This window comes from Bos taurus, chromosome 16 (genome assembly GCF_002263795.3).
Source record: "Bos taurus isolate L1 Dominette 01449 registration number 42190680 breed Hereford chromosome 16, ARS-UCD2.0, whole genome shotgun sequence".
NCBI classification, from domain to species: Eukaryota; Metazoa; Chordata; class Mammalia; order Artiodactyla; family Bovidae; genus Bos; species Bos taurus.
Window position 1 is genome coordinate 13534752 of NC_037343.1, and position 72089 is coordinate 13606840.

Below are 72089 nucleotides of genomic sequence, written 5' to 3' on the forward strand. Positions count from 1 at the left end.
CTTGTAGTTTTCTTTGTTGTGCAAAAGCTTTTAAGTTTAATTAGGTCCCATTTGTTTATTTTTGTTTTTATTTCCATTACTCTGGGAGGTGGATCATAGAGGATCTTTTGGTGATTTATGTCAGAGAGTGTTCTGCCTATGTTTTCCTTTAAAATTAATATAGTTTCTGGTTTGACATTTAGATCTTTAATCCATTTTGAGTTTATTTTTGTGTAGGTGTTAGAAACTGTTCTAGTTTCATTTTTTTACAGGTGGATGACCAGTTTTCCAAGCACCATTTGTTAAAGAGATTGTCTTATCTCCATTGTATATTATTGCCTCCTTTGTCAAAGATAAGGTGTCCATAGGTGCATGGATTTATCTCTGGGATTTCAATTTTGTTTCATTGATCTATATTTCTGTCTTTGTACCAGTACCATACTGTCTTGATGACTGTAGCTTTTTAGTATAGTCTGAAATCAGGCAGTTGATCCCTCCAGTTCCATTCTTCTTTCTCAAGATTGCTTTGGCTATTTGAGTTTTTTTGTGTGTATTTCCATACAAATTGTGAAATTGTGTGTTCTAGTTCTGTGAAAAATACTGTTGGTAGCTTGATAGGGATTGCGCTGAATCTATAGATTGCTTTGGTAGTATACTCATTTTCACTATATTGATTCATCCAGTTCCTTAACATGGTATATTTCTCCATCTATTTGTGTCACCTTTGATTTCTTTCATCAGTGTTTTATAGTTTCCTGCATATAGGTCTTTTGGTTCTTTAGATAAATTTATTCTTAAGTATTTTATTCTTTTTATTTCAATGGTGAATGGTTTTGTTTCCTTAGTTTTTCTGTTTTCTCATTGTTAGTGTATAGGAATGCAAGAGATTTGTATATTTATTTTATGTCCTGTTACTTTTCTATATTCACTGATTAGCTCTAGTAATTTTCTGTGTCTTTAGAGTTTTCTATGTAGAGGGTCATGCCATCTGCAAACTGAGAGTTTTGCTTCTTCTTTTCCCACCTGGATTCCTTTTATTTCTTTTTCTTCTCTGATTGCTATGGCTAGGACTTCCAAAACTATGTTGAATAGTAGTGGTGAGAGTGGGTACCAATAGTAAATGCTTTCAATTTTTTTGCCATTGAGGATGATGTTTGCTGTGGGTTTATCAGATATGGCTTTTACACTGTTGACATATGTTCCATCTGTGTCTACTTTCTGGACAGTTCTTATCAGAAATGGGTGTTGAATTCTGTCAAAGACTTTCTCTGCATCCATTGAGATAATCATATGCTTTTTATCTTTAATTTGTTTTATGTTGTTACACATTGCTTAATTTATGAATATTGAAGAACCCTTGCATCCTGGGATAAAGCCCACTTGTTCGTGACGTGTGATCTTTTTAATATGTTGCTGGATTCTGTTTGCTAGGATTTTGTGAACCATTTTTGCATGTGTGTTCATTAGTGATATTGGCCTGCAGTTTGTTTGTTTTTTGTGGCATCTTTGGTTTCAGTATTAGGGTGATGCTGGCCTCATAGAATGAGTTTGGGAGTTTATCTTCCTCTGCAATTCTCTGAAAGAGTTTGAGTAGGATAGGTGTTAGTTCCTCTCTAAATTTTTGGTAAAATTTGCCTGTGAAGCCATCTGGTCCTGGGCTTTTGTTTGTTGGAAGATTTTTTATAACAGCTTCAATTTCCATGCTTGTGATGGGTCTGTTAAGATTTTCTATTTCTTCCTGATTCAGTTTTGGAAAGTTATACTGTTCTAAGAATTGTCCATTTCTTCCAAGGTGTCCATTTTATTGGCATATAATTGCTCATAGTTGTCTCTAACAATCTTTTGTATTTCTGTGTGGTCTGTTGTGATTTCTCCATTTTCATTTCTAATTTTGTTGATTTTATTTTTCTCCCTTTTTTCTTGATGAATCTGGCTAATGGTTTGTCTATTTTATTTATCTTCTCAAAGATCCAGCTTTTAGTTTTGTTTTTTGCTATTGTCTCCTTCATTTCTTTTTCACTTGTTTCTGTTCTGATTTTTATTATTTCTTTTCTTCTACTAACTTTGGGGTTCTCTTTTCTTCTCTTTCTAGTTGCTTTAAATATAAAGTTAGGTTGTTTGTTTGAAGTTTCTCTTGCTTCTTGAGGTAGCCTTGTATTGGTATGAATATCCCTCTTAACTGCTTTTACTGAATCCTATAGTTTTTGGATTGTCCTGTTTTCATTTTCCTTTGTTTCTATGAATATTTTGATTTCCTTTTTGATTTCTTCCATGATCTGTTGCTTAGCCTTCATATGTTTGTATTTTTAACAGTTTTTTTTTTCTTCTTTTTCTTTCTGTACTGCTACTACTGCTAAGTCACTTTAGTCGTGTCCAGCTCTGTGTGACCCCATAGACGTCAGCCCACCAGGCTCTCCTGCCCCTGGGATTCTCCAGGCAAGAACACTGGAGTGGGATGCCATTTCCTTCTCCAATGCATGAAAGTGAAAAAGTGAAAGTGAAGTCGCTCAGTCGTGTCTGACTCTTAGTGACCCATGGACTGCAGCCTACCAGACTCCTCCATCTGTAGTTGACATCTAATCTTACTGCATTGTGACTGGAAAAGATGCTTGAAATGGTTTCAAATTTTTTGAATTTAACAAGGCTAGATTTATGGCCCAGGAGAATGTTCTGTGTGCATTTGGAAAAAAGGTGAATTCCGTTGTTTTGGGGTGAAATGGCCTGTAGATATCAATTAGGTCTAACTGGCCCATTGTATCATTTACAGGTTGTCTCCTTACTAATTTTCTGTTTGGCTGATCTATCCATAGGTGTGAGTAGGGTAATAAAGTCCACCATTATTATTGTGTTAGTGTTAATTTTCCCTTTCATACGCGTTAGCATTTGCCTTACATATTGAGATGTGCCTATGTTGGGGTGCATAAATATTTCTAATTGATTTATCTTCTTATTGGATTGACCCTTTGATTATTATGTAGTGTACTTCTTTGTCTCTTATCAGAGTCTTTATTTTAAAGTCTATTTTATCTGATAGGAGTATTGCTACTCCTGCTTTCTTTTGGTCCAAACTTGCATGAAATATCTTTTTCCAGCCCTTCACTATCAGTCTGTATGTGTCCATTGTATATTCTTGCCTCTTTTATTCTTTGCTTAGTTTACCAGAGATGCATGGGTTTATTTCTGGATTTAAATCTTGTTTCATTTTCTTTGGTTGAATCTTTAATCTTGTTTCATCTGCATCTTTTTTTTTTTTTTTTCTTATGCCATACCATACTCTTTAAGTAACTGTAGCTAGGTAGTATATATAGTCTGAGGTCATGAAGCCTGACTCTTCCAGTTCCATTTTTCTTTCTCAAGATTACTTTAGGTATTTGGGGTTTTCTGTTTCCATCAGTATCAGTATCAGTATTAGTTCAGTCACTCAGTCGTGTCCTACTCTTTGTAACCCCATGAACCGCAGCATGCCAGGCCTCCCTATCCATCACCAACTACCAGAGTCCACCCAAACCCATGTCCATTGAGTTGGTGATGCCATCCAACCATCTCATCCTCTATCATCCCCTTCTCCTCCTGCTCTCAATCTTTCCCAGCATCAGGGTCTTTTCCAATGAGTCAACTCTTCGCATGAGGTGGCCAAAGTAATGGAGTTTCAGCCTCAGCATCAGTCCTTCCAATGAACACCCAGGACTGATCTCGTTTAGGATGGACTGGTTGAATCTCCTTGCAGTCCAAGGGCCTCTCAAGAGTCTTCTCCAACACCACAGTTCAAAAGCATCAATTCTTCAGTGCTCAACTTTCTTTATAGTCCAACTCTCACACCATACATGACCACTGGAAAAAACCATAGCCTTGACTAGACAGACCTTTGTTGGCAAAGTAATGTCTCTGCTTTTTAATGTGCTGCCTGGGTTTTTTCATCACTTTTCTTCCAAGGAGAAAGCATCTTTTAATTTCATGACTGTAGTCACAATCTACAATAATTTTGGAGCCCAGCAAAATAAAGTCTGTCACTGTTTCCATTGTTACCCCATCTATTTGCCATGAAGTGATGGGACCAGATGTCATGATCTTAGTTTCTTGAATGTTGAGTTTTAAGCCAGATTTTTCATCTTCCTCTTTCACTTTCATCAAGAGGCTCTTTAGTTCCTCTTTGCTTTCTGCCATAAGGGTGGTGTCATCTGCATATATGAGGTTATTGATATTTCTACTGGCACTCTTGATTCCGGATTGTACTTCATCCAGCTCAAAATTTTGCCTGATGCACTCTGCATAGATATTAAATAAGCAGGGTGACAATATACAGCCTTGGTGTACTCCTTTCCCAATTTGCAACCATTCCATTGTTCTGTGTCTGGTCCTAACTACTGCTTCTTGCCTGCATATAGGTTTTCAGGAGATAGGTAAGGCTGTCTAGTATTCCCATCTCTTGAAGAATTTTCCACAGTTTGTTGTTATCCACACAGTCAAAGGATTTAGCATAGTCAGTGAAGAAGAAATAGATGTTTTTTTCTGGAAGTCTCTTGCTTTTTTTATGATCCAGAAGATGTTGGCAATTTGATCTCTGGTTCCTCTGCCTTTTCTAAAACCAGCTTGAACATCTGGAAGTTCTCGGTTTATGTACCATTGAAACCTCACTTGGAGAATTTTGAGCATTACTTTGCTGTGTGTGCGTTAGTCACTCAGTTGGGTCAGACTCTTTATGGCCTCATGGACTATAGCCCATCAGCTTCCTCTGTCCATGGAATTCTCCAGGCAAGAATACTGGAGTGGGTTGCTATGCCCTTCTCCAGGGGATCTTCATGACCTAGGGATTGAACCTGGGTCTGTTGAACCAGCATTGGTTCCTGCATTGAACCTGCATTGCAGGCAGATTCTTTACCAATTGAGCTGTGGGGGAAGCCCATACTTTACTAGCATGTGAAATGAGTGCACTTGTGCAGTAGTTTGAACATTCTTTGGCAGTGCCTTTCTTTGGGATTGGAATGAATCTGACCTTTTCCAGTTCTGTGGCCACTGCTGAGCTTTCAAATTTTCTGGTATATTGAGTGCAGCACTTTCACAGCATCATCTTTTAGGATTTGAAATAGCTCAGCTGGAATTCCATCACCTCCACTAGCTTTGTTCATAGTGATGCTTCCTAAGGCCCACTTGACTTTGCATTCCAGGATATCTGGCTCTAGGTGAGTGATCACACCATTGTGGTTATCTGGGTCATTAAGATTTTTTTTTATATAGTTCTTCTGTGTATTCCTGCCACCTCTTCTTAATATCTTTTGTTTCTGTTAAGTCCATACCATTTCTGTCCTTTATTGAGCCCATCTTTGCAAGAAATGTTCTCTTGCTATCTCTAATTTTCTTGAAGAGATCTCTAGTCTTTCCCATTCTATTGTTTTCCTCTATTTCTTTCCATTGATCACTGAGGAAGGTTTTTTTATCTCTCCTTGCTGTTCTTTGGAACTCTGCTTCTCTGCTTTCCTTTTCTCCTTTGCCTTTCACTTCTCTTCTTTTCTCAGCTATTTGTAAGGTCTCCTCAGACAACCATTTTGCCTTTTTGCATTTCTTTTTCTTGGGGTTGGTTTTAATCACAGCTTGCTGTACAGTGTTGCAAACCTCTGTCCATAGTTCTTCAGGCACTCTGTCTATCAGATATAATCCCTTGAATCTATTTGTCCCTCACTTCCATTGTATAATCATAAGGAATTTGATTGAGGTCATACCTGAATGACCTAGTGGTTTCTCTACTTTCTTCAATTTAAGTCTGAATTTGGCAATAAGGAGTTCGTGATTTGAGCCACAGTCAGCTTTCATTCCTGTTTTTGCTGACTGTACAGAGTTTCTCCATCTTTGGCTGCAAAGAATATAATCAATCTGATTTCATATTGACCATCTGATGATGTCCATGTGTAGGGTCATCTCTTATATTGTTGTAGAAGTTGTTTGCTATGATCAATATTTAAGATAATCCTTTATTTTTGCTTTTAGTTGATTTTAAGATTTCCTCTTTCCTTTTGGTGTAGGACAGTTTCACTGTGACTTATCTAGAAGTCTTTAATAAGTCTGTCTTTTTTTTCTTCTTCTTCTCTTGTTTTTGCCTTGCTAGTGATCTTTTGAGCTTCATGGATCTATGGATTCAGCAGTTCTCAAAGTGTTTTTCAGCATTTGTCTTTTCACATATTTCCTCTGTCCAATTCTCTTACTCCTGTAGGACATTCAAAACATTAGGTCTCTTAATACTTCCACAGTTGTATGCCCTGCTATTTATTGACCTCTGCAACACAGATAACCAGAGTAATCATGGTTTATTTAACCTGTCTTCTTGTAACTGTGCGTTGTTATTGTTCAGACGCTAAGTCACCTCTGACTCTTTACAACCCCAATGACTGCAGCATGCCAGGCTCCCCTGTCCTTTACTATGTCCCAGAGTTTGCTGAAACTCCTGTCCTTTGCTTTACAGCATTGGACTTTACTTTCACTACCGGATATATCCACAACTGATTGTCCTTTCCCATATGGCCCAGCTGCTTTATTCTTTCTGGAGCTATTAGTAACTGCCCTCTGCTGTTCCCCAGTAGCATATTGGACACCTTCTGACCTGGGAGTCTCATCTTCCCTTGTCATATCTTTCTGCCTTTTCATACTGTTCATGGAGTTCTCATGACAGGAATACTGGAGTGGGTTGCCATTTCCTCCTCCCATAGGTCACGTTATATCTGAGCTCTTCATTATAACCCATCTCTCTTGGGTGGTCCTGAATGGCATGGCTTATAGCTTCATTGAGTTCTGCAAGTCTCTCTCCATGACAAGGCTTTGATCCATGAAGGGGAACAGTGCCTTATTGTTTTCTTTCTGTATTTTGCTTCTGTCTACATTAATTGATATATTATCCTTTCTTCAAAAGTAAGAGACCAACACAATTATGAAATTTGCTCATTCCTTCCTTTGTGTACCCATTTCATCCCACATGTGTATTTCTCTTTTAACATTTGTAACTTTTGTTTGTATGATAATGATTAATAACTATGTCAAAGTTATCCTCTGGATATATGCAAAATGATATTAGGGGAATTTGTCTTTGTCTTTCTCTCATTATTTCATAATGCCCTTATAGCAGTAGACACACAATCAATAATCATTGTGGTGAACTTGGTGTGATTTTGCAGCTATCAACCAATGTGATAAAATATGCTTGTAGCTCCTGCTTGAATTTGTGTGAAAGATGGGCATTTTCAGTATCTCTTTGTCTCTTCTTTTACGCCTCTATCCTCAATCCAATTTGCACACTAAAGTACAAAAATACCAAAACAAGAGATAGTTAGACTCCCATCCTATGTGAGTTTCTCAGACACCATTCAAATGGAGACCAGTCTCCCATCCTCTGTAGCTTAATGTCAGAAACTTGAAGGTACAGAAGGATGTTGGCTTTGTATTGCTTTACTATCTATGAAGGATGGCAGTTTTTAATGGGCCAAAAAGGTATGTTGGGATAATACATGGTAATATCCACTTTACATATAATAATCCGTCTGATTTCCTACCTTCATTGATCCCTTCTTAAGGCCTTGGTCACATAATTTATTCATATCTTCTGACCAAGCTAGGTCTGATGACTGGATTCAAGAACAATCTAGACCTTACAAGGGACCATTTTTATTTTATTTTTAAAAATCTTTATTGGGTTATAGTTCATTTGCAATGTTGTGCTAGTTTTTGTTGTACAGCAAAGCAGTTCAGTTATACATATACATATATCCACTCTTTTTAAAATTCTTTTTCCATATAGGTTATAACAGAGTAATGAGTAAAGTTCTCTGTGCTGTAGGGTAGGTCCTTATTAGTTATCTATTTTATATATAGTAGTGTGCATGTGTCAATTCCAATCTCCAAATTTATCCCTCCCTCCCACATCCCTCCTGGTAACCATAAGATTGTTTTATACATCTGTAACTTTTTCTGTTTTGTAAATAAGTTAATTTGTACCAGGAATCAGTTCTGCTGTTAATTTACTCTGCCTTCCAGTCCTTCTTCTAGATACAGGCTCTTAAAATTTTATTCCTAGAGTTTATCTCACATTTCTCTTCCAGTTTTATTTTCTGATGCCTGAGTACCTTTTTGGATTATCACTTTAGTTCACAAGATCCCATAGGTCTGTTTGCTTTTGTTATTCCCAATGATCCACTGCTTCTTAGAGCACAACTATCTAGCATAAAACAGATGCTCTTAGCAATGTGGCTTAATTTTTTAGGATGGATATGTATATTCCTTATCACTAAATAAATTACCCAAGAGAGTAAATGTAGTTTTCAAACTTCCCTTTGCTTGGTCCTTGACTTTTCAGGATGTACATTTCACTAATGTCTAATGTGGGTTTCTTTCTTTATATTTTGCTACACCCAGGTTTGCAATTCTTTGGCTCTGGTATGTTGTAAATCCTGGTTAATTATTTCTGGGCCTTCATAATAATTACTTGTGCATGTATGCATACTCAGTCACTTCAGTCATGTCCAACTCTTTGTGACCCCATGGACTGTAGCCCACCAGGCTCCTCTGTCCATGGGATTCTCCAGGCAGGAATACTGGAGTGGGTTGTCATGCCCTCTTCCAGGGATGTTCTTGACCCAGGAATTGAACCCATGTAGCCTTCACTGCAGACAGATGCTTCACTGCTCGTCTACCAGGGAAGCCCCAATAATTACTTACTTGTCACTAATCACTGTGACTCTGAATTCACAACCCATAAGTAGTTTCCCCCATCTTGTTGGACACTCAAATGCATTTAGAAATGGCAACCCACTCCAGTACTCTTGCCTGGAAAATCCCATGGACAGAGAAGCCTGGTAGGCTATAGTCCATGGGGTCACAAAGAGTTGGACACAACAGAGCGACATCACTTTACCCTCTTCCAGACCCCACCACACAGTGCTCACAGTATCCAAATATACTAGAATCAAAAGTCTAGCATTTCCTGGTCAGCCCTATCATTTTGCAGGGGATTCTTTAATGACAGTCTGTGTTCTGAGATAAAATGTAAATTTGGTAGGAAATCTTCATCCAGTGTGGAAGACTGTTTGGCTATTTTGTATCTGCAGTTATCTCCTTTTCCCCTAATGGCAGATAAGAGATTTTGGTTAAATCTAATCTTTGCTTTAATTTGATTATAGCTGAAAGAGTTTAAATTGTGAGAGTGTTTTAAAGCATTTTTAAAATTCCTTTAATTCCACTTGCCCAACCAAAAAGATAAACACATGTTAGCTCCAGGAATTTACATGGATCCTTCAATCAATAACTTGACAGTCACTTGTGTAAAATGATTATAGTTTTTAAAACTACTTGGTATTATTTTGTAAAACATCATTTTTATTTTTTTATTAATCCAAATGCAGCTTTTAAATTTTGTGATAAATTATGTCTAAGTTTTATACATAATTCTGAATAATTGGGTATCTAAGCACTTAATGTCTAGGTTTGGAAAATATTTTATTTATTCATACACATAATTTAAATGGATACCAATGACCTACTGCTCTTTCCAAAAAAAAAAAAAAAAGGAAACAAGGAAAAGTTTAGCACAGACTAGTATCTTTAAAACTGATATTTGCAGTTGGCCTTAACTGACTTATTCATAACCATTTTTTGTACTCTGTTCCTCCTCAAAAGTTGCTATCACTTTCTGAGTCAACATCAATTTCAGATTGGTATCAGTTAAGTCATAGTGAATTTGATGCAGAAATTTTAAAAACTTCTGATTCGTTGATTGATAGTATGTGTTTTGTAGGACTAGGGATTAGATTTCAGTGACCTTTCTGAATTATATCATTTACCCACCACTAAATTATTCTTAGTTAATAGCCAATAATTTGGGTAATAAATCTTTCAAAGGAAAGTTTCATATGGGAAGACAGTGACTCAAAATTTGGCAGTCCACAGGTCATTCTCAAGGATATATACTCTTTGAGAGAGGTTTACTTCCTCTGTGGTTTGTAAGTTATGATTTATAAACTAAAATGTTACAAACTAGCATTGATTTAAAGGAATTAATTTTCCCCCAAAGCTGCTTGTTTACTGCCAGGCATCTCTTATCCCTGAACAAAATAAAGAACAAAAAATACTGTCTTGCAGTTCACACTTTTCTAAGATGGAAAAAAAAATCTTAAAAAATTATATTTAGTAACTGTCTTAAGAAAATAACTGTAAAGAGCTTGTTCTAGTGTGATAAATTGCATGTCTAAGTTTAATTTTTTTTCCAGTAACAGAAGACATTATTTCTCTTGAAAGGTCACAAACAGAGGAAATAATTAAGATGTTCAGATCAAGTCCTATGAATGGATTTACTTTGGTAGGTAGGAAACCAGATCTTTGATATTAATGGATCATAAATGAAAGCATCATGAAGAAATAAAATAAGGATACTATAACCCTCAAGCCCTCACTATAAATCTTTTTCATCTCAGCAACAATATCAGAAATGAGAGCTTGGCAATTGCATAATTATAATAAATGCAAATTTGGATAAAATGAATGAAAAAAATGCACTTAGCAATAATTTTGCTCCCATGTTCATTTTTGCATCTCCCTATTGAGAGTCCCTTGAACTGCAAGGAGATCCAAACAGTCCATTCTGAAGGAGATCCGTCCTGGGTGTTCTTTGGATGGAATGATGCTAAAGCTGAAACTCCAGTACTTTGGCCACCTCATGTGAAGAGTTGACTCATTGGAAAAGACTCTGATGCTGGGAGGGATTTGGGAGCAGGAGGAGAAGGGGATGACAGAGGGTGAGATGGCTGGATGGCATCACCGACTCGATGGACGTGAGTTTGAGTGAACTCTGGGAGTTGGTGATGGACAGGGAGGCCTGGTGTGCTGTGATTCATGGGGTTGCAAAGAGTTGGACCAACTGAGCGACTGAACTGAACTGAACTGATAAGTTTTTCATGAATATTACCTTCTTGATAAATCTTAGGAGTGCAGCCATGAAAAAATATTTGATCTAATATAAATCTGTTCTCCACTCATACATCCTTGGGCGTTTCAGATGCATTTAGAGAACTGAATTCATTGGTATCTGAATAGTCAATACCCGTTGCAATATTTTTCAATGGTCTAGAATGGAATGATCCCCCATATTATCTCTGCCCTGGACCCAAATTTTTGTGATGAACTCCTAAGGTCAAGGTGTCTGTTCTTCAGGGACAGAGAGCCAGGTGTGTATTAAATCCTTTTATTCTTGCTGCATTTAGTCCTGTTTATGCTATCAATTAAAGAAGGAAATGGCAACCCACTCCAGTATTCTTGCTTGGAGAGTTCCATGGACAGAGGAGCCTGGCGGGCTACAGTCCATGGGGTCACAAAGAGTTGGACATGACTGAGTGACTAATACACTATGCTATCAATACCTCTATCCCCAAAGAAATTTAGAGATTGACTGTAGTCCTCAAAATAGTCCTCAACTTACTCTCTAATTTGGTAAACAACTTCAGATGCTGTAGTTATCCTAGTAAATCAGGAAATTGGATGGATACAACTGAGCTGAATTTTGGGAAGGTATTTAATAGTCCTTTCTGATTTCTTTGGAGAAAAGACAGGATCATAATGGAGTTAGTTGCTTTTATAACTGAATTGTTACTCCCCAAATATGTGATTTAGTCTATGTGTGTCATTCTGGTAAAAGACCTCTACCAATATGTTACTAGCTTCCTTAGTAATTAACTATTTTTTAAAAAATGGCTTTAAAGAGTAACAAGGTTGAAATGCTCATCAAATTACTTGGAGGGGTTAAAAACTCTTCAGAAGGCCCAGTTAAATTCTGAGATGATCTCAATGGCTCACGAATACAATACTTCTTTTTCTGTATTAAAAAGAAAATTGATATGTGAAAGAACAGTTAGGCTTTAAAAAAGAAAAGAAAACAAAAAATATCAAGTGGGAAACTATAATTTAGGGAATTAACTTTAAGGATTATGTGGGGTTTTAAAAACAGAACACAAGAGGCAAATTTCTGAGGCTGGAGAAAGATCTGATTTTGATGACTGATAGGTTTGTGTGACACCACAATTAGTAGAAATCTTATGTTCCTCTGCTTTCTCTGAGAGTCCCCTTCAAGGGTTATTAACCTTGACCTTCACCAGAGGCCGACTTTTATAGTTTCCTTGAATAAGATCTGAGTTTCTATTTCTTTAGTTTTCTATATTTTTAAGCTCTTAAGGTTGTGGTGATATTTCTCTGTGACTGGGATTGTGTGTTTATATTGAAGATTTTTATTGGAAATGTTTTATATATTCCTTTTACAGAGTGCACATGAGATTTCTTTTATTATTTTCCTACATTTTTAGCTTTCATTTATAAATGAAGTGTAGGGCATGGTAGATGAAAAAGAGAAGTTATGAGAAAGTCCAAAGTCAAAAATAGGCTGGTTGTAGTCTTTTCATAGCTTGCATCTCTAAAAAAACTTCATTTACTCCTAAGATAAAAAAAAAAAATGTGTTTATAAATGGCTTTATTCTAATGTTTTTCATTCTGTAAAAAATATGGGATTTCTGCTGTATATCAAGCATTGTGTAAAGGGGAAATGTTAATTCTGTGCTTAAGATAACTTGGACTGAGCGATGAGGGCTAAACATCACAAGATAGTAGGAAAATTTTGAGATTTTTAGCTGACTAAAAGTTCAGTTTAAGAGCAGAGACATTACTTTGCCAACAAAGGTCCATCTAGTCAAAGCTATGGTTTTGACAATAGTCATGTATGGATGTGAGGATTGGACCATAAAGAAAACTGAGTGCCAAAGAATTGATGCTTTTGAACTGTGATGTTGGAGAAGACTCTTGAGAGTCCTTTGGACTGCAAGGAGATCCAACCAGTCCATCCTAAAGGAAATCACTCCTGAATATTCATTGGAAGGACTGATGCTGAAGCTCCAATAATTTGGCCACCTGATGCAAAGAAAGGACTCACTGGAAAAGACCCTGATTCTGGCAGAGATTGAAGGCAGGAGGAGAAGGGTACGACAGAGGATGAGATGGTTGGATGGCATCACCAACTCAATGGACATGAGTTTGAGCAAGATCCAAGAGCTAGTGATGGACAGGGAGGCCTGGCATTGCTGCAGTCTGTGGTGTTGCAAAGAGTCGAACACAACTGAGCGACTGAGCTGAACTGAAAATTTGAATACAATTTATTTTGGTTTGCCAAAACATCTGGTATAACTGTTGGCCCTTTATCATCACAAAGCTAGTGAGATATATATATATATACACATATATATATGTACACACACACATATATATATATTTTTTCCATATGTGCTGCTCATACATCATCTAAACTATTGAGTAGGTGATTGGAAGCTTTTCTTTGACACACAGGTGGACAAATACCTACTTATTCCATTTTGCACAGGCACTGTTCAAATTATATTGTGTTCCTCACATCTGGAAGTTTATAGACTATTGAAGAGTGAAGAGAAATGCATTTGGCACCTAGGAAGTAGAGTTTGACTAAGTGAAAAAATGGGGGAACCCTTTAAATAGCTGAATGAATGAGATGCATCATGAATCATATGAATCGTAGTTCATGTGATGAGTATCCATGGGCATATTGATTAGTGATGTTATGGAGGACAGTGAATGCATGCAGCAGGTGAGGAATGAATTCAATAAGAAAATGTCTTTCCTTATTCCTGGATCTTTGGGAATATAGTATAGAGAAAAAATAAGGTGCTATAGAATATAGGAAAGTCAATAATAAATAGACATTACAGAACCAAGGGGACTTCTCCTTGCCCAAAGGGCAGATGGGATTGAAATAAGAAGGAGAGAGGGGAAGCCAGAGCCCCTGTGCACTAGAAAGAGAGTGAAGGGCAGGATAGAGAGAGAAACACTAAACATTTCAGATGATTTTTGAAACATTTCAATGTCTATTGTAAACACAAACTGATAATTATGTTCAAATAAAACAGGAGTTTGATCCATGGGTCAGGAAGATCCCGTGGAGTGGGAAATGGCAACCTGCTCCAGTATTCTTGCCTGGAAAATTCCTATGGTCCTTAGGGTTGCAAAGAGTGAGACATGACTGAATGAGCATGGATACATGCATTAAAAAAAAAAAAACAGAAACATAATGGTTAAATAATTTCTTGTGCAATCTGATATGTTTTTGATTAGATTTAGTTTTCTGTTGTATCCAAGCACATGATTTTTTTCTAATTATATAGTTTTGCTTTTATAATGTTCCAGGAACATACTCTCTTCCTTGTTTCTCACTGTAAATTAGAGTGAAGGCTTGCATATATGATATAATAAACAATATCAGACTGGCTTTTTTTCCATCAAAATCAGGTAAAAGTAGAAAATGTAATATCATGAGGCTGCCTCTGTCACTAGCTTATTAAGATTTCTAAAAAGTCAGTGTCTAGAACAGTCAAAATACTTCAAAATAGTGGTATATTATTTCCAATAACAGTATAGAAATCACACTCATAACAGGTATGTGCATATAATCAATCATGTAGGTCCTATTTCTCCAATTCCCTTTGATTTTTGTCTCATTTCTTTGATGTTCTAACCATGGGGATATGTGATAATGCTTGTTGCAATTAGACAAGCCCTTCTCAAAAGATGTGCACAATTGAAATTACACAGTTCACTAGGACTTAAGCTAATAAATAGTACCTTGAAAACAAAATTATTTGCTTATTCAACAGTTTTGAATAACTGTCTAATCCAAAGAGGGGGCAAGTGGTCATTTGTATATTTTGTATATTTGTCATTTGTATAAAGTGGTCATTTTGCCTTAGTGAAGGGCATTAAGATGTAGATGAACATATTGGCTATATTTAAATTCTCTATAGTAAACAGTACTCTGAATACTAAGATGGATGAAGTTGGAAGATACATCTTATTCTTGTCTCTAGGGAAATTGCTTCACTTTGCTTATAAGATGTATTGGTGTTTCCCACTTTTTTCTTTTACTTTATTCCAACTCTTACAATAAAATATAATTGGATTTTTGGACCCTGAAGCAGAATAGAAGTTTTGTGTTGTGTTGTTGTCATTTATACTGAGCTTTTATCATATTTAAAAAAGTAAAACCTCTAGCAAAAAAAAAGAAAAAACTCTAAGAGAAAAAAACATAAATATTTGTCTGGAAAGAAAATTCTCAAAGGAGGTATTTGATTTTTAAAGATTTGGAATATGCATTCATTAACATTGTTTTAAAGCTTGCAAGTAGCCTGCTTTCAAAAAAAGAGCAGTTTAGGCATGTATTAGCATAATTTTGTCATGTGTTTGGAAAAATACATTTTCAGTTCACACACAAAAACAAAATGATGAGAACTAATGACTTAGATTTTAATTACTTTATTACCAATAGTAAAGAAAAACATTAGAAACACTAGAAATCTCTTAAGTATTTTGAATATTAGGTTTATAAACAAAGATAAGGTTTTTCACATGTACATTTGGAGAGCTGAGGAACAATCTGATTCAACACTGATTTTTTGGTCTTCAGCCACATGCAAGTCATGGATCTTGTCTGTGGTGACAAGTGACAAATAAGATTGCCAGCAGGTACAGTTCCACATTCATCTTACTTCCAAATGTCTGTAATTGCTCACTTACAGCTCTACCAGCATGTTTAATAGATATCTCAAACATAATGCATACTGAACGTGATTCTTTGTTTTCCTCAAAGGAAATACTAAAATTCAGAAAGTTGTTCCAGCCTGAAAGTTGAGCACTGATTATGTATTTCCCTCCTTTCTTTATTCCCATAAAATCCATCAGTAGGTACTGTGGACTTTACTCCCAAAATGTACCTCAAATTTATCCATTTTTCCAACTTTCCACTACCACTACGTTAATCCTCAAAGTTAGTATGCATAGCCTTGAATCGGATAGTTGCCTCCTGGTTACCTTCTAACTCCCACTTTTGTTCCACTAGAATTCATTCTTTATGGAACACACGAACGTTTAAAAATATTAATCCATTTCTGTCCCTTTCCTGCATAAACCCATTTATTGCTTTTCTTCACTCATCATGGTCATTCCACTATGAGCTCCTTTGGTTCCTAGAAGTTCTGTGTTGCCCTGGCCTGAAGTTCTGTCTTGTTTTTGATTTACCCTAGATACAAAGTGACATCCTCAAATATCTTCATTTGGCAGTCTGATTTACATCTTCAAAGTCTCAGTTTAAGTATCATATCCTCGGATTGTAATGAGGCTGTCCTTCACCTTGCTTGCTAACCCAGCTTCCTATAGCCCAGGAACATACCAGCACAGCATTCTAATTAATGTTTTGATTTTTTCACAGTGGTTGGTATCATTTGAACATATTTTAAAAGATTACTTGCTTGTTAGTTTTTTTTATGCTTTTCCTCATAGATTGTAAGCTCACCAAGAGGTATAGACTTTGTTAGCACCCACATAACTTTATCTTCTCCACACTGAGCTATATTTATTATAGTGTAGGTGTTCAATAAATATTTGTTAATGAATATATATATATATGAAAATCTAAAGCATAAGAAAGATGTTCTTTATTTCCATTGTTATCTTTTTGTTTTCTTCAATAAACACTTTATTTATTAAACCTTAATATTTCATTTAATGTGATTAAACAAGGGAAAAAAAAAGCATATCTGTGTCAAAGAAGATTGCTTTCTAATAGGTAGAGACAGAATAAACAGGATAAATAAACACATTCTGCTTAATTAGTTGATGTGTGTTATAGAGAGAAGTCAAAAGTTAACAAGTGTTAGTGGAGACAGCAAAATTTTTAAAAGTAGTCTGGGAAGACATTATAAAGAATACAGACTTGAATGAAGTCAGGGAGAAAGATATGAGAAGCGTATTTTATGTAAAGAGAAAAAAGACAAATGAGGGACAAACTCTTAGGCAGGAGCAAGAGCGTGGCGGCCTGAATGGCTTAATCTGAAGAGAAAGGAGATGAGGTCAGAGATGCTCCACTGGAGAAATTAGACATTGAGTAAAGAATTGTTAAGATGATTAAGCTACTATTAGAATTTTTCTTTTACTGTTCACGAAATGAGAAGCCAATGAAATGTTTGGAGCTAGAGGGGTGACTCAAGTGTACATCTTCACAATTTTAGCAAGTGAATGGATAGAATAAAAGGTTATATGAGCAAAAGTAGCATGACCACGAGGTGGCTGTTGTCACAACCTGTGTGATATCCTGGTGACTAGGTGCAGGACGGTAGCAGTGAAAGATAACGAGAACTACTCTCATCTGGGGTATGTTTTCAAGGTTGAACCAACAGGATTACTGGAAGGAGTCACTGTGACATGTGAAAGAGGAAAGGCGATGATGACGTCAAGGTTTTTCTTCTAAGGGACTGGTAGGATTCCTATTAATGGAGATAGGGTAATTGTGAGAGGATCAGACTATTGTTTTTGTTTTTCTCCCCTCATCCTCTGGTGACAGCATTAGATTTGAGATGCCAGCTATACATTGAAGTAGTCCTGGAATATAGGAATCAGGGTTTCAAAGGAGTCAAGAATAGATACACAAATTTGATTCATCAGCAAATTCAAGGCATTTACTGTAATGATGGTAAATGAACTGATGTAGCCAGTGAATATAAATAGGAAAAGGAAGATGTACAAGGGCTGAAGCCTTGGATCAGTCAAAAAATGTTTGGAGGGGAACTAACAAGAGGGATGATGAAGGAAGGGACAAAGATAGGTGAGCACTCTGAATAGAAGTAGGGTCCTCAGACAAGGAGACAAAATAATCCTGTGTAGACAGTGATCAGCTATGAAAATACAGCTCATAAATTAAGTTTAATGAGGACTGGGCATTATGTTTAGGATCAGCATAGATTCCCAGTTGTTATTTAAAGATCTGCCAAAGATCTGCCTCCTCTTTGAGATTGGGAAAATGTAAATAGAAACAAGGCATGGATAATGTAATCAGGTGTCCTTGTTTGAAGGATATTCCTCTCCTACCTGGAAGGAACTGCTTCTCAAATAAGCACATGAGCTGGGGAGGTCCTTGCATGGAATAGAGAAGAAGGGGAAGCTTACAAAGACATTGGGTCAGATGAGTCAACTCTTCCTCATATCTTACTGTCTAGAAGTCTGGTTGCAGCTATGATTTATGTTGTTGTTTAGTCTCTAAGTCATGTCTGACTCATTGCAACCCCATGGACTGTAGCCCTCCATATTCCTCTCTCCACGGAATTTCCCAGACAAGAATACTAGAGTGAGTTGCCATTTCTTTCTCCAGGGGATCTTCCTGACTAAGGGAATCTGCCTTGCAGGCAGTTTCTTTACCATCTGAGCCACCAGAGAAGCCCAACAGTTAAAACAATGTAAAGCATTAAAAAAAAAAACACACACACACACACTCAAATGTGATTAAACATAAAAATAAGTTGGAATGGTTAAAGTCACATATAAACTGCCTCTGTTGCTGCTGCTGCTGCTAAGCCGCTTCAGTTGTATCCGACTCTGTGCTACCCCATAGACGGCAGCCTACCAGGCTCTTCTGTCCCTGGGATTCTCCAGACAAGAACACTGGAGTGGGTTGCCATTTCCTTCTCCAATGCATGAAAGTGAAAAGAGAATGTGAAGTCTCTCAGTTGTGTCCGACTCTTCACAACCCCATGGACTGCAGCCTACCAGGCTCCTCCATCCATGGGAATTTCCAGGCAAGAGGACTGGAGTGGGTTGCCATCGCCTTCTCTACAACAGGCTAATTACAGATTTTAGAATTTGGGGGATTGTAACATTCAGTTGAGTTCAGTCGCTCAGTCATGTCGGACTCTTTGCGACCCCATGAATTGCAGCACACCAGGCCTCCCTGTCCATCACCAACTCCCAGAGTTCACTCAAACTCAGGTCCATCGAGTTGGTGATGCCATCTAGCCATCTCATCATCTGTCATCCCCTTCTCCTCCTGCCCTCAATCCCTCCCAGCATCAGAGTCTTTTCCAATGAGTCAACTCTTTGCATGAGGTGGCCAAAGTATTGGTTTCTGCTTTAGCATTCAGTCCTTGCAAAGAACACCCAGGACCAATCTCCTTTAGAATGGACTGGTTGGATCTCCTTGCAGTTGAAGGAACTCTCAAGAGTCTTCTCCAACACCACAGTTCAAAAGCATCAATTCTTCAGCACTCAGCTTTCTTCACATACAACACCAAACATAATAAAAATAAATTGAAGTAATATTATGCAATGGTTTATGGTTCAGGCTTTAGAATCAAAGAGAATAGATTGAAATCTCGTAATTATCACTTGCTAATGGGCTTCCCTAGTGGCTCAGATGGTGAAGTGTAAAGCACCAGAGTGCCAGTTACTCCTTTAAGTGCTAAAGAAATATTAGCTGAAATAGTTTACAAGGAAGCTACAGCCCTTTTCAATTTATGTCTTGTTATTCTTAGAAACACTATTCTAGTCTGCGTGTTTTGAAGTGTTAATATTTTGTTCTATTGAAATTTCATAAATCCTATCTTTCATATCAGGGACTAAGATTCTGTCACATTATTTATATGGTGATTAAAATCTAGATAGAACATTTTAAAATGAATAACTATTCAAAAAATTCAATATAAACTATTTTGCTATTTTTAATTCTTTATCATTATACACTTTATTGGTAAAATATAGATAACAAATAGAAGAAGAAAATTTAGTTTATACACAAGTTCAAACACTGGTAAACCATTGTAAATTCTGTGAGATTTTCAACATGTAATGATTTTAGCTTGGTCAAAAGCATAATATGAATTTCACAGGGCCTCATGATTTTTTTTTTTTAATCTTGTGTATGCTATTAAAAGTGTCTTACACTGCAGTTCTTAAGGGCAATGTTAAACCAGATTGTAAATTAATGCATGCTTGTGCAAGGCAGTTACCTAGTTTAATTTTCATCAATGGAACGTGTTGCCTGTGATTACAAAACTATATATTTGCTAGACTAAGGGAAAGGAAGTGTGATAGAGGCCTTCACCCCTTGCCTTACCACCTTGAAACTACTCTGATACAGTTGAAGGGATTTTTCCTTCTGTTAAGTCAATACAGGAACCGATATTAGAATAAAGACATCTAGCAGAATACCAATACCAGAAAGAGTAATGTTATATAAATGAGTATATGTTTACAATGTAATTTGCTTATATAATTTTATATTCATATAGACATCTATTATAAATCAAAAAGTTGCTATAATTTGATAATCTATTTTCTATTGAAATTTATTAATGATAGTCTAGTATCTATTATGAAAGAAAAGTAAAAGTGAAATCCCTCAGTCATATCCGACTCTTTGCGACCCCATGGACTGTAGCCTACCAGTCTCCTCTGTCCATGGGATTTTCCAGGCATTAGAACTAGAGTGGATTGCCATTTCCTTCTCCAGGGTATCTTCCCAACCCAAGGATCAAAACTGGGTCTCCCGCATCGTAGACAGACGCTTTACCATCTGAGCCACCAGGGAAGTAGTATCTATTATATGTACCTATTATAGTATCTAGTATCTATTATATTCTAATATCTATATCTATAACTGATTATTATAGTGATATTATATATTACTATATTATTTATTTCTAAACAGCCTAAATTTATATTGATAATAAGCTACATTAATTTAGAAGCTTTCCTTACATTCTTCCTCAGTGGTTTTTTTTTTTGGGGAGCTCTTCCTATGTTTACTTTGAAAACCCATGTGTGTGTGTGTGTGTGTGTGTGTGTGTGTGTGTGTGTGTATAGGGAAAGGAAAGTAGGGGACATTATTTTATACCCAGTTTAACTTTTAAATGGTCTATGTGAGAGACCATACCATACCAATTCTCTTACTCATATATCCCTAGTTTAATTAAGAAGACTGTATCCACACTGTGGATTTCATCTCAGAGTTGAAGTTCATATGAAAGAACACAAGGACATTCTTAATATCCCCCCCCCTTTTTTTTTTTTTAGAATGGTAGGCAGAGTTTCTGCTTCCTGGTAAGCAGGCCCTATATAATCCCTTTACTTTTAGTGGGGTAGCCCTTACATGAATGTGATGGATTTCATACAGCAAAGGGCAGGGAGTTTCCAGATGTGGTTAATGTCATCAGTCCATTGACTTGGAATTAATCAAAAGAGAGATCACCCTAAGCATGCCTGACCTTTATAACACAGTCAGGAGGTAGGAGACAATAGGCATCAGATGATCATCTGTGGATGTTGAAGACACAAACTATCCCGTTGTGGAGATGCTTCCATAACAGGGAAGATGGGGCAACTACTAAGAACTCAGGTCCTTAGACCTACAGCTACAAGAAACTGAATTTTGCTTGAGTTGGAGCAATACCTCAATCTCTAGAAGGGGATTCAGTGTGACCAACACATTGATTTTACCCTTGTGAGATTCCGTGTGGAACATCAGTGATTACTGCCTGTAGTCCTGATCCATGGAGATTGGGAGAGAATGAATATATTTTTTAAGCTGCTAAATTTTCAACAATCAAACAATAATCAAATGACAAATCAGGCTGACTTTACCTACTAAAAATTCCCAGATTCATGAAAAAGAGTAAATAAAGATTTCAAGCTTATGGATTGGACAGTATTTTAAGAACCCACGGCTTTGTGTGTGAGGCTCTTTTAGTGTCTATGTGGGTTGTTGAAAGGCAATGATATATATTCTTTAAAAAGTTAAAAAGTTTTACATATTTTATAATTGTGACTTTTTTACATAAAATTGCTAATTAAAATAATACATTATAACTGAAATATAATCCCGTGAAACTTTTATCTCAATCATGAAATATTTTGGGTCTTTCCTATCAGTAGACAAATATATATTATTCCTCCTATTAAAAAAAATTAAATATATATATATATATATATGTGTATAATGTTCACTTACCCCTGGAACTACTGCCCCACTTTATCCCCCCTCTTTATAATAAAATACCTTGAAATATTTGTGTATATTTACACATAATCTGTATTAAACTTGCTCAAATCAGGTGTTTGATCCCACCATTGCACTGTAACTCTTTGCTCATGTCTACAATGACCTCTAGGTTGCAAAACCCAATGGCCATTTCTTGGTTCTTTTTACTTCACTTCGCTGCAGTATTTAATGAAAGTGACTAGTGCCTCCCTTTGGAAACCCCACCCCCTTATTTTTAAATTGACTTCCAGAACACTAGATCCCTCTAAATTCCTTCCTGTCTCTTCATCGGTCTCTTTTGCGAGCACCCTTCATCTTACTCCCTGAAGTTACAGCATCATAATATCAGTCCTTGGATCTAGGCTTCTTTTTAGACCCACATTTACTCTTTTACTGAACTTATTCAGAGTCATGCTGATGAGTCTGGATGCTCAAAATAACCAAGCTCCTCTCCTGAACTCTCAGTGTACATACAACTCTCATCGTTTGGGTAGTTGATGGGCATCTCAGACTTTACATATCCAAATGTGGAAGCCTGATTTTTATTTTAAACTTGTTCTCCTACATTTCCGTGAATACTAAATGACTATTCCTTTATCCTGTTGCTTATTCCAAAATGTTGAAGCCCTCTTTGATGGCTTTGTCTTATTTTCTCACAGTCTACATATCATCCACCAAAAGATCTTTACATTTTTACTTTAAAAAGTTGTGGATGCTAACAGTTGCTCATTTTTTTTGTTGTTGTTGCTATTATTTTTGTTCAATTCATTGTAATCTGGGACTCTTTTACTCTTTGTATCTAATATTCCTATTTACCAATTCTCTCCTTTGTATATATTCTTAATATAATAATCAGGGTCATATTATTAAAATTTTGTCACACCTGGTCACTTATTTGCTACCATGGCTTCCCATCTCACTCATAATAGAGTGTTTATAATGGCCTAACAGCTGAATACAATCTGACCTTGCCTCTCATCCATTATAGCTACACAGCAGGCTCAGGGACTTGCTCTTACCTTTCTTCTTCGATAAATTAGCCTTTCCCACACAATCCCTGGATCATTCTACTACTTACTTAAGGTATGCCCTTGCTGCTGCTAAGTCGCTTCAGTCGTGTCCGACTCTGTGCGACCCCATATTCGGCAGCCCACCAGGCTCCCCCGTCCCTGGGATTCTCCAGGCAAGAACACTGGAGTGGGTTGCCATTTCCTTCCCCAATGCATGAAAGTGAAAAGTGAAAATGAAGTTGCTCAGTCGTGTCCGACCTCAGCGACCCATGGACTGCAGCCTTCCAGGCTCCTCCATCCATGGGATTTTCCAGGCCAGAGTACTGGAGTGGGGTGCAAGGTATGCCCTTAAATGCTATCTTTTCAGGGAGGAATTTCCTAACTCCCTGCTGTGGACTGAATTGGGTCCCCTTAAAAACTCATATATATGTTGAAGCCCTAAATTCTTGACATGACTGTTTTGGAGCTAGGTCCTCCAAGGAGATGATTAAGGTTAAATGAAATGATAAGAATGTTGCCTTGATTTGGCAAAACTGGTCCCTTACAAGTAGATATAGAAGCACCAGAGTTCTCTCTACATTATGAGGCCACAGAAAGAAGGCAGCCATTTGCAAGTCAGCAAGAGAGCACTCACCATGACCTGACTGTGCTGATACCGTGATCTCAAACTTCTAGCTCCAGAACTGTGAGAAAATATATTTCTGTTGTTTAGGCCACCCAGTCTATGATATTTTGCTGTGGAAGCCTGAGTTATATTACATATTCTCTTACTTCACTTAAGATTTTAATTTCTATATCACCTCCTGATTTTGCTTCTTTATTTCAGTCTGTAGTATTCATCATTTTATGATATACTTCATGTTTATTTTATTGTTTGTCTCTCAGTAAAATATAATACGAATGAGAACATATATTTATGTGTGTGGGGATCACAGTTATATTTTGAGCACGTAGACCAGTACCAGAAAAAGCAAGTGCTCAATGAGTATTCATCAAATAAATGACAGAATAAATAAGTATATAAATAAATTGTATTTTGTTGAGCATATGATCTAATAGAAGTCACTTTTTCAATATTTCATACATATTAACCTAGTAATTAATACATATTAATTTCACAATACTCCTATGAGGTGAGCACTACTATTATTCCTTAATTGCAGATAGCATGTTGATAAAAGAGATAACTTGGTCAAAATGACTCGCCCCTGTTTTCCCAAAACTCAGAGTGAAATTCTCTTATCAGCACTGGATTCTCTAATAGACAGCTCAACAGAGAGCTATATTATATATGAATTCTATTATTTGATTCTGTATGCCTATTACCGTTCTTATGATGGATATTCTTGTTGTAAATTGATAATACTGCTTTATTTTAACTCTTAGGGTATAGCTAAGCATTCTTTCTTCCTGATTGAAGTGGAAAATTATGCCTAATGTAGAGTAAGGCACTTTAAAACAAATTTTCTATTGAGGATTTTGTTTTTGTTATTTTTAATCTACCTTAAGAGTGTCAAGGGAGAGTTCCTCCTCTCTTGGACTGTTCACACTTAGAAAATGTATTTTATCCATCTTCTGCCTCTGAACATGTGATGTGAGGAAAGGTCTGGTTTGAAGTATATTCAGGCAGTAAAACACACAAACACTGCAAATGTTAGTCTGAAAGCATGAAAAACAAAAATCAGAAAAGGCAGTCAGTATGTTGTTACTGAATCTTACTCTAAAATGCTTCTTTGCTTCAAAATTTTGAATAGATTAAAACTGAATCCCTTCTCTAGTGTGACGAATTTGGTTAATAGAGCCATAGTAAGAAAAGATTCTAAAACCAACATTTTCGAGCATGAAAGCAGTGAATGCCTTCACAATAATTCAGATTTTCAATAATACTTATCTTTCTCATCTTTACAACCCAAGGTTAATTGTACTTCAAGTGTTTTTTGAGCAGTTCCAGGAAATTTTCTCTCATGTAATACAATTTGCTCAAAAGATAAAAAATTAAATATTATTTTGTCCTTAAAGCATCTCAAGGATTTTGAATGGTAGGTTTCAAATGTTGCAGTGTTTTACAATTTTTATAAACTTTCTTGGTATAACTCTGTGTGATTTAGCACTGAAATTGTCAGAATGAGTAATGCTAAGTGCTATACCTAAGAAAAATTTCCATTACCCAACAAAATAAAGGTTTTTTTCTCATCCATATGTCCAATGCAGATTTCTATTGCATGCAGATCAATCAGGGACATTGACTTTTCAACTCTGGCTCTTCTTTCTTCAATACGTGACTCCCAAGGTCATCTTGGGGTTGTCATCAAGTTAACAGATAGGAGTCAAGAGGATTCACAGACAATTGAATGAGCCATTTTTGAAATTAGACCTGGAATTTGCGTATATGCCTTCTACCAACGTTTCATTGACCAGAACTCAGTGTAATGGCCCCACTTATAACAGTAGACTAAGGAATATATGTTTTCTCTGGGTCAGTGAAAGAGAAAGAACATAGGCAGAGGATGGTGAGCATTATTCTTTGCCACTGACCAGGCTCCTTTCTTACATTCATCTGTTCTCCTTCTCAAATACAGTATCTTCTTCCTTCATCACAGGAGGCAACCAAAGACCCATCCTGTTCCTCCATTTTGCTCAAAGGCCAAGAGCTCTGGCCACTGTGTTTTCATCTACATTAGGGGTAAATCTTGTGTTTATGAGCTTATAGCAAGTTATCTTTACCACACCCCAACCCTCTACACATGTACACACACAGTAAACAAGAGTGTAACACTTCAAAAATGGAAGAATGGAAGATGCAGAAAAATTGTTTATCCAAAACTCTTGTGAAATCTCATTGGGCAGATCACGTGAAGGTCCTCACTTTGAAGGAGCAGAGGTTCTTTGAGTAGGCCCAGATTCTGGTCTCCAGGAATTGCTGTCCTTTTTTTTTCCCTCTTGGTACCTGGTTATATTCCCTGGGAGATTCTCTTCTTAGAAACTTGCCTTGGCTTCAGGGGTAGTAAATTATTACAGCATGCTTCCAGCTTAAGTTTGGAGGATGGTTTAATGTCCAAAATATGCAATGCTTTATAAAAAATGTTATGAATACAATTTAAAGATAAAATGTATTAATTTTAAAGTAGTTTGATGAATTTTATCAGATGTTGACCTGTATGATAAACATCATACTCCAGATATAGAATAGTCTCTTCACTCCCACAAATTTCCTTATAATTTTTTTATTTTGCAGCTAAAACCCCCTTGACTCCATGGATAATTAAGACTGTTTTTTTTGCATAGTGGGATTAATTATTTTAATTTTTATTCTTTAAAAAAATACTGAAGTATAATTTATTTACAGTATTATGTTAATTTCTACTGTACAGTAAAGTGATTCAGTTATTTATAGTCCCTGGTAGACTTTCTGTTTTGAAATACTAATAATTCAGAAATTCACTATAAATGGAAGCATACATTTTGAAGTTTTTGATCAAGTCTCCTGTCCATTAGGGTGTAGAATTTTCTTTTTGCTGAGTTGTGAGATTTTTATATTATGGTTATTATTCCCTCATTGGATATATGAATTGCAAGTATTTTCTCCCAATTGTGGCTTGTCTTTTCATTTCTTAATAGTGTTTTTAAAAGAGATGGAGCTTTTAATTTTGAACTCCAAGTCACTAGCTCATTATTTATATCCAGGTTTGTGACATATTTGGAAATATAATTTTCTTAGTATTAGTTGACTATCTATTGACTTTTGGTCACTTCCATGTGCTAACTTACCAAATCCAAAGTTTTTCTGGACAAATTTCTGACCTATTATTTTCACATGCCATGCCTCTCTCTTTCCTCTTCCCATCTTACCCCTCTTATTCTTCCCTCATTTCCTCCTCTCAACAATATTTAAGACATCTATAAGCATTACATGAAAAAAACAGGTAATTTAAATTTTATCAGGGATTTTTGTTCGATTAAAGCTCTTGCTGGATATTTTTCACTCAATCTTTTTCAGGCCCCTCAATTAGTCTTGAGAAGCAAGTATTTCCAACTGCCAAGCATCCAGATTTCCAGAATCTTTCTATTCTCTTCCATTTCTGTTTGCTGATCACCATTTTGTTCTTATAAATATCTTACCAATACAGGAAATAATAGAGAAAATATCCCAATAATGTTCTGTTTCCCACCTCTGCACCTGGACATAAATTTCCACAAGGGATTTAGTTTGCCTTCCAAGTTATCTCAGGTAACAGTTTAAAAAAAGAGTGTGCCACTTCAGCCACACAGCCTGTTAGGGCTCCTTTCTTGTTTCCCTCCTGCCAAAAGACCAAAAATACCCTAGGTTTTAGTTTTAGTGAAAATTCAAACTGAAAAGTGAACTGCTCTGAGTCATAGCATTGTCTGTAACAAGTTAAAAAGAGCTTTTTGTCCTGTTTTTAAAAGAGAATAGCTTTTTGTTCTTTTCAGACATATTTACACACCAGCTTTTATGTAAAACACTTTATACCATTTAATTGCTTGATAGATTGCAAAGGTTATCAAGCAAAATTCTAAGAGCAGTTAGAAACAGCAGTTCTGTAGAGAACTCTGTTATGAGATACGTTTATTTTGAGCTTTCACTGAACTTTGACTTATTGTCAGGAATCAGTTCTGAAATGAATTGTACAACCTCATTATAAATCAAGCCTCTCTGTTAAGATGGTAGTTCATTCAGAGTTGGCATCATGAGGACCAATGTCTTAAAGTAGGATAGAGTGGCTAATGGCATAAAATAGAAATAGATTCTGGTCCTTTTCTGTTGAATTTTTTAATAATCTGATAGTATCTGGGTTAGCTGAAACAGAAAATAAAGTGGTTTAGCTGTCTTCAACTGAGTTGCCAATGCTCAGATAAACAGTTACAAACACATATCAGTTTTTGCCAAAGACACACAACGAGGATGCACTGTTGTTGCTGTTGTTCCTCCACAAGCCTCCTTTAAACAACAGCTGTTTAGTTGTAGGGATTTTTTCATCATGTGAATCTCCATGTATGCTAAAATAGAATCCAGAAGCTCCCTCCCAATCCTACTGTCTCTCAGCCAGGATAGATAGCCTAGGTTCCACCAACCAGGTAAACTACCCCAAAGGTGCCATACAGAAGCAGGCCATACAGGATAAAGAAGGCAGGGTGCCGAGCCCCTCCTGGAGGGACCCCGCTGTCAGGAGAATCTGGTTTTCAGAGGCAGGCAGGGGAAGACAGTGCCTAGTAGGGGTGTCAGTGATGTCTCATCGAGGACCACTCCTGAAATGGACTTGATTCTGGTACAGTAGCCCAACTCTTCAGCCCTGCTGGGATTCCTGGGAGCTTCCTAATAACCCTTAGGGCATCTTTCTCAGTAAGACAGTGGGGTTGTTTGCAATCAAATACTAGTTCATCGATAGCCCTAAATATCACCTGTGTATACCACTAACACTTAACAGTTTCTAACAATTCAGTACATGTAGCTGTGTAAAACTATTTTTTAAAAGCAATTCTTTGATGTTATTTTTTGCCTTTTGTTCTGGCATGAGCTAAATGAGTCCTAAGATCATGCAGATATTTTCGAAATAGTTTATGGCTCTTACAGTTTGCCTTTCTTGTACACTCTCTGGTAGGAGACAACTTTATAAATGTACATCTGCATTATTAAGCACATTCATCAGGGGAGAGGGGCCTCAGGCACTTAAAGTTTACCTGTCATGCAAACATATCCAGCAAGTGCAAGGGGAAGTTAAAATAAACTGGTGATAAACTACAGCCACATATGGAAAATTCATCATTTTCTAGCAGTCTCCTTGCCTTCGCTGATAAATGGCATTGTTTTTTGCATTGCAGGCCCTTTTCAACATGATAAACTTTTTGAAATGAACCCAATTTCATGATAAAGAGATTTGGGCAGAAATGGGGAGCAGTTGCCTAGTTAGAGTGCTGTGCTGCAGCGTTTGATGAATGAAAAGCAACTCGGTTGTGGCAGGGTGCCAGGAAGGAGATGCCGAATGCCTCGGCTGAGGCAAAGTGCAGCTGATCTGACATCCCGAGAACACTGGATGTTCTAATAAGGCACGCAGACCTCAGAAACCTTACCAAAGCGGTAATTTGTTTGTTTTATGCTGGTGAGGGCATTTGCCCTATACAGATGTCACCAGAACAGCTTGCTTAGAAAAGTAATCAGTAGGTGTCAAGGTAAAATAAGAAGAGAGGAAAATTAACACTGTCTCTACCTCCCTTCAAGGGAGACATTAAGAGTTCTCGGAATTAAACTGATAAACTGGAAAGTGAGCTAAAGGGTATTGTGCTACTGAAGCCAACAGTATTGCCTGGAAAGAGAGTTGGGGGTGTAGGAGGCAGGTAGTCATTCAGAATGAGTCTAGCTTCATTTCACACACACACACACACACACACACACACACACACACAACACATACATGCACATCTCTGGAAAAAAATTTAAAATATTTTAATTACCTTTACAAAATCCTATAATCAACTCCTTAATATACATCCCTAATTTATTTAATGCTTTATCTATTGTCTCATAATCATGGCTGTCTTTTTTTTCTGCTAAGACAGCTCCAGAAATGGATATTTATTTGATTTTTGATGTGAAAAGTGTGTTACTCTGGCTATCCCTAAGGATGGCTGTGAGTCCCATAACTCACTGGGCACGACCTTGCTTAAAGTTGGGAGTAAAAAGGAAGTGTTGGTTCTATAGCTTATTTGTCATCATTTTATTTCTACCTGGTGGTCCCACCCTAAGATATATGACACGGATCTGGGAAATGCAGGTGTTTTTGTTTTATTTTTTTCGGAATAGAAAGCTAATGCTTAACCACGTGCTTTGCCACACATTGTGCCCTGAGATTATTGTTAATGCATTTAAGGCAGAAGCCCATCTAAAAAGTAATGATTTTTGAAGGCGATGTACTATGGTTCATTTTTTCAAACAGGAAACTCAGCCAATTTTGTTACCATATAATTTGTCTACAATATTGAAATTGTGTGCTGCAGCATAAAGTATATGCTAATGAAAGCTATTACTTCTAGGCATGAAATGATGTTTTAAAAATAAACAATCTAGCAACAAATCAATATTTTACACGTAACTGTGATTTTCCCAAAATGGATGAATAGAAATGTGTTTCTTATTTACAAAAAAAATACTTTTCTATTTCATTTTAATATGTTGTTACCAAAGACCTAAAATAAATGAGATGATAAATCACCATTGGTAACAGAAAGTAAAAATAATAATAAAAAGCAAGTACACAAGGAACAGGTGTTGCATGGAAACAAATGGGTGTCTAAGAATTATTTGTATGATGAATGTTCATACCCTTATTCCTAAAATACTATTGACATCCATCTCCGAATTCTTCATTTTTCAAAATTATCTTTTAGAGAAAACATATTTTTCTAAAATTAAGTTTCAGATATGGAAGCAAGCAAATTATAGTAACACTTTGATTGTGTCTTCTATATTACCACTTTATCCAACTTATTGAATAGATGAGTTAGATCATATCTAGTTTATTGTTCAACTTTATTTACGTATTTATATGAATTTATTTAGGTAGTAGTTTTCATAGTGCAGTTAAATCACTTAATAATAACTTTTTAAAAACTCTTAAAACAAAGTAATGGAGGACTTCCTTGGTGGCCCAGCGGTTAAGATTTTGCCTTCCAATGCACAGGGTACAGGTCCCATCCCTGGTTGGACAGCTAAGGTTTCACATGCTTTGGGGCCAAAAAAAAACACAAAACCATAAGACAGAAATAATATTGTAACAAATTCAATAAAAGAATTTTAAAATGGTACAAAAAAAAACCTTAAAAAAATAATAGTAGAACATTGATATTTTTCTACTATGGAGAGGCATTTCTACCTCTGCCCCTGCTATTGCCTTATATATCAGCATCTTCCTAGTATTTTGATAGGTCTCCTTCAAAGCTTATCTTAAAATATCCTTTTTTATGAAACTATTCCAAATCTTTTAACTAAATATGATCTCTCTGTATCTCTCGTATCTCTTTCTCTTAATATGCAGACATACAATTTTGTGTTGCTTGAGTCTATTGTATTCTTCAACCCTAAGAAAATAAGCATGTATTATAGATATTTACATTTACCCACACATATATCTATACACATGTATACCTATACACATGTATCTATTTTATGTCTTGCCTGGGAAATCCCATGAACAAGAGGAACCTGGTGAGGTATATAGTCCATGGGGTCACAAAAGTGTCTAACATTATTTAGCGACTTGGTGAGTAAACAACAACAGCAATTTTATCTATTGATGATGGACACCTGGCTCTGTTTTGAGTACTTTACATTGCTATTTTTCTTTGCATTTTCCTATTAATAAGTTATTGTCCTCATTTTATAAATGAAAATAAAACTTCCTCCACTACGTAAGTATAATATATATTTGCATATGTGTGTATATATATATATATATACATATATATATATACATATACAAACACACACATATATAGATGCACATTTAGCTTTAGAAAGTATATAATTTAATCAATACAACTGCCTTTAAAACTCAGTTTAAGTTATTCATCTCTTGGGTGAACAGTTACACACATTTGTAATTAAAATAGCCTATATCCATTTATGATTTCTATTCTTACTTAAAATATCCATTTAATTATTCTAGAGACTCACACAAACCCCTGTGGCTTGAATTTTTGAATTAGTGAAACTCTAGCTTGTTACATTTTATAAATTATAAATCTAATATTTCATAATTAAATTGTTGCTATTAAGGACCACTACAGTAGAATGGAACTACAGACTGGTTCCAAATAGGAAAAGGAGTTGGTCAAGGCTGTATATTGTCACCCTGTTTATTTAACTTCTATGCGGAGTACATCATGAGAAATGCTGGACAAGAAACACAAGCTGGAATCAAGATTGCTGGGAGAAATATCAATAACCTCAGATATGCAGATGACACCACCCTTATGGCAGAAAGTGAAGAGGAACTCAAAAGCCTCTTGATGAAAGTGAAAGAGGAGAGTGAAAAAGTTGGCTTAAAGCTCAACATTCAGAAAACGAAGATCATGGCATCCGGTCCCATCACTTCATGGGAAATAGATGGGGAAACAGTGGGAACAGTGTCAGAGTTTATTTTTCTGGGTTCCAAAATCACAACAGATGGTGACTGCAGCCATGAAATTAAAAGACGCTTACTCCTTGGAAGGAAAGTTATGACCAACCTAGACAGCATATTCAAAAGCAGAGACATTACTTTGCCAACAAAGATTCGTCTAGTCAAGGCTATGGTTTTTCCTGTGGTCATGTATGGATGTGAGAGTTGTACTGTGAAGAAAGCTGAGCATGAAGAATTGATGCTTTTGAACAGTGGTGTTGGAGAAGACTCTTGAGAGTCCCTTGGACTGCAAGGAGATCCAAGCAGTCCATTCTGAAGGAGATCAGCCCTGGGATTTCTTTGGAAGGAATAATGCTAAAGCTGAAACTCCAGTACTTTGGCCACCTCATGCAAAGAGTTGACTCATTGGAAAAGACTCTGATGCTGGGAGGGATTGGGGGCAGGAGGAGAAGGGGACGACAGAGGATGAGATGGCTGAATGGCATCACTGACTCGATGCACGTGAGTCTGAGTGAACTCCAGGAGTTGGTGATGGACAGGGAGGCCTGGCGTGCTGCAATTCATGGGGGTCACAAAGAGTCGGACACAACTGAGTGACTGATCTGATCTGACAGTAGAATTTGCCTTGAATAGTTAAAATATTAAAGGAAAGACAGAATATTATAGAATAACCTAAATGATGCTATTTGTGTCTATTAATCTCAAAAAGGCCATTCATTTGACAGTCTTCGTCTCACCCTAGGAATTATACTCAGTCTTCTCTGTCTATAAGGATAATGACTGGAAAGTGCTTTGTAAGAAATAGGCCCTCCATGTATTTAGTCATTAGCATTGACATTAATTAATTGAGGTTTTCTAATGACCACAGAGTTACTTTGCCAGCAGATTTATAGTCATCAAACAAGATGGCATTTTCCACTGCCTATTCTTCTGTTCCAAGATATTTAATGTGTTCATGGACTCTATTCTTGCTTTCCTTTTAACTCTATGTATCCAGAATGCATAGATTTTAACTTGTGCATCCACCCTAAAACAGTTGATATTGCCAGACTAAGAAGCTGCTGGGAAGGGTTTTTGAGACTTTTGCCAGAACCCACTTACAGGAGTGAAGTGATGACTCATAAATCCATGCTCTGTGTCAAGAGCTGGGCTGACCTAGAGAGAGAGGTGCTGTCAGAAGTTGCAGTTGTTCACTGAGACAACAAGACAAAATAAGAGTAAATCTGGAGAGTTCAGTCACTTCCTGAGATAATATAAGGCAAAGAAGAAAGCACCAGGTCCTTCAGTGATTCATCCCCGCCCCACCCACGGAATGCACCTAGTGAGGTTCAGATGTGTTAGAACAAATAGGAGGGTTGTCTCATTGTTGAGGGAGCACGGGACAAAGGTCATTGACTGGGTGGGTGGCTTTGGGGGGGGTGCAGGATGTGGGTCCTGCAGGAGAAAAGGGAGGCGAGGAGAGGAGCGGCTTGAGAGAGGAGACAAGTGGCTCTAGATGCCTGTCCTTCCTGCCTCCAGTAAGGAGGTCTCAGCAGAAGTTGGGGCAGGCATGGCTAGGCCAAGGGCCCATGATAAAGATGAAACTGGAGCCTATTATACAGAGTGAAGTAAGCCAGAAGGAAAAACATAAATACAGTATACTAACACATATATATGGAATTTAGAAAGATGGTAACGATAACCCTGTATACGAGACAGCAAAAGAGACACTGATGTATAGAACAGTCTTATGGACTCTGTGGGAGAGGGAGAGGGTGGGAAGATTTGGGAGAATGGCATTGAAACATGTAAAATATCGTGTATGAAACGAGATGCCAGTCCAGGTTCAGTGCACAATGCTGGATGCTTGGGGCTGGTGCGCTGGGACGGCCCAGGGGGATGGTATGGGGAGGGGGGAGGGAGGAGGGTTCAGGATGGGGAGCACGTGTATACCTGAAATTTAAAAAAAAAAAAAATTAAAAAATTAAAAAAATTAAATAAAAAAAAAAAAAGTCAGTTAAAGTATACTTATAAAAAAAAAAAAAAGAAAAAAAAAAAGAGACTTCTGGTTGGAGGTGCTTTGACTGGGAATACAGATATCCATCAGAGCAGGGAACGCTGAGGGGACCTGAGTCCCCAGCTACAGGCTCCTCAGGGTGGAGCACCCAGCCTGGGGTGCTGGCCCCTGTCCCATTGATGGGGTATAGTTGTTTTTTTTGTGACCAGAGCCTGCACTGATGGTACTGAACAGGGCCTCCTCTTGCTCTAAGGGCATCAAAGCCCAGTCAGGGGTAGGGTCTGCTCCCTAGTTGTTGGAGTGTGTGAATGTGTGAGTGTGTGTGTGTGTGAGTTGATCAGTTGTGTCCAACTGAGACACGTGGACTGTAGCCTACCAAGCCCCTCTTGTCCATGGGATTCTCCAGGCAAGAATACTGGAGTGGGTAACCATTCCCTTCTCCAGGGGATCTTCCTGACCCAAGGATTGAACCTGGGTCTCCTACATTGTAGGCAGATTCTTTACCATCTAAGGCACCAGGGAAGGCCAGTTGTTGCAGGATATGACCCAGTTCTGCTTTTGAACTGAGCTGTGAGTTGGGGGGACTGGAGCACCCCTGCTGGAAGATGAGCCCCTAAGTGCTCCCGCTTGGGAGCTGTCCACTTGGGAGTGCTCTCCATGGAGTCGCCTGTCACCATCATGTGGGCTCACAAAGCACACTGTTGTTGGCACTGCCCCAGCCCTGCTTCAGTTGTGTCGATGCAGGCAGTTGGCCCTGATGTCCCTTAGGCACTCTGCTCATGGAGCCAGTAGCCTAGGTCTGTTGGCACAGAACCTCTGAGGTCAGGCAGCAGGTCTGCCACAGTCATGCATCTGGACCACCCTAGAGCTACTGAGTCAGCCCAGATCCACCCGTGTGTCTGTGCGCATGTGTGTGCCAAGACCACAGTCACTGTCACCACCCTGCCCCAGCCAGGGGAGCACCAGTCACCCTCTTGGTGTCCCAAAGCTCCAAGTTTACGAAGTCTATGATGTTCAAATCCACGGATCACATAGCTGCTGGGAAACTCGGGTTTCAGTTCTGCATGAGAAGCTGCTCAGCCCCTGGGGACTGGCTTGGATTTCAGCCCCGCTTCCCGATGTGGGCAGTCTCTGGGTGGAGTTGGGGAGGAGTGTGTGGGTGCCCCCTGGGAGCACAGGGAGAATGTGGCTGCCCAGGTGGGCCCTGCCCCTCCCTTCGAGTGTGGATGTTAACCTTGGGGCCTCAGTGGATGATGTGGGCTCCTTCCCGTGCCCATCCCTTGTGTTGACTTGACCCACCCTCCAGCCTTTCACAGCTGTCTCTATGCAGCCAATCTCAGTCCTCTCCCCAGTTCTGTCCCCTGAAGCCTGAGTTACCTTGCACACAGCACCTTGCCCCTGTGGGCACCAGCAGGTACATGTCTCAGACTGAGGACCGCTGCAGGATGGTCAGGACCTTCTGAGCAGGTCTCTCTCTGTTCTGCCTGCAGCAGCAGCATTCTCCTCTGAGCCTATGAAGCTCCTTTTCGGTGCTGGCTGACCCTCTAGCCAGGGAAAGGGCTTCTCAGGGTGAGGGAACCTTTCCTGTTGCACAGCTCCCTCCCAGGGTTGCAGGTCTCCTCAGGATTCCTCCCCCGCCCCTTTCATCCTGCCTGGTTATATGGCAGTATTTCTTGCAGTTTTGGTTTTATGAGACATTTTGTCAGCATTCAGCAGGTATTCTGTGAGAGTTTTCCCTTGTGTAGATGTATTTTGATGTACTTGTGGCAGGAGGTGAGCTCCACATCCTTCTATTCCTTCATCTCAATCCAGTCTTCAATCTAATATTTTTAAAGGACAATATAAACTTTATATGGAAATATTTTCATCTGCAGTTTATTTGATTTTGTTTTGTTTTGAAAAATATGAACTTAAGATGTTCTGTATCAACTAATACAATGGAAATCTAAGGAAAACCATGTCCTGAAAGAGTAGAACATATTTAAATTTAGTGTCACATTACATGATCCATTGAAGGGTGCTATCAAAAGCACAAACATCTTATTTCACCACTTATTTCTGAGCTGTTAAGGCATTAGACAATTATATAAGTCTTGGACCACTTCCAGACTTAGGTTGAATGGCTGGAGGCAGAGGGGTGCACAATTCAGATAGAATACTTTTACCTTGATCTTCATAATGATTTTATTATATAACTAAACATTTACACTCAGCCATTTTTAAGTTCCATGCTGATGCACAAAACACATTTGGAGTTTTAATAGCCTTTTCATTCATCTTTCTAGTGTCTTTATATAACTTTAGCAAAACCAATACGAGTGGGACAATTTCCTTTGATTTAACATCCATGAAGATTGCTAGTAACAGTTTGTCTTCTTTTTCTCAAAGGCATGACTACTGGTCTGAGATACAAGATTAATCACTGAGTTGATCACTACCATCTGATTATATACTCAGCTCCAATGTAACTGACAAAGTGAAAATGCCCTAGACTGAATAACTAAAATTCTTTGTTGTGTCTTTTTTCAAAAGATACATGAAAGTGAAAGGTTAATTCTTGTTCTTGCAGACAATATACATGGTTTTCTTTCTTAAGGTCATCATGTTGTTTTACACTTTCTGCTCCAAAATTTGCTTAATAAGCCTTTTCAGTTAGTAGTACTTTTGTGGTCATTGGTCTTTATAGCAGTTGTAGAGAACCACAGCTCTGTCATGACATGGTGCTCTTGCATGAAAATCAGCAGCTGACTGGCAGGGGTAGTTTGCTCTCTGATTGATCAGGAAAGAGCAGGGAAAAATACATTGCACACATCGCTTCTATTGTTTTAAGAGTCTTTACCTAATATATTCTTTGCGTACTAAGTCATTTCAGTTGTGTCCAACTCTTTGTGACCCGCCAGACTCCTCTGTCCATTGGATTCTCCAGGCAAGAATACTGGACAGGTTATTATGCCCTTCTCCAGGGGGTCTTCCCAACCCAGGGATTGAACTTGCATCTCCTGTGTTGGAAGGTGGGTTCTTTACCACTAGTGCCACCTGGGAAGCCCAATATATTAGGGATTCCCTTCTGAAGGAACATTTTCAAGGAATTTGAAAACATTTTGAAGGAATATTTTCAAATGAATGTATCATTTTTATTTTTATTAAAATTTAGTTGACTTAATTATTATATATCATAATGGCATAACTGATAGAACCACCAAGAGAGCACATTTGTTTTAAGTTTTTAAGTATTCTCAGTGTGTAATTTGCACTCGTTTTGCAAGCACTATGTCATAGTCCATCAACATCACTTAATATTTGAAATGTCGTATTGTAGTGACACATGGCACACATGCACACCTGTTGCAGGGAAGCACCGATTGTGACTCCATAATGTATCTGTTTCTTTGACTTACACTTGTTTTCTATTGCCTTTGTTATTATGCATGTGTGCTAAATCAGTTCAGTCCTGTCTGATTCTTTCTGACTCTGTGGATTGTAACTTGCCAAGGCTCCTCTGTCTGTGGCATTCTCCAGGCAACAATACTGGAGTGGGTTGTCATGCTCTCCTGCAGGCCATCTTCCCAGCCCAGGGATTGAACCTACATCTCTCATGTCTCCTGCATTGACAGGCAGGTTCTTCATCACTAGCACCAGTCATGCATAATGCCCTGCCTTGGAGAGCCCTGCCCCTCTGCCTAAAGAGATTAGCACATCCTCTCCATGAGGTTGGCCATTCCAGGAGCTATTTGCAAGGTAATGGTCTTACTTCCTCAACTCCTCCCCTTCTCTGGTCCATTAAAGAATCTGGCATCCAGATGCTAACAAAGTGGTTATTTTGAGGCATTAGTCTGCCATCCTCTCTATCAGTCATCTTTCAGAATAAAATTATATTGCTTGTCTCAACAGTTTGTCTCTGTGTCTCAAATTTATTGGCCTGTCATGCAGTGAGCAGGGCGAACTTGGACTTGGTAACACACCTACTTTAAGATAAGATCAAGTCACTGACATTTTAGCCAAGAATTTGAAAACCGGGCTTCCTTGATAGCTCAGTTGGTAAAGAATCCGCCTGCAATGCGGGAGACCTGGGTTCAGTCCCCGGGTTGGGAAGATACCCTGGAGAAGGGAAAGGCTACTCACTCCAGTATTCTGGCCTGGAGAATTCCATGGACTGTATAGTCCATGGGGTTGCAAAGAGTCAGACATGACTGAGCGACTTTCACTCACTTGAAAACTTAGTGGAATCAAGGTGGCCACACTGAGTGAAATGAGACTTGGCATGTTGTGGGTTCCCACACCTCCAGAGTTCCAGTTGCTGGCACACTGCTCCTGTGATGCTGACCAAGAAAGTGACTTGCTGGCTATGGGAAGCTTGGTTTTCACTGTGCTATCATCATGATCCAAAATCTATATACTTCTATTAAGGAAATTCCTCAGTCACTTAGTTCTCCTGTTTCCTAAAACAATCCAACTTTGGCAAAGATTTCTTCACTTTGAATTAGAAACTCAAGGTCAAATCAGTGGCCAAGAATCTTTCAAAAATATCTTTGACCCTCAGCTTTTGGGTGTTCCAGAAAATTCATTTTCTTGTAATTTTTTTTTTCATAAATGGTTTTCATGTTATTTCCCAAACTTCTTAATTTTTCTTTTTAGTATTAGTAATGGTTGAAGAGTTTGTTTGAATAATTAAGAATTTACAGTATTTCAAGAAATATGAACTTTGTTTTACCATTTTTTATCATCTCAGGAATCCAAAAGATGGGTTTTATACATACCAAACAAAAGGAAAACTTAGAAAAATTAAGAAAATCTCACGTTTTAGACCTTCAGAAAATTTATGTTCTGTACTTACAATGTGGCATCAAAGTGTATTTTATTATGTCTACAAAGTATATTTTATTATGTCTATAATATTGGATATTTGTGTTTGATCTTTTTCCCCTAGTATCTCACAATCAAGCTTTATAATCATACACACAGAAGAATTCATTAAACATTTCTTATCAGATTTATTCCTAGTCACTTGCCTTTTTCTGCTATTACCAATTGTATCTTTTTATTAATTACATTTTCTAATGATTTGCTATTTTATTAAAATTCAATTGATGTTTGCAGATTAATATTGCAGATTTTTTTCTGCTTTTCAATTAGAAATTATTTAATTTTTCATTCTTATTTTACCAGACTTGCTTCAAACAGTGGTAAATGCTTGCTGCAGTATCCCAGTCTTTTTTGGATATTGTTTTGTTTGTTTTGCTTTAGATTTTAAGGAATGCTTTTTACACAACTGGGATGGTACATAGACTGTTTTATAATATAATTTTTTAAGTTAAGATAGCTATCTTTTATTCCCAATTTACTTAGTTTTTATTATAAATCCATAATGAGTTCTATACAGTTTTTCTACATCTATTGAGGGGCTCAAATTAATTTGCATTTTAACATTTTATTGTTATAAATAGGCATTAGGTGTTATTTCATTCTCAATAAGTTGTCTAATTTATCTTTAATTATATTTTGTAAAGTTGCATTTTATTTACTATTGTTGAGTATTTTAAAATACTTGTAAATGGATTCATAAATTTTCTTCCTCTGGTGTTACCCTTATCAAAGCAATTCTGACATCATATAAGGTGTTCTGGGAAGTAGGAATATTTTTTTTCTTATTGTCCAGAAGAGTTTAATTAAAGACTGAAATGATTTGTTGCTTGAAGCTAGTAACTATCTTTGTGGGAATATTTAAAATTCTTTGGTATCTTTGTTGTTTTGTGTGTGTGTGCGCTCAATCGCTCGGTTGTATCTGACTTTTCATGGGCCCGTGAACAGTAGTCTGCAAGACTCCTCCGCCCATGGATTTTTCTAGGTGAGAATACTGGAGTAGATTGCCATTCCCTACTCCAGGGGATCTTCTGGACCCATGCGTTGAACACCTGTCTCTTGTGTTGCCTGCATTCTTTACCATTGTGCCACTGGGAAGCAGATGTGTTGTTTCATTTCTTGTAGGATTATTTAGGCATTTCTAGTTCCCCCAAGCCAGAAAGATTGTTTTTTCCACTGACACCACTGCTGCCATCCAGCATTTGATGGTCTGTAGCCTCAGACTAAAAGCTGCAAAATAAACAAACAGGAAGTCCTTATTTTCTCTTCTGAACATACATCCCCCACTAGACTCTCTGCTTCTGTTCACTCTGTAGTGCCTTCATCTGCTGACTTCTTTGGGCATAATGCTGCTGCTGCTGCTAAGTGCTTCAGTCGTGTCTGACTCTGTGCGACCCCATAGACAGCAGCCCTCTAGGCTGCCCCGTCCCTGGGATTCTCCAGGCAAGAACACTGGAGTGAGTTGCTATTTCCTTCTCCAATGCATGAAAGTCAAAAGTGAAAGTGAAGTCGCTCAGTCGTGTCTGACTCTTAGCGACCCCATGGACTGCAGCCCACCAGGCTCCTCCATCCATGGGATTTTCCAGGCAAGAGTACTGGAGTAGGGTGCCATTATACACAGGTTTTATACCTGTTTTCTGCAGAGGATCAATCCAGCAAAGCCTTCATTGTTAGAATCTCTCATTGCTTGAAAAACTAACTCCTAACTCTGTTTTCTGTTTCATTGACTTCAATCTTCTATTTATTATATCCTTCATTCTCCCTTTGTTTTCTATTGTTTTTTTTTTTTCTCTCTCACACTAATTTATTTTTAACCTTTCATATTTTCAGGTGTAAATATACAGGTCTAAAATTTAATGGGAAGAATCCTAGTAGCTTCACTGTACAAGGTTATCTACATAGTTTTCATTTGCCTATAAAAATTTTCAGTACTAAGTATTAAAAAAAAAATCATCTATGATTTTTCTTTGAGCAATATATTCCTTAGAAACATATCTTAAAATTTCCAATAATATGACTATTCTTATAGCTATAATTTTCCTATCAACTTCTAAGTTGGCACATTTTTATGATATTTAATCTTTAACATTCTATTCTTTAAAATTAAATCTATCTTCAGGTCAGTCAGTCAGTTCAGTCTCTCAGTCGTGTCCGACTCTTTGTGACCCCATGGACCGCAGCATGCCAGGCCTCCCTGTCCATCACCAACTCCTGGAGTTTACCCAAACTTATGTCCATTGAGTCAGTGATGCCATCCAACCATCTCATCCTCTGTTGTCTCCTTCTCCTCCTGCCCTCAATCTTTCCCAGCATCAGGGTCTTTTCCAGTAAGTCAGTTTTTCACATCAGTTGGCCAAAGTATTGGAGTTTCAGCTTCAGCATCCGACCTTCCAATGAACACTCAGGACTTATCTCCTTTAGGATGGACTGGTTGGATCTCCTTGCAGTCCATGGGGCTCTCAAGAGTCTTCTCCAACACTACAGTTCAAAAGCATCAATTCTTCAACCCTTAGCTTTCTTTATAGTCCAACTCTCACATTCATACATGACTACTGGAAAAACCATAGTGTTGACTAGATGGACCTTTGCTGGCAAAGTAATGTCTCTGCTTTTTAATATGCTGTCTAGGTTGGTCTTAACTTTGCTTCCGAGGAGTAAGTGTCTTTTAATTTCATGGCTGCAGCCACCATCTGCATTTCTTATTAATTCCTAACTCTGTATGCTTTATGAGATCTATTCCACAAAACTGGGATGATTTGCTTACAGACATTATATGAGAGTTTTTATAAATGTTCCATTTTAAATCTCCTTTCCAAAGTTTAAGGTGTACAACGTGTTGTACATTTATAATTGCATAATGATTCCCAGTGCAATATTTTCATTTTTAATTGATTCCCTAAGTGTTAGAGGCATACAAAATTCCCTATATGTCCATTCATTTGGTTAAACTTTTTGGTTTTGACATTCAAACCTTCTCTACCTTTGTAACATTTTTGTCTGATACTGTTCTCAATGTTTGAAAGAACTGTTAAGGTATCATACTGATAGTGATTTGTTATTTTCTCATAGTAAGCCACCTATGAGTACTTTTCTTCACATCTTCTTGATGCATACATGGTCACAACAGCTAATTCCTTTTGGTAAAAGAAATTTGTTAACACTTTGTTATGATTTGATTCATTCATAAAAATGTTCACTGTAATACAGTCTATTTATCTGCTATTAATTTAGCCAAGCTATCTTTCTTTCACTTAGAATTGGTGAGATACAGTTCCTCTGTCATTTTACCTGTAGACTTCTTATTTTTGTCTAATGTGTGCATCTTAGAATATTCCTCAATTATTTTAAGTCAACTTGAAAATCTGTTTTAAATTGGAATATGCAGTTTATTCATATTTGTTAGATTACTGAAATATTTAGTGTTTTTTAACAGCTTACTTCCTGGGGAAGGGCATGGCAATCCACTTCAGTATTCTTGCCTGGAGAATCCCCATGGACAGGGGAGCCTGGTGAGCTATAGTCCATGGGGTCAGAAAGTGTCAGACACAACTGAGTGACTAAGCACAGCACAAACAACTTACCTTTGTATTTTGCGCATGCGCTCTCTCTTTCTCTCTCTCTCTCTCTTTCTCTCTCTCTCTCTCTCTCTCTCTCTCTCTATATATATATATATCTTCATAAAGTTTTGCTTTGAGAAAAGTTCTATATTTATAAAAAATTCCAAAACCAGTAGAGTCATACCTTATTTCCCAAATCCATTTTCCTCTAATATTAATATCCTAAATGAATAGGATACATGTGCACAGTATTAATGAACCAGCATTAATACATCATTATTATCTGATCCTTTCACATTATTTATATCTCTGATTTACCTTATCCCACCCACCCCCCCCCCTTTTTTTTTTTTTTCTGTTCTGGGATTCTATCCAGGGTTATATGTGACATTCTGTCTTCTTAGACTCCTTCTGACTGGGACAGTTTCTTAGACTTTCTTTGTATCTGATGAACTTGACAATTTTGAGGAAATTTGCCAGACATTTTGGAGAATGTTCTTCCACTAGGATTTATCTGCCTTTTTTCTTGTAATTAGGCTGGGTTTATGGGAAGAAGAGCACAGGGGTAGCGTGCCATTTTTATCACCACCACATATGCAGGGTATATGCCATCTGCAGAACTTATAGCTGCTGACACTGGACTTGGTCTCCTGGCTGAGGTGCTGGTGTTCAGATTTCTCTACTGCAAACATACACCTTTTTACACAGTTCCATACTATATGCTATGAAAGGAAGTTATTATGTGTAGCCTACACTTAAAGAGTAGGAAGTTATGTTCTCTCTCCGTTTCTCTCTAACATAATTTTACCTTTACAACAACCACCACCACCACAAAGTGGGATATCAGTATTTCCCTCCCGAAGAAATTTGGGCCATCCTAAGGTCCTTCATTCTCATTCATGCTACCACACATAATGCCAATAGTTTCTAGAATTTCTTTTGGTCTTAGTCATTCATTTGCTATCCTGTTTAAATATATTCAACATTTCTGAGACAAAATAGTAGCCAGAATATTTACTGACAAATTTTAAAGTATGTAATATTACCTAATCTTGAAATACTAGTCAGCTAGTTATCCTCCTTCAGGATAAATTAAGTGAAAACATGGACCTTGTCTAGGAACTGAGTTGCTATCTGATGCTTCTAAGCTGTATATCAATATTTTAGGGCCAAGAGGTCAGACTCTTAATCAATTATTTGTTCATAATCTATTGAGTTATTTTATGATTTTCATTTCTAAAGATGTAACACTGGTCTGCTTCCAGAAATAAAGGGATACATTATTGTTCTTTTAGCACATATACAGTGCATACATCATGCAGGTAAAAGTATATACTGAGTTTTCATTTCTTCTCATTTTTTTTCTTTTGCTTTTCTTGTTAACAAGTATAAGCAATAGCTGAGCATGGTTTTGTTTTTCTTTTTTACAGTTTTTTTTTTTTTCCTGTGTTCAAATTAAATATATTAATTGTGGCTAAATAGCTTTTTATTTTGCTTAGTTGTCTAAAATACAGATGTCTTAGAAACTGAGATTTATTTAAAGGTACAGATTATCTATTTTTGAAAGAAATCGGTTTTTATTCTATGTTATATATTTATACTTTAACTTTATTTAAATAGGTTTTTTAAGACCTTATTTTTAAAGGAAAAAATTGTTTTCTACTTCTACATTAGGGCAAGACTATAGGTATTAAACTACCAGTCCAGAATGTGAGCTTTCTGCCCTAATATTATATTATTTCAGAGTATGTTAAAAACATAAATCTCTAACAAAAATATTTGAATTAGTACCTTGCCATTGTGAACTCACCATAAACATATGCAATATGTAAATTTAGGCACTAAGAATAAAATATTTTCAATAATTATATAAAATCAGATCATCTTTTATTTTCCTTATTGACTATCCGATGCTAGAATTATCACTTAGTATAAAACAGTTTTCTAGAGAGTTGTTAAATGGGGTTATCTGAAGACTTAAAGAGTTTCTAGCTTTTCTCTTCTCTCTCTCTTTTTCTCTCTCTCTCTACTGTTTGTCTCTGCCCACTAGTGAAACCAGTACTTTTTATGCATTTACCACTTAATACTGATAACAAATAACTAAGGCAGATAGTGTTTGTCCCCATTATACAGGTAATAATTTGAAGCATTGAAAAGATGGGTAACTTGCCCAAGTTCATAGAGATAGTAATAGAGCTGGACGTAAGCCCAGGTAACCCAGATCCTGGGTTGTGATCAGAACCACCAGGACTTGTATTGCCTCTATAATGCACACAAACATTTTGGGCAATAAAGTCAATACATGTTTATTCAGTGTCACCTGTGTGACCAGTACTATGCTTAAGTGATAGACCAAACTGATAGATGATATAAAAATATTTGTACTGATTCACAGGTATTAATGAGTATATTACATAGATTTGCTACAGTTGTTGGCAAAGGTTTTACTATTGTTTCTGATTGTTGTTGTTGTTCAGTCACTAAGTTGTGACCCCATGGACTGCAGCCTGCGAGGCTCCATGGTAGACCATGGAATTTCGCAGGCAAGAATACTGGAGTTGGTTGCCATTTCCTTCTCCAGAGAATCTTCCTGAGCCATGGATCAAACCCATGTCTCTTGCACTGGCAGGTAGATTCTTTACCACTGCATCACCTGGGAAGTCCATAGCAGAGTGGGGAGGTGGCCAACTGGGGGACCAAGCTGTCTGGGTTGAAATCTTAAGCATGGCACTTACTAGTCAGGTAATTTTGAAAGAGTTTCTTAATTGCTCTGTGGTTCAGGATCTTCATTAACAAAATGGAAAAAGTCATCTCCCACTGAGTTTATGAATTGAGTGAGCTGCAGCATTTAAAGTGTCTAGAACTGTGTTTGATGCACAGGAGCAGTTATCAGGCACTGTTTATTGTTATTGTGTCATTTTGTTTTTTATTGAATAGATTTGACATGTAACATTGTGAACGTTTAAGGTATATAGAGTGTTACTTTGGTACATTTATGTATTATAATATGATTGCTGGTGTAGCAAAGTTTACTGATATTATAAATTACAGTACTCCTCCCAACCTTTTAAGTTAAGTCTTATAACCTTATCTACATGTTACAAGAACCCAGTGGATATACCCAAAACTGTGAAGAATACTGAGCCGTATGTATACTGTATTTTTTCCTATGCATAAGTGAAGTGAAAATGAAGTCGCTCAGTCGTGTCCGACTCTTTGTGACCCCATGCACTGTAGCCTACCAGGCTCCTCCCTCCATGGGATTCTCCGGGGAAGAGTACTAGAGTGGTTGCCATTTTCTTCTCCAGGGGATCTTCCCGACCCAGGGATCGAACCCGGCTCTCCTGCATTCCAGGCAGATGCTTTAACCTCTGAGCCACCAGGGTAGCCCTTTTCCTATGCATGCTGCTGCTGCTAAGTCACTTCAGTCGTGTCCGACTCTGTGCGACCCCATAGATGGAAGCCCACCAGGCTCCCCTGTCCCTGGGATTCTCCAGGCAAGAACACTGGAGTGGGTTGCCATTTCCTTCTCCAATGCATAAAAGTGAAAAGTGAAAGTGAAGTCGCTCAGTCGTGTCCGACCCTCAGCGACCCATGGACTGCAGCCTACCAGGCTCCTCCGTCCATGGGATTTTCCAGGCAGGAGTACTGGAGTGGGGTGCCATTGTCGAATTCATAAATTAGGCACAATAAAATATTAACAATAATTAAGAATAGAACAATTATAAAAACATACTGCAGTAAAAGTTATGTAAAACTGGTCTCTCTCTCAAAGTATCTTCTTGTACTATACTCGCCCTTCTTGCTGTGATTGAATTGATAAAATGCCTGTGTGATGAGGTGAGAGATGGAGACTTTGTAACATTGGGTTAGGCTACTGCAGACCTGATGATGATGTGTAGAAGGAGGATCACCTGCATTGGGTGATTCTGGATCACTGAGCAATGATAATGTTGATGATGGGGATCCTAGGCAGACAGCAGGATGGAGTGAGATTTCATCATGCTACTCAGAATGGTGCACAGTTTAAAGCTTACAAATTGTTTATATCTGAAATTTTCCATTATAATTTTTGGATTGCCATTAACTATGGGTAAGTGAAACTGGGGAAAGTGAAGCTTCTGATAAGAGGGAGACTACTGAATAGCACAGTATTCTTGTCTATACTCATTATGCTGTGCATTAGGTCTCTGTAGTTCATTTGTTACTTGTTAAATGGGCTTCCCCAGTGGTGCTAATGACAAAGAACCCACCTGCCAACGCAGGAGACTCTGGAGATGCAGGTTCAATCCCTGGGTCAGGAAGATCCCCTGGAGGAAGGCATCCAGTATTCCTGCTGGAGAATTCCATGAAAAGAGGAGCCTTGTGGGCTGCTGTCCATAGGGTCGCACAGAGCCAGACACAACTGAAGTGACTTATTATGCATGCATAAGTTTGTACCTTAAATTTCATCAGTCTTATCCCCACATCTCACCAGTGCCCTGAAAAATGCCATTTTACTGTTTTTTTTTTTTTAAACTGATTTGCCTTTAAAAAAAATTCCTCATATGAATTATATCGTACAGTACTTGTCTTTGTAAGATAGATTGAAGACAAAAGGAGAAGTGGATGACAGAGGATGAGATGGTTAGATAGCATCACCGATTCAATGAACATGAATGGGAACAAACTCTGGGACACAGTGGAGGACAGAGGAGCCTAGCAAGCTGCAGTCTATGAGGTTGCAGAGTTGGGCATGACTTAGCAACTGAACAACAACAAAGATAATAGAAAAATGCATAGCTGAGATGAAATAGCTAAGTAAATAGTATATTCAAGTATAACCTCAGTTCTTTTTTTTTTTTACATTTTTTTTATTCCTATTGTGTATATTTTCTTAGCCATTTAAAAATACTGAAGTATTTTTAATTCACAATGTTGTAGTAGCTTCAGGTGCACAGCAAAGTGACTCAGATATATATATATATATATATATATATATATAGGCTTTTCAGATTCTTTTCCATTATAGGTTATTACAAGACATAGAATATAGTTCCCTGTGCTATACAGTAAGTCTTTGTTTTTATTGAAGTATATTTGATTTATAGTGCTGTTAATTTCTGCTGTACAGCAAAGTGATTCAGTTATACATAAATATATATGCATTCTTCATTATATTCTTCTCCATTATGTTTCATCACAGGTTATTGAATATAGTTCTCTGTTCTGTACAGTAGGACTTGTTGTTTATCCATTCTATATATAATAGCTTGCATCTATTAAGGCCAACTTGCCACTCCATCCCTCCCCAACCTCTTCTCCCTTTGCACCGCCAGTCTGTTCTCTGTTTTTAAGTCTGTTGCTGTTCTGCAGATAGGCTGATTTGTGTCGTAACTTATTTAAAATATACTTTCTTTACAAAAGCACATGGGACACACTGACTGACAGACTATATTGTGGGTCAAAAAATAATGTCTAATTGAATTGATAAAACAGTGTTACAACTTCAGTCAAAATTCCAGCAGGAATTTTTATGAATATAGACAAGCTGAATCTAAAATTCAAATGGAAAGCAGCAGAACTAGAATAGCCAAAGAAGAGTAAAGGTATAGGAATAATACTACCTGACTTCATGAATTATCATGAAGTTATGATAATCAAGATATATAAGACCAGTGGGACATAATAGAAAATCTAATAATAGATCAAACAAATGTGAACAACTGATTTTTTTTTAAAAGACTCTATTTTAAAATATCTAAAAAAAATAAAAAATAAACAAAAATAAAATATTTTAAGAATCACAAAAAGTTGGACACAGCAGTAGAGAGATTTAATTTATACCTTTTACCCAGCTTCCTTCAAGATCTCCCATTGATAGTGTTTTGCATAACCATACTACCTTGTGAAAACCAGGAAACTGACAAAATCAGTTGATTCTTGACAGAAGTTCAAAGACAATTTAAAGGAGAAAAACTAGTTTCCTCAACAAATGATTCAAGAATTACTAGATATCATATGTAAAATAACAAAATTTGACTCTAACCTCACACCGTATACAAAAATCAACTGACATAGATTATAGATCTAAATGTAAAACCAAATGGTATCAAACTTTTAGAATAAATAGTAGGAAAAAAATCTTTATTACCTTTGATTAGGTAATGTCTTTTTTTTTTTTTTTTAATTGAAGTACAGTTGCTTTACAATGTTGTGCTATTTTCTGCTGTACAACAAAGTGAACCAGCTATAATGTATAGTTATCCCCACCCTCTTGGACCTCCGTCTCATCACCTCACCTCTTCCCACTCCTAGGTCATCACAGAGCACAGAGCCAAATTCCCTGCAGGTTCCCACTAGCTATTTTACACATAATAGTGAATATGTCAATCCTGTTCTCCTAATTCATCCCACCCCCTCTTCTCCCTTTTGTTTACAGGGCCATTCTCTATGTCTCTATTCTTGCCCTGCAATTAGGTTCATATGTACCAATTTTGTAGATTCCACATATATGTGTTAATATATGATACTTGTTTTCTCTTTCTGACTTCACTCTGTATGATAGTTTATAGGCCCATTCATGTTTCTACAAATGATCCAGCTTTGTTCCTTTTTATGGCTAATATATGTATATAGATATATATTATATATGTACAAACACATTATTCTATTGTATATGTGTACCACATGTTTATACATTCATCTGTCAATGATTGGAGAACTAAGATACTGAAAGTCACGTAGCATAGAACACTTTTTTTTTTTTTTTAAAGTCAAACTCATAAAGAATCTTAAAATTTGGGAAATGAGAAGCAGTTATGCTGTTAGAGTTCCAGTAAGTCTAAAGGCCAGGGTGAGGAATGATTACTGATAGTCATTCTCAGCTCTCGGTCTTTGTAAACTTCCAAGCAACAGACAGACTTTGCTTAATGAATGCATGAAGGTTGACACAGAAATTTTTGATTAAAAGATATACAAAGTTACCATCAAATACATCAGTTCAGTTCAATTCAGTCGCTCAGTCGTGTTTGATTCTTTGCAACCCCATGAATAGCAGCACACCAGGCCTCCCTGTCCATCACCAGCTCCCAGAGTTCACTCAGACTCACATCCATTGAGTCTTTGATGCCATCCAGCCATCTCATCCTCTGTCGTCCCCTTCTCCTCCTGCCCCCAATCCCTCCCAGCATCAGAGTCTTTTCCAATGAGTCAACTCTTCATATGAGGTGGCCAAAGTACTGGAGTTTTAGCTTTAGCATCATTCCTTCCAAAGAAATCCCAGAGCTGATCTCCTTTAGAATGGAATGGTTGGATCTCCTTGCAGTCCAAGGGACTCTCAAGAGTCTTCTCCAACACCACAGTTCAAAAGCATCAATTCTTCAGCGCTCAGCCTTCTTCACAGTCCAACTCTCACATCCCTACATGACCACTGGAAAAACAATAGCCTTGAATACACAGACCTTTGTTGGCAAAGTAATGTCTCTGCTTTTCAATATGCTATCTAGGTTGGACATAACTTTCCTTCCGAGGAGTAAGCGTCTTTTAATTTCATGGCTGCAGTCACCATCTGTAGTGATTTTGGAGCCCAGAAAAATAAAATCTGACACTATTTCCACTGTTTCCCCATCTATTTCCCATGAAGTGATGGGACCGGATGCTATGATCTTCGTTCTCTGAATGTTGAGCTTTAAGCCAACTTTTTTACGCTCCACTTTCACTTTCATCAAGAGGCTTTTTAGTTCCTCTTCACTTTCTGCCATAAGAGTGGGGTCATCTGCATATCTGAGGTGATTGATATTTCTCCCAGCAATCTTGATTCCAGCTTGTGTTTCTTCCAGTCCAGCATTTCTCATGATGTACTCTGCATACAAGTTAAATAAGCTGGGTGACAATATACAGCCTTGACGTACTCCTTTTCCTATTTGGAACCAGTCTGTTGTTCCATGTCCAGTTCTAACTGTTGCTTCCTGACCTGCATACAGGTTTCTCAAGAGGCAGGTCAGGTGGTCTGGTATTCCCATCTCTTTCAGAATTTCCCACAGTTTATTGTGATCCACACAGTCAAAGGTTTTGGCATAGTCAATGAAGCAGAAATAGATGTTTTTCTGGAACTCTCTTGCTTTTTCCACGATCCAGCGGATGTTGACAATTTGATCTCTGGTTCCCCTGCCTTTTCAAACCAGCTTGAACATCAGTAAGTTCACGGTTCACATATTGCTGAAGCCTAGATTGGAGAATTTTGAGTATTACTTTACTAGCATGTGAGATGAGTGCAATTGTGCGGTAGTTTGAGCATTCTTTGGCATTGCCTTTCTTTGGGATCGGAATGAAAATTGACCTTACGTACATAGGACTTAAAGGCATTTTTTTCTGTGATTGTTGTTTTCTTTGTGAACTTTCTGTCTCAGACAGTTTTGTAAATACAAACCATTATGATCTCTAGCTCTACAGATAGAGCTGACCTCAGAATAATGGTTTGTGACAATTTTAGCATGGTGATAAAGTTTAAGCCTCAAATTAACTGGTGAAAATGTGTCCCAGTTTTCTAAATGTTAGAAGGTCCATGTATACGAGTATGTTAGGTAGGTAGAATACGGAAAAGGAGTCCAAAACGGCGGTGGCTAAACGACAAGGAAGGGAAAAGCCCGCGAAAATAGAACAAAGGAAGGTTTGAGGACCGGAGTGAGAACCTCAGGTAAAACAAACAACACTCCTGGCCGGCCCAATTTACATAGGACAGGCCCAGGGAGAGATAAACATATAAAAAGAGGCACCAAAGCTAGCTCTCTCTCTCTCTCCCCCGTGGTCTGAGGTGCTCTTCTCCTTGTATCTTTGGATTGACGTGCCCTCATGCCTCGAAGATGGATTTTCTTGCTATCTTCTAAATAAAATACAGCTGTAACACTGAGCTGTAACACTGATTTGTCTAAGAGCTATAACATGGTCCATTCGAGACCTGAGAGCTATAACATGGTCTATCCAAGACCTGAGAGCTGTGACACGCCAAGGGTGCTTTAATGTCCGTCATTCCAAATCTTTGTTGTGATGAGACAAAGAACTGAGGAACATACCCTCGCGTGACAAGTAGAAATACACATACATGCCTAAAAGCAAAATTATCACTTGATTTTCAACTTGAATTATGCTGCCCAGGTTTCCCTGGGAAGATAGTGTGGTTTATCATAAATAGAGCAGTAGACTTATTTGTGATTTTTGCATTTATATAAGTAAATTATCAACTAAGTATATATCTACTTCTTAAAACTGCATTATTTATGTTACTATACTATGTAATGAAATACTTTTGGGAGGGTTCAAGACTGAAATAAAGATATATGTTGTAAACATTTTAAGTACCATTTCACATCTTGAAATACAAAACAAATTAGTAAAACCAAATTAGATTATTGTAAGGTTATAAAGAAGGTGCCATTATTTCCTTCAAATGTATTGAGAATCTTGACAGTATGCAGTAAACAGCCTCACTAGATTCACCTCCCCCCACACCCAGCTATCCACTCATGATGCACACTGCTAAAAAGTGATTTATTGACTTGATTTTAGATTTGATTTTGTTACAAATTGAATAATCATATTTCCCTATTGGAAAAACACTACCATCAACAATAATGCAACAAAAAACCTGAACAAAATGTTAATTTTTTCTTATTGTTTGAAAGATATTTTTTTAAATTTTATGTTATTTTTAAACTTTACAATATTGTATTAGTTTTGCCAAATATCGAAATGAATCTGCCACAGGTATACCCGCGTTCCCCATCCTGAACCCTCCTCCCTTCTCCCTCCCCTACCCTCCCTCTGGGTCATCCCAGTGCACCAGCCCCAAGCTTCCAGTACCGTGCATCGAACCTGGACTGGCGACTCGTTTCATACATGATATTATACATGTATCAAATTTGGCTTATCTAAATTTCTAATTTCATATTTCACCATCAAAATATTTCTAAGTAATTCTCCACCAAATGTGTCTGTGTACTGAAAACACACTATACTTCACTGTAGGCATATTTAAATTTGGAGTTGGTGATCGACAGGGAGGCCTGGCGTGCTGCGATTCATGGGGTTGCAAAGAGTCGGATACGACTGAGCAACTGAACTGAACTGAAACTTGAAATGTCCTTTCTTTGTCTCTACTTTTTAAAACTGTATTCAGTGTGTTAAAACCTACTCGTGTTATATCTGTGTCCATGAAGGAAATTTTAAATGCAAAGCTTCCTGAAAATTTGTTTTTTATTAATATGAAATATTCCCACTACAGAGAAATGTTATATAAATTGGAACAAAATTGTTTTAAAAGCTTAAGGAACACAGAAGAAAACGGATAACCAGTTTCCTTGAGAGACAACATCCGTAGAGTCTCCCCTCATGGCAGCACCTGACTGTATTGGCGTAACTGCCAGCGGCTTGGGTTTCATCCCAGAGCAGATAAGACACCTCAGGCCAAAACAAGGTGGGAAGTGAAGAGTAATAAATCTTTATAAATGCAGGACACTTTAAAAACGCAATTCCAGGGTAAGGTGGACCGATAAATCCAGTCGTTGGCCAATGAGACAGGATAAAGCTCCTATAATTTTGGATGGAAAAGCAAAATTAAAAAAAAATCACATTCTTGTCATAGTGTGTAAAATAGAAACTACCTTGTCAATAAATTATCATAAAATTGGTCTTAGGTTTTCTGCTTGGAATTGCCTTAGGCAAATCATTGTAAAACAAATCCTTGAGTTAATACTTGAGAGTGGGTAGGCACAAGGTTCACCAACACACAAAACTCTCCTTGAGGCAATGTCAAAATGAAAAAACAAAATATAGCAAAATTCACTAGAAAAATACATTTTATGAGTGAAACTTAGTAAATAACAAAAACATTGGGAATACACTCTTATGTATTTGGATACTGGATAAAAAGTAAATATTTTTAAATGGATGAAATGTTCAAATACAGGTTAAATCTCTAAAAAGAACACAACAGTAATGAGCAGCTCTGAAAATAGCATATTATTTATTAGAAGGGATACAATATATAATTATTGGAAGTTAAAAGCTCCATATGTTAAACATCACACTGAATGCAGCAAAAACCTGAATTATGAATTAAAAGGACTGAAGAATGAAAAATACAGTGAAAAAGTGACAGAGGAGTTTGAAGATGAAGGACAAATTTTTTAAATAGGAAAAATGGTTTAAAGATTAAAACAATATTTAATAGGGGAGCCAGAAATAAAGGAGTTGATAAAAGCCATGGATTTTTATATTTAACATATAGGAGATCTGCTAAAGATAAATGGCTTTACATGAAGTAAATGTGATATAACTGAAAAGAGATGTGGTTAATCTAAAATTACAGTTGCAATTTTAGATACTCTTTCTTAACAAAGATAGATATTTGAACAACACTATCAAAAACATCATCTAATTATCAATTATAGGACATTGTCAATAACACAAGATTACTCATTCTTTTCAAGTGCTCATAAAACATTCATCAGGATAGACCATATATAAATTCTCAGTAAATTGAAAAATAGTTTTATATGTAAAAATATTTCATCTCTATGGGAGGACAGTATGGAGGTTCCTTAAATAAAAGTATAGTTAGCATATGATCCAGCAATCCCACTCCTGGGCATATATCCAGAGAAGACACTAATTCAAAAAGATGAATGTACCCCAGTATTCATAGCAGCACTATTTACAATAGCCAAAACGAAGCAGCCTAATTGGCCATCAACAAACAAATAAGAAGATGTGGCATATAAATGCATAAAATACACATACATATATACACAGTGGAATACTACTCAGCCATAAAAAGAATGAAATAATGCCATTTGCAGCAACATGGATGGATCTAGAAATTATCATACCTATATAAGTAGTCAGATAGAGAAAGACAAATATATATCATTTTTATGTATAATCTAAAATATGACATGATTTTATTTACCACACAGAAGCAGACTCACAGACATAGAAGATAAACTTATGATTACCAAAGGGGATAAGGGTAGGGGGAGGTATAAATTAGGAGTTTGAGATTAAAAGATACAAATTACTATGTATAAAATAGATAAACAACAGCCACTTCTATATAACACAGGGAACTGTATTCAATATCTTATAATAACCTATAATACAAAAGAATCTGAAAAAGAATGTAGAGCGCTGAAGAATTGATGCTTTTGAACTGTGGTGTTGGAGAAGACTCTTGAGAGTCCCTTGGACTGCAAGGAGATACAACCAGTCCGTCCTAAAGGAAATCAGTCGTGAATGTTCATTGGAAGGACTGATGCTGAAGCTGAAATTCCAATGTTTGGCCACCAGATGTGAAGAACTGACTCATTTGAAAAGACCCTGATGCTGGGAAAGATTGAAGGCAGGAAGAGAAGGGGGCAACAGAGGATGAGGTGGTTGGATGACATCACCGACTCAATGGATATGAGTTTGAGTAAACTCTGGGAGTTGGTGATGGATAGGGAGGTCTGGTGTCCTGTAGTCCATGGGGCCACAAAGAGTCAGACATGACTGAGCGACTAAACTGAACTGGCCAAACAAGAAATTGCCCCTCCACCACCATCAAACATATTCACTTGTAGGACCAGCCACATGACTTACACAGGTCAGTGCTAAATGAAATAAGGGGCCCCTTGTCCCAAAATAAAGACTTACAAGGCAGAAATATCAAAGCATTAAACAAAGTTCAAGGGCTTTCAAGGCGTGGGGCCTGTGGAACTGAAGCTGGCCCTGCTCCTTTATCATCCAGGGAAGCCTGGTGTGCTGCAGTCCATGGAGTTGCAGAGTTGGACATGACTGAGCAACTGAACTAAACTGCTGTATAACAATCACTTTGCCGTATCTTTATGACATTTTGTCAGGCAAAGATTCTTAGATGGGACACAAAAGCGTGAATCATAAAATAACAATTTAGAATTCATTAAAATTAAGACTTCTAGAGTCACCAATAAAAATAGAATAAGGCAAAACACACATACCTGAAACATGTTTAACAAAGGACTTGTGTCCATAGTAGTAGGCCAGCATCACAATAATAAATCAGTGTAATGTTTGAACACATATTTCAATAAATGAGCTATATAGAAATCTAGTAGACATATAAAAGGATGTGCATAATTTTATTCAGTAGAGAAATACAAATTTAATTCACAATAAGATAGTACTACTAACACCAACTAGAGTGACTAAAATTAAGATGATCAGCAATCATTAAGTGTTAGCTAGTATATGGAGAATATTTGACGATGTTTTTCTTGCAACTTTTGGCATCTATTGCAAATAATAGTGATCATTTTCACCACATTTTGGTAATTATATCTTGAATAATCTCTACAGATTGGGGGTATATCTTTTGCAGTTATATTTTGTGTGTGTGTGCTCAAAATGCAAATTCAAATGTAATGTTTACCTTATTGTTTGGGCTTCTCAGGTGGTGCTAGTGGTAGAGAACCCACCTAACAGTGTAGGAGATGTAAGAGAGGTGGGTTCAGTCCCTGGATGGTGAAGAACCCCTGGAGGAGGGCATGGCAACCTACTCCAGTGTTCTTGCCTGGAGAATCCCATGGACAGAGGAGCTTGGTGGGCTACAGTCCATAAGGCCACAAAGAGTGTAGGACATGACTAAAACAGGATGTGATGGTTAGATAGCATCAGAGACTCAATGGACATGAATTTGAACAAACTCCAGGAGACACTGAAGGATAGGAAAGCCTGGCGAGCTGCAGTCCATGGAGTCTCAAAAGAGTTGGACACGATTTAGTGATGAACAACCTTATTGTTTAGATAGTTTCTTAATGTCATGCATTAGGCAGAAATTGCTCTACTTTTTCATTGAATATAAAAAAGAGAAGGGAAAGAGTTCTATACACTTTTTGGACTTGGAAGAATATTCTAGGCAAAGGAAACTATTGTTTCATTGTTAATAGAGACTGCCAATTACACTGGGTAATTTGCTCTTGACCTTCCTATTTGACATCCTACTTTGGAAAGAATTCAAGTATTATTCTGTGTAGGTCATAAGCTGCAGAGATTTTTGTATAGATAAATATCTTTATGATGTAACTTGAATATTATAAACAATATTAAAGGTCAAATATGCTGTGGGGGATATTCTTTGTGGTTATTGCAGCTTGCCTTCTGTTTAGCAAAATTTATTGCCTCCTGAACACTACTTCTTTCCTTTGTTTCTAGGTTTTTACTTTTTAAAAAAATCTATATATGTCTTAGTATGTCATTTCAAATATAAGTGCTTTGTTTCTAAGTAGTTGTCTACTCAGGCTTCCCTGGTGGCTCAGATGGTTAAGAGTCTGCCTTCAATGCAGGGGACCTGAGTTTGATCTCTGGGTCAGGAAGATCCCCTGGAGAAGGAAATGGAAACCCATTCCAGTGTTCTTACCTGGAAAATCCCATGGGTGGAGGAGGCAACTGACACATGTGGCTACTGGGTAATAATTTCACTTTTTTTATATTCAACTTTTTATATAAATGTGAAATCATCAATTATTTTATTTCAAATGATTATTTCATTCAAACAAATAGATCAACTGATATTTAGGATCTGAAGTATTTTGCATTCAGTCAGGAGTTTGGTCATTTGTGTGAACATGACATAGTTCTCTATGTATCTTCTGAATAATTCATGTGATGTTAGAATTATATGTATATATTTTGGATAATCCATGTGATATTAGAATTTTTAAGTGTAATTGAGCTATTTTAAACCAATTTTAAGTATCATGAGAAATCTTCAAAAGCAGTAAGTAATTTTGTTCTCATTTAATAAACAATTAAAATAGTACTCTCAGAAGTTAAATCCCTGTCTGCTGCCTATTTACCTGATATTTCAGGAGCTGTGCAATCTCATTAAGTAAAATCCAATTATCTGTGTAGAGGAGGAACAAATATTTTTTATCTCTCTGCCAAAAATGTTATTGATCAGAAGATTACCTGTGGCGAATAACATGCCCAAGGGCAGAGAGATAGTTACTGATACTCAGAAAGATAACCCAAGATTCTCTGGATCATAGACATCGAATTTCCTATCTGGCTGATGCTACTTCCGTTATTTTAACTCAAATATTAAATTTAACTAACTCAATACCTGAGTCACTTTCTCCTACTTTAGAGTCTATCATTAGTTTTCTATAAACAAAAGACGATTAAGTAAATGAAAGTTTTCTGTCTATATAATTGATTGCATTATAGATTTTCAGTTTTAATACAATGTGATTTTTTTCTCCTACTTTTAAAAAAATTGCATTTTTCAAAATATGCATTCTTTTGTGTTCCACAGTGACAATGGTATAGATCATGGGTCCCCAACCTCCAGGATCTAATGCTTGATGCTCTGAGGTGGAGATGATGTAATATGAATAGAAATAAAGTATGCAATAAATGTAATGCACTTGAATCATCCCCAAAACATGCCCCCCAACCCTGCTCCATGGAAAAGTTGCCTTGCACAAAACTGGTCCCTGGTGCCACAGTGGTTGAGATCTGCTGGCTATAGACCATGTTGGTTTTAATACATTCACTGAATGAAAAAATTGCCCATAGTTGATCCATCGCCTTCTTTTATCAAGTGTTTTCTAAAACTCAAGCAGAGTATTTCAGAAGATTTGGGCATAAAGGAAAACTTTACCTTGCTTTAGCTTATCCTATTAAAAAAACAACTACTTTTCAGTTTAATGAATTTAAAACTTATTTAAAAATATTACTGACTGTGGATGCCTAAATATCTGGCAAATCTGCTCGGTCAGTCAGAGAACAGTAGGAATTAGGTAGAAAAGGCTTTGGCCTCATTAATTTCATTGCTGGAAGACACCTCTCACTGCGGTCGAGAAAGTCAAACCTTGATCATGTAGACATCTTTTCCTAGAAGGATTAATCAGAATCTGAAGCATCTTTTGAGGAGTTAACAACACTAAATCACCAAATAAATAGCTTACCTATATGAGATCTTATGACTACATTTATGAGATTTGTGCAAATGGTTCTGAAATCTAAAGATGTAAATTACTCATTACTGTAAAATAATAGAGAGGGAGAAAGTAATGCATTTAAATACTTAACACCAGCATCTATTTTACTTTTATCTTTTGACTTTAAAGTAATGAATCTGTATCCTGATGGCTGCTTTATTGTCTACAAAAGAAGATCTATTATATGTTTTCCATATAGAATAAATATACAGAAGTATATAATATTTAGAATCAGTGCATTAAATTTTAAATGAATATAAAATGCAGATTAAGGTTTATAAAACATTTTTAATATATATTCTCAATAAAAAACATGATTTATATGTATATAAATATATAAATTTTATATTGTTGTTGTTCAGTCACCCAGTCATGTCCCACTCTGTGACTCCACGGACTGCAGCTCGCCAGGCCTCCCTGTCCCTCACCATCTCCTGGAGTTTGCCCGAGTTCATATTCATTGTTTCCGTGATGCTGTCCAGTCATCTCATCCTCTGACACCCTCTTATCCTTCTGCTCTCAGTCTTTCCCAGCATCAGGGACTTTTCCAATAAGTTGTCTAGTTCACATCAGAAGATCAAAATCCTGGAGCTTCAGCTTCAGCATCAGTCCTTCCACAGAATGAATATTCCATGTTGATTTCCCTTGACTGGTTTGATTTCCTTGCTATCCAGGTGACTTTGAGGAGTCTTCTCCTACATCATAGTTTGAAGGCATCAACTCTTTGGTGTTCTGCCTTCTTTACAGCCCAGCTCTCACAACCATATATGACCCCTGGGAAGACCATAGCCTTGACTCTATGAACCTTTGTCAACAGAGTAATGTCTCTGTTTTTCAACACACTTTCTAGGTTTTTCATTGCTATCCTGGACAAGAAACAATTGTCTTCTGATTTTGTGGCTGCAGTCACTGTCCACACTGATTTTGGAGCCCAAGAAGAGGAAATCTGTCATTATTTCTGCCTTTTCCCCTTCTATTTTCCATGCGGTAATGGGGCCAGATCTTAGATTTTTAATAATCAGTTTTAAACCGGCTCTTTCACTCTCCTTCTTCACCCTCATCAAGAGGCTGTTTAGTTCCTCTTTGCTTTCTGCCATTAGTGTGGTATCATCCACATATCTGAGGTTGTGATGTTTCTTCCACCTATCTTGATTCCAGCTTGTAACTCATCCAGCCCAGCATTTCTCACGATGTGCTCAGCATGTAGGTTAAACAAACAGCGTGACAGCAGACAGCCCTGTCGTACCCCTTTCTCCATTTTGAACCAATCAGTTGTTCCATATAAGGTTCTAACTCTTCCTTCTTGACCCACCTACAGGTTTCTCAGGAGACAGGTAAGATGGTCTGGTATTCGCATCTCTCTAAGAGCTTTCCACAGTATGTCATGATCCACCCAGTCAAAGGCTTTAGCATAGTCAGTGAAACAGAGAGAGATGTTTTTCTGAAATTCCCTGCTTTCTCTATAATCTAGTGAATGTTGGCAATCTCTAGTTTCTCTTGCTTTTCTAAACCCAGCTTGGACATTTAGAAGTTCTTTGTTGACATAATGCTGAAGCCTAGCATGCAAGATTTTAAGCCTGAACTTACTAGCACGGGCGATGAGTGAAATTGTCTGATGGTTAGCACATTCTTAGGTACTACCCTTCTTGGGGATTGGGATGAGGATTGATCTTTTCCAGTCCTGTGGCCGCTGCTGAGTCTTCCAGATTTGCTGACATAATAAATGCAGAACCTTGATGGCATCATCCTTTAGGGATTTGAATAGTTCTGGAATTTCCAGAGAAGGCAGTGGCAACCCACTCCAGTACTCTTACCTGGAAAATCCCATGGGTGGAGGAGCCTGGTAGGCTGCAGTCCATGGGGTCACTAAGAATTGGACATGACTGAGCAACTTCACTTTCACTTTTCACTTTCATGCATTGGAGAAGGAAATGGCAACCCACTCCAGTGTTCTTGCCTGGAGAATCCCAGGGATGGGGGAGCCCGGTGGGCTGCCTTCTATGGGGTCTCACAGAGTTGGACACGACTGAAGTGACTTAGCAGCAGCAGCAGCTGGAATTTCATCACATCCACTAGGTTTATTTACAGCAGTACTTCTCAAGGTTCACTTGACTTCACACTCCAGAATGTCTGATTAACCACACCATTGTAGTTGTCTGGTTCATTAAGATCTTTTTTATATAGTTCTTCCATGTATTCTTTCCACCTCTTCTTGATCTTTTCAGCATCTACTAGGTCTCTACCATTTTTATCCTTTATTGTGTGGGCTCAATGCTCCCTTGATGTTTCCATCAAGGGAAACATCTGAAATCTGAAAAAATCTAGAAATCTGAAGAGATTTCTAGTATTTCCCCTTTTGTTGTTTTCTTCTATTATTAAGCATGGTTCATTGAAGAAGTCCTCCTTCGTCTCTTCTACCTATTTTTTGGAACTCTGCATTTAATTGTGTGTATTAAATTTATATATAATTTATAATAAATATATAATTGGTAGCAAATATTTGTTTTATCATTTATTATTATGATTATTTAGTGACAGTATATAAAGATCTAGCAAATCTTTAGGCCAGTGGTTCTCCACATGTTATCCAGCGATGTTTGCAGGTTCCCAAACTATTTAGGAAATTTGCAACATCAAAATAACTTTGATCATCTTTATCATCTCATTGCTGCTGTCACGTCAGTTGTGTCCGACTCTGTGGGACCCCACAGACGGCAGCCCACCAGGCTCCCCTGTCCCTGGGATTCTCCAGGCAAGAACACTGGAGTGGGTTGCCATTTCCTTCTCCAATGCATGAAAGTGAAAAGTGAAAGTGAAGTCGCTCAGTCGTGTCGGACCCCTAGCGACCCCATGGACTGCAGCCTACCAGGCTCTTCTGTCCATAGGATTTTCCAGGCAAGAGTACTGGAGTGGGGTGCCATTGCCTTCTCCAATCATCTCATTATATTCCAGTAAATTACTGTGACATTTCTAAGTTGTCTTTCTGCCTACATACAAAAACATGAAGTAAATTTTATTGGTTTAATTTTTCAAAATTATTTATTAAAAAACAGACAAGTTTTAAAATTTGTTTACACATATTATCTTTGGAGTTTAATGTCTTATTACTTTAAAATTTTATTTGTAATTGTTTTATGTACTTCACAATTGATTGGTAGCTAAACATACATATTAGAAGACTTGACTTCTTCAATGCACAGCAACACTATTACTAAAGATGCTGAGAAAAGAAGGAACTGACTTGTTGGAATATTCTTTAATATAAAGACAATCCATTCTTTGTAATCAATTCTGAAGACATGATGCAATTTTAGATAAGGAAATAAACTGTGAGGAAAGTTACTTCTCAGCTTTAATTAGTTAATAACTTAGTGTGTATTATAGAAAACAACATGGTTGAATAATATATTGACACTTTAATTTCTGGATTATTTTGCAATAAATCTATTCAGTGCTTACATAAAAATAAATTTAATACTTTAAATGTAAACATGATGAACCTACTTAACAATAAATTTGTTTGAAAACAGTTTTTCAAACAAAATAAAAAAGCCGCTGCAGCTTCTTATATGACAAATTACCTTGTGTTGTCTGGAGAAGCACATAGAATTAAATGTTGCCTTGCACAGACGACACTGCCGAATGCCTGCTGGATGAAAAGTCAATAAACAAAGTCATGACTCTTCTAGTTTCTAATGACATTGTAACTCACAGAATTTAACTCTACTGCAAATGCAAAGAGTGAGGTTAGAGCCAATCTGCAGATTTATACCTTTGTCTTATGAAGGGAGAAATCTGCAAACAAGGAAGGACTTGCTGCTTTGTGTCCACTCATTTAATATTAACACCAATTAATTCATGAAAAAAATATACATCGAAAAAGAATTCTTTGAAATAAAGGCAAATGAAACTTTTGAGTTTATTGCATCATATAGGTTATCCTGGAACAACTGTGTTGAATTTGTATTGTTGATGCAAAATTAATGGTGAGTAAAACTGCTGGAAGTTGGGCATGAGTCATGGTTTAGGTCCAAACTCTACTAGATGCCAATGCATTTCTTATATGAACGTATAGAAAACAAAACAAAAAAGAAAATAGAAAGTAAAATAAGAGAAAAATGGAGAAAGCTGTTTTTTTTACCAAAATGTTTGATGAATCATAAATATTATTACTAAATCTTGACCCATGAATACGTATCTTTATATTTGGGGTGATAAAATAGGATATAAACATAATGAACTTTTGCAGCACACCAAAGCAGGTTGGCTATCTTAAGGAAGGGTTTTTGTGTGATTATTTTATTTACTGCTACTGCTAAGTCACTTCAGTCGTGTCTGACTCTGTGCGACCCCATAGATGGAAACCCACCAGGCTCCCCCATCCTTGGGATTCTCCAGGCAAGAACACTGGAGTGGGTTGCCATTTCCTTCTCCAATGCGTGAAAGTGAAAAGTGAAAGGGAAGTTGCTCAGTCGTGTCTGACTCTTAGTGACCCCATGGACTGCAGCCTACCAGGCTCCTCCGTCCATGGGATTTTCCAGGCAAGAGTACTGGAGTGGGGTGCCATTATTTTGTTTGGAGAAGTGCTAATGACTTGATCCATGAAAAGCATCCCTCATTTAAAGAACAGTGTCAAAAACTTACGGTTGTTGAAAGTTGCCTCTTTGGAAGACATTTTCTCAAAATGAACACTATGATCCTATGATTTCAAGGTGGGGGCGGGGAAAGTACATGTTGCCAATGATCAAATTTGCATTTTAGGACAAAACTGAAAATTGGGAAAATCTTGATCTGTTTAGTGACCTTGACAGCTTCCTAATATTTAAAGATTTTTCTGATAAAATTGAGGTTGGAATTAGCAAAGGCAATTTTTTTTCATATTGTATAATGATAAACTATTTCAGCCAAGTGGGTACTTTCATAATTCTGTCTATCAATAATTTCTGAAAGATCAATGCACAGAGTTATACATTGCAACTAACTTTTAAGAACTACTATTACTACTTACTGAGTTTAGCTGTGATTCAAAGAATACTGATAATTATCTGTAAAGTCTGTTAGAGACTCTTACCTTTTCTCATATATCCATATGAGTTCAGATTCTCTGTACGTACTCCAAACAAAGTAATGAGAAACAGCAGATTGAACTGAAGCAGATATGTGAAAACAGCTATTGTTTATTTAGCCTCACATTAAGATATTTGCAAAATGTAAAAAATGCTACCCCTCTTGACTTTGCAAGATAAAGTATCTTTCATAAAAATTTATTTGTATTTAGCAAGACGTAGATTTATTGTTATTTTGAATGAAATAATAAATAGATTTCTTATTTATCTATTTGGCCATGCCCCATGGCAGGTGGGATCTTACTTCCCCCACCAGGGGTCAAACCCAAGCAGGAACCACACGCCCCTCACCTCCACCCCTCCCCATCACAGTGGGAGCATGGAGCCTTAACCACCAGACCACAAGGGAATTCCCTAAATAGGTCTTTTTAAAATGTCTATTTTAATTACCGTAAATACCTCTGTGTGTGCATGTGTGTAATCTGCCAAAACAGAAGCATTGTGAGCTCCTCAATATAATTTGAGAGTTATAATCAATAGGCCTGAGATTAAAACAAAATGTAAGAACCATAGTTCCAGCCCATGGGATACATCAGTGAACACAACAGATGCCCTTGTCCTCGTGGAACTAATTATGTTCTGCTGGGCTTATTATTTATCCTCTGTTTCAGACCTCTGATTCTTTCTAGAGCATTTTGAAACTAAAATAGTAAATGGGAAAAAGTAATTACAAATGCCATTTGTCATACATCTTAACTTTTAAAAAACATTTAATTCCTATTTTTTGACCATTTTGAAGTTATCTACAGTTATATTTCCTGAATTACTATGTAAAATTCCTCCAACTACTATCACCATTCTTGCTAATATGGTAATATTTTTAATTTGCCGGTTTATAAATTTTGTAGCATATCATTACTTCCCTATTTTTAAAAATATGTTTAAAAGCAAATTTTGTTTTTCCTATTCAAATGACTTACGGCATTTTATTTCAAAAACTTTTTGTGTAAATATTAGTGATGAATGTTCATTTTAAAGATTTTATGATAGTATTGCCAAATTAATTTGTGACAGTAGGTTTTTGGCAAAAAATTGTATCAAAAATTAATTCTACTAAGCATCATTATATTTGTAATAATTATTTATCTGAAACACTGGAACATTTCCTTTTTTAAATTTTATGCTATTAATAAGCATTCATTTTGCCTCATATCACTATAAAGTATGGAATATTAGAAAGAATCTCAAAACCAAACAAAATCAGAAAAATTGTGTATGTTCATTTCTTGAATTTATCTATATTATTAACAGTGTACTCAGTGAATTTCTCATTTCTTAATCCTGTATAGTTTTTTCTTGCATTCATGTATTTAAAATCAAGTTAACTAATTCACTACTTGTCTACTAAGATAATAGTTCTGGATTCATCATTTTTTCATTTCTCCTGAAAACAGATAGCACTTTTATTTGTTAATTGAGAATCCTGTGTCCTTTCATGCTTTCAAAATGCTATACTCTGAAACTGTGTGTAGACTATCATTCTGAAAAGCTGTGAATCATTCTAAAAAATGTGAGAATTCCTAAATTATATCAGAAGCAAGATTTTTTACAAGGTGAGTTTTTGGGAGAGGTGTCATTAATTTCTTTTAAAGGTAGAAGAAAGAACAGCTCTCTGTCCTTTATTTTAAACAGTCAGTTAAGATTTGGTTATCTGAGTAAATGTGTACCATCAAGACTGTTGATCATTTTTGCAAGGATGTTACTTTTTTTGAGAATTAGGCTTGAAATAGACTGTGTCTGACATTATGATTTCATACATTTATCTTTCGTAAACTAATTTGAATGCCCAGTTGTCTTGCACAGTGTTTGTTTTTTTGTTTTGTTTGTTTTTGTTTTTTGAGTATGTTAGAATTCTAAGAAAATCATCCATGACCCACACTATTTTATAATCCTCGTCCAAGAAGTGTGGGTAGAACCAGTACCTATCTTCTAACTAGTATATCACACAGATGAGTTCTTTGCAGATGTAAGTAAACTCCCTAATCAGTTGATTTTGTTAATAAACAAAAAATTATCCCAATGGGCATGCTGATGAAGTGAGCTCTTCAACAAAATTCTAGAGGTGAGAAAAATCTCTTTTAGTTTATCCTTGAAGAAATGAGTCATTGTATATTCTACAACTTCAAGGGAATAAATCTACCCAAACCACAGAAGTTTGCATGAGAACTTTAAATTTCAGATAAGATCCAGTCTTAGCTAACATCTTGGTTGCAATCCTGTGAGACACTTAGCAGAGGACTCAGCTAGGCTTGCGCAGATCCCCTGATCTATCAAAATGTGGGGAAATAAATGTAAGTTATTTTAAGCCACTGACTTTAAGATCTGCTGGAGAAGATATAGGCTACCCACTCCAGTATCCTTGGGCTTCCCTGGTGGCTCAGCTGGTAAAGAATTTGCCTGCAACGTGGGAGACCTGGGTTCAATCCCTGGGTTGGGAAGATCCTCTGGAGAAGGGAACTGCTACCCACTCCAGTAATCTGGCCTGGAGAATCCCATGGACAGAGGGGCCTGGAAGGCTATAGTCCATGAGGTCGCAAGGAAATGGACACGACTTAGCAACTGAACAACAAAAAACAGTGTCTAGGTTCATGAGGATATTAGTGTCTAGTTTCTTTTCTTTATCTAGTTTTGGTATAAGATAATGTTGGCCTCATAGAATGAGTGAGAAAATAATTCGTTCTATTTTTATTTTCTGAAAGACTATCATAGATAGTTATCATTTACTCCTTAAATGTTTGGTCGAATTTGTAGGTAACCATATGGGCCTATTACTTTTTTTTCTGGAAGGTTATTAATTACTGATTCAATTTCTTTAATACAAAAATCCTACTTAGATTATTTTTCCTTAAGCACATGTGTTTAGTTTGGTTCTTTCAAGGAATTGGACCATTTCATTTGTTATCATTTGTGAGCATAGAGTAATCTTTTTCTTTTTTTCACTTGAATGCTCATTTGTGTCCAACAGATGGATTCTTTACCACTGAGCCACCACATATGACAGAGTTATCAAAATATTGTTCATTTATCCTTTAGATGTTTGTGGCACCAGACATGATGACTTCTTTTTTGTTTCTGACATGAATCATTTGTATCTCCTCTCTCTCTCTTTTTTTTTTGACTTGCCTGGATATCCTATCCTCCCATCCTAAGTTGCTTTAGTCGTGTCCAATTCTCTGTGACCCTTTGGACAGCAGTCCACCAGACTCCTCTGTCCACAGGAGTCTCTAGGCAAGAATACTGGAGTGTGTTGCCATTTCCTTCCCCAGTTGCCTGGGCGGAGTGCTATCAATTTTATTAATCCTTTTTATGGAACTAACTGTCATTTCTCTTTATTTTTTCTGTAGTGTTATCTTTAATATGTTGGTTTCTGCTTTAATATTTTTCATTTGCTTTGGGCCCAAATTCTTTTTCTAGTTTCCTAAAGTTTTATTAATAACTTAGTAATTTAAATATTTTTTCAATGGCATGCATTCCATGTTATACATTGCCTCTAGGCAGTGTTTTCACTGGGCCCCACACATTTTCATGAGCTGAATTTTCATTTTCACCAATTTAATATCTTTTAATATGTTTTGAATTCTTTTTAGTCCATATGTTATCTAAGGAGTATGCTATTTAAACTCCAAGTATTGGGGGAATTTCCAGCTATCTTTCTGTTATTTATAACTAGTTTAATTCTGTTGTGGTTTGGAAACTTTGTGTAATTTCCAATCTTACATTTTGTTTGGGTGTGTTTGATGGCCTTGTCTGACCTTGAGAAGAATGTGTTGTAATGTGCTGTTGTTGGATTAAAGTATTCTATAAATGTCAATTATATTTTTTGATTAATAGTGCTATTCAGTCGGTTGTATCCTTATTGGTTTTCTGACTGCTTGATCTGTCAACTGTTGTAAGAGTACTGAAATTTCCAACAGTAACAGTGGATTTATCTGTCTCTCTTTGCAGTCCTGTTGTTTTTGCCTCGCACATTTTCTAAAATGTGCTTTCTCTAAATTTAATATAGCTACTCCAGTTTCTTTTGATTAGTGTCAACATAGTATCAGTTCAGTTCAGTTGCTCAGTCATGTCTGATTCTTTGTGACCCCATGAACCGCAGCACGACAGGCCTGCCTGTCCATCACCAACTCCTGGAGCTTATGCAAACTCATGTCCATTGAGTTGGTGATGCCATCTAACCATCTTATCTGCTGTTGTGCCCTTCTCCTCCTGCCCTCAATCTTTCCCAGCATCAGGGTCTTTTCAAATGAGTCAACTCTTTGCATCAGGTGGCCAAAATATTGGAGTTTCAGCTTCAACATCAGTCCTTCCAATGAACACCCAGGACTGATCTCCTTTAGGATGGACTGGTTAGATCTCCTTGCAGTCCAAGGGACTCTCAAGAGTCTTCTCCAGTACCACAGTTCAAAAGCATCAATTCTTCAGTGCTCTTTACAGTCCAACTCTCACATCCAGACATGACCACTGGAAAAACAACAGCCTTGACTAGATGGACCTTTGTTGACAAAGTAACGTCTCTGCTTTTTAATATTCTGTCTAGGTCAGTTTGGTAGAAGTTGTCCTAGAGTTTGCAAAAATATATATATATATATATATATATATATATATATATATATATATATATATATATCTAATAATAATGCACCTTCAAATAAGCTGTTTTTCTTCAACTGTAGTATGGATAACTAATAAGTTTCCCAGGACCTTGCTCCCTCCCCTTTTGACATGACATTCATTTTACTTGTCTATATGCTCTAATCAACTAATACATTGTTATTACAAGCAGTTGTCTTTTTGTTTCATAACAATTCAGAAGAAAATTTTTTTAATATTTCTTTAATGAATGATGTGCTGACCACAAATTCCTTCTGTCTTACTTTTTCATTAAGATTAATCATAGGGAATTGAACTGAGGTCTTTCCTCTGAGAGATATCTTCCTACCAATTCTCACTCTTCTTTCATAAACTGTCATTTATATGATTTATTTAATTGTATAATTGCATTAAGAAGTAATGATGGATTTTGGAGTCCAAAAATTAATTTATCATGGGAAAAAAAATCCCAGAATTTCAAGCTAAAAATATCCCTGGAGAATACTTGTAAAGAAATAGTGCCCTTTTAATTTATTATATTATCTCAAATAAAGATTTTGGTGCCATGGGATTATAGCAATGAAAATCCTATACAGAGTGAAATAAATGGAGAACAAGCTTTCTTCCTAGGCTTGGAAATGAACTGCTATTGTACCTGTTCTTAAATGTCTATATATTAGTGTAATCATAAGGAAAAATAAAATTAAAAAAAAAAACTTTTTGCAGTGAATCAAATGTATATTTAAAACACAAGATAAATGAAATTGGTTCAGAAGAGAAAGATGCTGAATAAATTAATATATTTCAGGAAAACAGAGTTACTGTAAACCAAGTCCTTTAAAAAAGGAAAAGAATGCTAAATACACTCAAAATCTGGAAGGGAAGAGTGAATTCTATTCAGCAGTACATGTAGAAGGTGTAAATAACGTTAAATAAGTCACCAGACATTTTGTTCCTAATTTAAGATCAACTAAGACCAAAAGTCAATAAAAAAAAACACAAAAATGAAGATAATTATGGAAGAATTCAAATTTTAAAAGTTTAATAATTATAAGACAAAAACACAAAATCAAAAATACTTTTAAGAAATAAGGAAGGCTAAAAAAGCATGGTTTAAGAAAAAATAATACTGTAGAATAATTAAAATGTTATCAACTCAGCAGAAATATAAACCACAGACAGCAGTTCAAAATGTAAAAGTGGGTAAACTAAGATAGAGACAAAAACCAGAAGTTAATAACCCACAGGACTTCCCAGGTGGCTTAGTGGTAAAGAATCTACCTGCTAGTACAGGAATGTGGGTTCAATCCCTGGGTCAGAAAAATCCCCTGGAGAAGGAAACGGCAATACCCACTCTAGTGTTCTTGCCTGGGACACGACTTAGTAACTTAACAACAGCGGATAACTCACAAATCATGCTCATTGTCCTCAGTGAGTTAAAAGTTCATACAACAAAATCCTCAGGATAGGATTCTTCAATGGAAAGCGAAGAAAGGTAAAAAACAAACACTGATACTGGAAAGCCTGCTGTATCTACTTACCCAGAATTCTCTCACACCCTAAGGCTTACAAGTAAAGTGTGGAATTGTGTAAATCTATGGCGCATTTGGTTATCACGTATTCCAGACAACCTGTTCATTAATCAGTGCAGAGTCTGTGTGGTTTGACATTTTAGGTATAAATTTGTGTTCAAATTTAGTGCAGCTTTATTTGAATAAAGCAAAGAAAAATTTTATTTTAAAATTGTGCTTATAATGATTTGTAAGAATGAGGAACATATGTTCATATAAAGGTGACAATTAATATGCCATTCCTAACTGAATTTGTTTTCTTTAGAGACACTTCACAAAATGACAAGCATATTTTTTTTTTTAAATAAAGGAAGTTATTTATAACTAACTCTTTCCTTCCAGTGCATTCCATGTTGTCCTTTTAGTACAATCAGGTCCTATGTAGTGAACTGTCAATATTCCTGCATTAAATAGCTGTAATGCCAAAGAGTTAATGCCCCTCCAGAAGTGCTGACTTCTCCCAGTGTTCAGTGACTGCTCTGAAGATGTTTAGCTGAATGCGGTTGCAATTATAGACTAAATGATTCTTAAAGGAATAACTCTTCCAAATGTGGGACAAATAACTATTCCCATATCCTTTCCCCAGCACTTTATGAACCTCCCAACTTCAGTTTGATTTCTCTACTAGTTCACCCATGAGAGAATAAAGAGCCTGACTGGACCATTTAATAGCCTTTCTTTACTGACTTTATTGCTAATGGGAGATGTGGGATGAGATATTTCAGAAAAAATTGAGGACTTGTGATCCTATCATGACTGTTTTCTAACTTCTTACTTGAATGATTCGTGAGGTTATTCTCTCTGCTGAAATCTATGTTGTAGTTGTTCATGAGATTAGAGTTTACATACTTTCAGTGACTAGGCGAGTCAAGTATGGGCCCATGACAAGTCAAGTGTGGGTCCACAACAAGGCCTTTGGAATAAAAAGCATCTTTATCTCCAAAAGTTTTTCCCATTAGAGCAAATCGCTGTTGTTCAGCCACTGAGTCATGTCTGATTCTTCATGACCCCATGGACTACAGCATGCCATGCTCCTTTATCCTCCTCTATCTCCTGGAGATTACTCAAATTCAAGTGAGTTAAGTCAGAGATGCTATATAACCATCTTATCTCTGCTGCTCTCTTCTACTCCTGCCTCTATATTTCCCAGCATCAGTCTTTTCCAATGAGTCTGCTCTTTGCATCAGATGGCCAAAGATTGGACCTTCAGCTTCAGCATCCATCCTTCTGATGAATAGTCAGGGTTGATTTCTTTTTGGATTGACTGCTTTGTTTTCCTTGCTATCCAAGGGACTCTCAAGATTTATCTCCAGCACCACACTTCAAAGGCATTAATGCTTTGGTGTTCAGCCTTCTTTATGGTCAAACTATCACACCTGTACATGCCTACTGGAAAAACTATAGCATTATAGAGACCTCTGTTGGCAAAGTGATGTTTCTGCTTTTTAATATGCTGTCTAGGTTTGTCAAAGTTTTTCTTCCAAGGAGCAAGCATCTTTTAATTTCATGACTGCAGTCACCAACCACAGTAATTGTGGAACCCAAGAAAATAAAATTGGTCACTGTTTTCAGATTTTCCACATCTATTTGCTATGAAGTGATCACTCACCTAGAGCCAGACTTCCTGGAATGCAATGCAAAGTCAAGTGGGCCCAAGGAAGCATCACTATGAACAAAGCTAGGGAAGGTGATGAAATTCCAGTTGAGCTATTTCAAATCCTAAAATATGATGCTGTGAAAGTGCTGCACTCAGTATGCCAGCAAATTTGGAAAACTCAGCAGTGGCCACAGGACTGGAAAAGGTCAGTTTTCATTCCAATCCCAAAGAAAGGGAATGCCAAAAAATGTTCAAACTACTGCACGATTGCACTCATCTCACACACTAGCAAAGTAATGCTCAAAATTCTCCAAGCCAGGATTCAATAGTACATGAACTGTGAAGTTCCAGGTGTTCAAGCTAGATTCAGAAAAGGCAGAAGAACCAGAGATCAAATTGCCAAGATCTGTTGGATCATCGAAAAAACAAGAGAGTTCCATAAAAACATCTACTTCTGCTTTATTGACTATGCCAAAGCCTTTGACTGTGTGGATCACAACAACTGTGGAAAATTCTGAAAGAGATGGGAATACCAGACCACCTTACCTGCCTCCTGAGAAATCTGTATGCAGTTCAAGAAGCAATAGTTAGAATTGGACATGGAACAACAGACTGGTTCCAAGTAGAAAAAGGAGTACATCAAGGCTGTATATTGCCACCCTGCTTATTTAACTTATATGCAGAGTACATCATGCAAAATACCAGGCTGAATGAAGCCCAAGCTGGAATCAAGATTACCAGGAGAAATATCAATAACCTCAGCTATGCAGATGACACTA